Here is a 72,089-nt window from a genome sequence, read left to right as displayed (position 1 = left end):
CTTGGATCGATCCCTTGATCATTATGCAGTGTCCTTCTTTGTCTCTTCTAATAGTCTTTATCTTAAAGTCCATTCTCTCTGATACGAGAATTGCTACTCCAGCTTTCTTTTGGTTTCCATTTGCACGGAATACTTTTTTCCAGTGCCTTACTTTCATTCTCTATGTGTCTCTAGGTCTGAAGTGGGTCTCTTGTAAACAGCATATATATGGGTCTTATTTTTGTATCCCTTCAGACAATCTGTGTCTTTTGATGGGAGCATTTAGTCCATTTACATATAAGGTAATTATCAATATGTATGTTCCTTTTCCCATTTTCTTAATTGTTTTGGGTTCGTTATTGTAGGTCTTTTCCTTTGCTGGTGTTTCTTGCCTAGAGAAGTTCCTTTAGCACTTGTTGTAAAGCTGGTTTGGTGGTACTGAACTCTCTCAGCTTTTGCTTGTCTGTAAAGGTTTTAATTTCTCCATCAAATTTGAATGAAATCTTTGCTGGGTAGAGTAATCTTGGTTGCAGTTTTTTCTCCTTTATCACTTTAAATATGTCCTGCCACTCCCTTCTGTCTTGGAGAGTTTCTGCTGAATGATCAGCTGTTAACCTTATGGGGATTCCCTTGTGTGTTATTTGTTGTTTTTCCCTTGCTGCTTTTAATATGTTTTCTTTGTATTTAATTTTTGACAGTTTGATTAATATGTGTCTTGGCGTATTTTTCCTTGGATTTATCCTGTATGGGACTCTCTGTGTTTCCTCAACTTGACTATTTCCTTTCCCATATTAGGGAAGTTTTCAACTATAATCTCTTCAAATATTTTCTCAGTCCCTTTCTTTTTCTCTTCTTCTTCTGGAACCCCTATCATTTGAATGTTGGTGCACTTAATGTTGTCCCACAAGTCTCTGAGACTGTCCTCAGTTCTTTTCATTCTTTTTTCTTTATTCTGCTCTGCAGTAGTTGTTTCAATATTTTATCTTCCAGGTCACTTATTCTTTCTTCTGCCTCAGTTATTCTGATATTGATTCCATCTCAAGTATTTTTAATTTCATTTATTTCGTTGTTCATCCTTGCTTATTTCATCTTTAGTTCTTCTAGGTCCTTGTTTAATGTTTCTTGCATTTTGTCTATTGTATTTCCAAGATTTTGGATCATTTTTACTATCATTATTCTGAATTTTTTTCACATAGACTGTCTATTTCCTCTTCACTTATTAGGTCTGGTGGGTTTTTATCTTGCACCTTTATCTGCTGTGTGGTTTTCTGTCTTCTCATTTTGCTTATCTCACTGTGTTTGGGGTCTCCTTTTTGCAGGCTGCAGGTTCATAGTTCCCATTGTTTATTGTGTCTGTCCCCAGTGGCTAATGTTGCTTCAGTCGGTTTTGTAGGCTTCCTGATGGAGGGGACTAGTGCCTGTGTTCTGGTGGATGAGGCTGGATCTTGTGTTTCTGGTGAGCAAGTCCACGTCTGGTGGTGTGTTTTGGGGTGTCTGTGGACTTATTAAAATTTTAGGCAGCCTCTCTGTTAGTGAGTGGGCTTGTCTTCCTGTCTTGCTAGTTGTTTTGCATAGGGTGTCCAGCACTTTAGCTTGTTGGTTGTTGAGTGAAGCTGGGTGCTGTGGTTGAGATGGAGATATCTGGGAGATTTTCACCATTTGATATTATGTGGAGCTGAGAGGTCTCTTGTGGACCAGTGTCCTGAACTTTGCTCTCCCACCTCAGGGGCACAGCACTGACTCCTGGCTGCAGCACCAATAGCCTTTCATCCACCTGGCTCAGAATAAAAGGGAGAAAATGTAGAAAGAAAGAATTAGTAGAATTAGAAAGAAAGAAGGAAAACAGAAAGAAAGAAAGATGATAAAGTAAATCAAATAAAGTAAGATAAAATATAATAAATTTATTAAAATAAAATAAGTAATTATTAAGAGAAAAATGAAAAGAAAAATCAGACAGATAGAACCCTAGGACAGATGGTGGAAGCAAAGCTATACTGACAAAATCTCACACAGAAGCATACACATACACAGTCACAAAAAAAGGAAAAGGGGAAAAAATCCTAAATCTTGCTCTCAAAATCCACCTCCTCAATTTCGGATGATTCGTTGTCTTTTCATGTATTCCACAGATGCAGGGTACATCAAGTTGATTGTGGAGCTTTAATCTGCTGCTTCTGAGGCTGCTGGGAGAGATTTCTATTTCTGTTCTTTTTTCTCACAGCTCCCAGGGGCTCAGCTTTGGATTTGTCCCTGCCTCTGCCTGTAGGTTGCTGGAGGGTGTCTGTTCTTCGCTCAGAGAGCATGGGGTTAAAGGAGCAGCTGCTTCGTGGACTCCAGCTCACTCAGGCCGTGGGGATTGAGGGGCTCGGACTGCAGGGTGAACTTGTGGCAGAAGAGGCCGGCATGACGTTGCACCAGCCTGAGGTGCGCCGTGCATTCTCCCGGGGAAGTTGTCCCTGGATCCCGGGATCCTGGCAGTGGTGGGCTGTACAAGATCCCTGGAAGGGGGTTGTGGATAGTGACCTGTGCTCTCACACAAGCTTCTTGGTTTCGGCAGCAGCAGCCTTAGCGTCTCATGCCCATCTCTGGGGTCCGCACTTTTAGCTGCGGCTCACACTCGTCTCTGGAGCTCCTTTAAGCAGCTCTCTTAATCCCCTCTCCTCACTCACCAGGAAACAAAGAGGGAAGAAAAAGTCTCTTGCCTCTTCAGAAGGTCCAGACTTTTCCGCAGACTCCCTCCCGGTTAGCCCTGGTACACTAACTCCTTGCAGGCTGTGTTCAGGCTGCCAACCCCAGTCCTCACCCTGCACTCTGACCGAAGCCCAAGCCTCAGGTCCCAGCCCTACCCACCCCGGCGGGTGAGCAGACAAGCCTCTCAGTCTGGTGAGTGCCAATCGGCACCGATCCCCTGTGCAGGAATCTCTCCGCTTTGCCCTCTGCATCGCTGTTGCTGTGCCCTCCTCTGCAGCTCCGAAGCTTTCCCCCTCTGTCAACTGCAGTCTCCTGTGAAGGGACTTCCTGGTGTGTGGAAACCTTTCCTCATTCACAGCTCCCTCCCACTGGTGCAGATCCCATACCTATCATTTTGTCTCTTTTTATTCTTTTTTCTTTTGCCCTGCGCAGGTACGTGGGGAGTTTCTTGCCTTTTGGGAGGTCTGAGGTCTTCTGCCAGCGTTCAGTAGGTGTTCTGTAGGAGTTGTTCCATGTGTAGATGTATTTCTGGTGTATCTGTGGGGAGGAAGATGATCTCTATGTCTTACTCTTTCGCCATCTTCCCCTCATCCCCTCTCTTCCCCTCGTCCCTCTATGTTTTCTTTTGAGAGTTTTATAGTTTTTACTCTTATAATTAGGTCTTTGTTTCATTTTGAGTTAATTTTTGTATATGGTATGAAATAGGGAGCCAAATTTATTCTTCTGAATGTGGATATCTAGCTGCCTCAGCACCTTTTGTTTTTAAGAGTATAATTTCTGCATAGAATTGTTTTAGCATCCTTGTCAGAAATCAAATAACCATAAGTGTGAGAGTATTTCTGAACTCTGAGTTCTATTTATTGTTCTATACATCTATTCTTATGATGTTACCACACAGGGTTGTTTACTGTAGTTTTGCAACATATTTTGATTTGGAGAAATGAGAGTCCTTCAAATTTATTTTCCTTTTTCAAGATAGTTTTGTTGATTTTGGGTCTCTTGTGTTTCCTTATGAATTTTAGGATCAGCTTATTGGTTTCAATAAAAAAGTTAGCTGAGATTCTGATAGGGATTATGTTGAATCTATAGATCAATTTGAGAAGTATTTTCATCTTAATAATTTTAAGTCTTCTTATCCATAAACATGATTGTCTCTCTAAATGTTTAGAGTATTATAAAGTGTACTCTTTACTCTCAGTATTCCTTTGAAATCACTTTTTGATATTACAAATTAGTTGATTACTGTGAATATCTACTTTCACTGTATTGACCAATATCCCTACATAACTGTTTCTATAATTTTAAGAGAAATGACTTAATGAATGTGATCAGTACTAATTACTGACTATGAATAAGAATATATTACTTTGATAACTGCATATTGATTTGTTGAATGAATAATAATAATATATCTTCTTCCTCCCACCATAAGCAAATATAAAACTAGACAAAATATATAAAACAACCTGTCTTCAGGCAGTGTTCAATGGGCAATTCAAGGAGATGATCCTTGAGAGAAGGAAATGATATATGGAAAACTCCACATTTATTTTGAATTTCCCCTCAGGATACTTTCCTAATTGTAGCATAGGGACATGGAACCCAAAGAGCTACCAGTGGTTTCACAGAACAGAAGAAAAAAAGGTAGAATTTAAAATTGTTGCATTAAAGAGAAGAAGGAGCTACACAAAAAAGGAGTTAAAAAATATTCATAGGTGTCCCTTGGTGTCTACAGCTGAATACAAAATCATGTATGAGTAGGATGACATTAAATGAGCCCCAGAATAGAACATAATGTAAATCTGTGAGATGAAAAGAAATTTTGGAGGTCATGTAGCACTACAAAACGTTGGTATTCCAAGTGTCCAGAGCATCAGGTCCATATTGAACACTGCTGTCACTCAGTGTAACCAGAGAAAGGACAAAAATTCAGTATAACTACACTTGGTCTTAATGAAACAAGAAAAGGATGAACAACTGTGTCCAAAATTAGAAGGAAGAAAATAATAAACATTAGGCCATAAATAAATAAAGACTAGAAATAAAATATCAATGAAAATAAAAGCTAGTTTTTTTTAAAAGATAAATTAAATTGAGCAAGCTTTAGCTGGATCACAAAAACTAAGTAACAAATTAATAAAATTATAATGAAAGAGAAGACATCAAAACTGATACTACTGAAATACAAAGGCTCATAACAGACATCGATGAAAAATTATATGCCAAAAAAATAGGTAACTTAAGAAAAAAAACTCCTAGAAACAACTTACAGAGATTGAATCATGAAGTAATAGAAAATCTAAACAAACCAATAATGAGCAAGGAGGTTGAATCAGTAATTAAAAATCTCCCAACAAATAAAAAAAACAGACCCCAGATGGCTTCACAGGTGAATTCTACAAAACTTTTAAAGGAAAATTAATTTCAATTCTTTTCAAACTCTTTAAAAAAATTTGAAGAGGAAGGAACCTTTCCACATTTACAAGATCAGCATTACCATGATAAAAAAGCCAGACAAGGAAACTACAAGAAAAAATTTATATGCCAAAGTTGTTGAATGTAGAAGTAAAAATCCTCAACAACTGTTAACAAACTAATTCAAGAGCACATTAAAAATGCAACATACCACAGTCTAGTGGGATTGAACACTGGGATGAAAGAATGGTTCAATATGAGCAAATCACTCACTGTGATACACTACTAAAACAGAATTTAAAATTCTATGATCATTTCAATAGATGCAGAAAAAGCATTTGACAAAATTCAGTATTTTTTCATGATAAAACCTCTCAACAAATTAGGTATAGAAGGAATGCGTCTCAACATAATAAAGACTGTATATGAAAAGACCACAGCTAACATCATACACAACTATTAAAAGTTAAAAGCCTTTTCTCTAAGATTAAGAACAAGTCAAGGATACCTAATCTCACTATTTATTTTCAACATAATTCTGGAAGGCCTAGTCATAGCACTTAGGTAAGATAGATAAATAAATAAATAAATAAGTGGAATCCAAATCAGTAAATAAGTTATCTGCTTGTAAATTACATGATATTATATATATATTTTTTTTCCACAAAAAAACTATGAGAACTAAGAACTGAGTTCAATAAATTTGCAGGATACAAAATAAGCATACAAAATTCAATTGTGTTTCTATACACTAAGAAGAAACTATCTGAAAGAGAAATCAAGAAAGCAATCCTATTTTTAATAGTATCAAAAACAGTAAAATACTTAGTAATAAATTTACCCAAGTAGGTGAAAACCTGTACACTGAAAACAGCAAGACAATGAAAGAAACTGAAGAAGACATGAATAGTTGGAAAGATATTCTCTGTTCTTGGAAATAATATTATGAAAATGTTCATACTACACAAATTGTTCTACAGATTCACCAAAATCCTTTCCAAATTCCAATGGCATTTTTCTCAAAAATAGAAAAAAATGACTATCCTAAAATGTATATAGAACCACAAATGACCCTGAAAAGCCAAAGCAATCTTGAGAAAGAAGAGCAAAGCTGGAGGCATTACATTTCCTGAATCCAAGCTATATTACAAATCTATAGTAAACAAAGCAGTATAGTTCTGGCATACAAACAGGCATATAGACCAGTGAAACAGAACAGAGAGCTCAGACAAAAACCCAGGCATGTAGAGTCAACTAATATTTCACAAGGGGACCAAGAACACATCATGGGGAAAGTGCCATTCTCTTCAATAAGCATTGCTGGGAACACTGGATTACCACATGTTTAAGTATGAAATTTGTTCCCTATATTACACCACTCACAAAAATTAATTCAAAATAGATCAAACACTCGAGTATAAGACCTAAAACTGTAAAACTCCTAGAAGAAAACATAGGAAAAAAGATCCTTGACATTTACTGAGGCAATGATTTCTTAGGTAAGACAGAAAAAGCAAAGGTAACAAAAGCTAAAATAAAAAAGTGGGACTACATGAAACCAAAGAGTTTCTGCACAGCAAAGGAAACATTCAATAATTTGAAAAGATAATCTACAGAATAGGAGAAAATATTTGCAAACCATATATCTGATAATGGGTTAATATTCAAATATGTAAAGAACTCAAACCACTCAACAGCAAAAAACCAAACACTCCAATTTTTTAAATGGGCAAAAGACCTGAATAGACATTTCTCCAAAGACTTTCAAATGGGCAATAGATATATGAAAGTGTTTTAAACATTACTACTAATCATCAGAGGAATGAAAATCTAAATCAAGCACAATGAGATATCAACTCACACCTTTTAGGATGGCTATTATCAAAAAGAAAAGAGATAACAAGTGTTGGTGAAGCTGTCGTGAAAACTAGTTGTGGGGATGTAAATTGGTGCAGTTACTATGTAAAACAGAATATAGGTTCTAAAATAGTTAAAAATATAACTACCTCACTATCCAGTAATCCCACTTCTGGATATTTATCTAAAAGAAATGGAAAGAGGATATCAAAGAGATACTTGTACTCTGATGTCCATTGCAGCATTACTCACAATACCCAAGATATGGAAACAACTTATATGTCTTTTGATGGATAAATCGATAAAAAATTATTTGTGACAACATGGATGAACCTGGAAGGGTATTATGCTAAGTGAAATAAGACAGACAGAGAAAGAAAAATATTGTAATATATCACTTACATGTGGAATCTAAACAAATGAAAAAGCTAATACATAGAAACAGAGAATAGAATGGTGATTGACAGGTGCTGGTGGGATGGGGAAATGGGAAGATGTACATCAAAGGGTACAAATATTTAATTGTAAGAATAAGGTCTGAGGATCTAATGTGACTACACTTAATGGTGACTATGGTTAATAATTCAGTATCATATACTTGAAAGTTGCTAAGAGTAGATCTTAAGCCTTCTCACCTCACCACACACACACACACACACACAAAACACAATGAAAAAGAGTTAAGTGAAGTGATTAATGTGTTAATCATATTTATCTTGGTAATGATTCTTCAATGTGTATATATATAGGTATATATATATTTACATCAAATGATCACATTATATACTTTAAATATACACAATTTTATGTGTTAATTATTCCACAATAAATTTGGGGAAAAAGAGAAAGCAATACCCAACATTTTAAAAATGTGTAAATAGAAATTCATCAAACAAAATCTTCTGCTCATTTAAAAAAAGAATAGGAATGCCTAACCCCACAATGAACAATCTTCATTATATATTTGGTAAGGTTTTGTGTCAAGAATATACGAAAGTCCTCTTTAATTAAATAATAAATAGGAAAACAAGCTCACTAAAATGTCCAAAAGATTTGAATACACAATTGGAAAAGGAGGACACCAAATAGCCAATATGTAGATGACAAGGTGCTCAACATTATTAGTCATCAGAGAATGCCAAAATAAAACAAATGTATGCTCTCTCACTTACTTGATTGGATAAATGAAAGGATTGACAAATCTAAATGTTAATGATGGTGTGGAGGAATCAAAGATCTTATATGTTGCTGACAGGAATTTAAAACGTTACAACTACTTTAAAAAACTACAAGTTTGGAAATTTCTAATAAATTTAAACTTACATTTGTCCTGTGACAGAAATTAACCCTTCTAGGAATGTACCTAAGTAACATGCAAACAGATATCTACACAAAGACTTGTATAAATGTTTATAGCAGTTTTAATCCTAATAGCTAAGTCTAGAAACAAGCCAAATATACATCAGCATATAATGTATAAACAAATTGTCATGTATTCTTACAGTGGACTAATAGTGCATACTAATAGAGAATGAACTACATGTAAAAACATGAGTGAACTTGAAAAATATTATACCGAATGAAAAATGCCAGGTACAAAATCATATATATTATATGATTCTATTTATATGAAAATCTCAAATAGACAATATCAAATATTTTAATAAAAATCAAAACAATGGTTTTCTGGAGGAGGTGTTTCAGAGAGGGATTTGGAAACAGTATGTACAATAAAACTTTCTGGGGTGATGGAAAAACTCTATCTTAGTATATTAGAATTATGAATTAAGGGAGTATATGACTTTGTTAATTAAACTCATGGAACTATACATTTATCATCTGTGACTTTTATTATATTCAAATTTTAAGGAATAATATATAAAGTTAATGTATGTAAGTATAAAAATAAATTCAAATATAAAGTATATAGAAAATAATAAAATATATTTTCTTGTTTATTATACAGTATCAAAAAGAAACTTTTAATTCCATTCATAAGTCATCTTTCATATTCTAGACATATATTACTCAGGATAAACTCTCTTAAATTTAAACACAACCCATTTATGCAAATTGAACTCTGCAAAACTGGAGATTTATAAGTGTTCTGAGGAATTTTTCATCATTTCAGTTAATTCAATTTTCAAATTCCAATCCTTAGCACATTATTGAAACCAAACATTTAACCAGGACTCTTAACCTGGTGTGCTACAAATTCTGTCAAAATATGTCTGCTATTTACACAGGCCTCAAGAGTCCAATGAATAAAATCAATTCAGTTTACAGTCTCATAAACCCATAAAAGACCCTCAAGTTTGTTATAGACAACAAATTCTCAGCAGGGTTACTCATTTTATACAACCACAAGCCATATAAATGTGGCTCTACCATGATACATGAATTAATTTTTAATATTTCATTGGGAACTTAATTGTATGTAGATGTATTTCAAAACCATGTAGCATTTCCTGACACATATTTTTCATACATAGATATTGGGGATTTGTTTATACCTATTAGTTAATCAAAATCTTGCAAGTGGATTTTTGTGCCTCATACTCCTGGAGATACTATGAAAAGTTTCCTTCACAATATAAACTAGGTAGGCTTTTGAAGGCAAACTTTGACCCTGTGTCCCATAAAAGCATTTCTGTTACCTTCTTATATAAATACCCAATAACATAATGAATCATAATATTAAATCTTATCAGTCTTTTAGCATCTCTTTGTGAGAATATGCGAGAAACCATTATTTTGGATATGAATTTGATATTACTTCATTGATTAGAGTCCACTCAGGGTATTTGCCATTGAAATTACAGGCCAAAGACCTTAACAAAGATGATTGTCCTATTTCTACACTTTTCTAGCTCATTGATGGTGATCACTAATCATCAAATCATATATCTCATTGTCAATAATGTAATTATTACATTAGGGAAGAAACATTTGCCTCCTTCTGTAGGAGGTTTTCGAGTTTTTTTGTTTGTTTGTTTTTTTGCGGTACGCGGGCCTCTCACTGTTGTGGCCTCTCCCGTTGCAGAGCACAGGCTCTGGACATGCAGGCTCAGTGGCCATGGCTCATGGGCCCAGCTGCTCCGTGGTATGTGGGATCTTGCCAGACCGGGGCACGAACCTGTGTCTCCTTCATCGGCAGGCGGACTCTCAACCACTGCACCACCAGAGAAGCCCCACATTTTTTTTTAATAATTAGTAAAAGTTTATTTTGCATACACCAAAAATACAGCTTGCAAACTGGGAGCACTCAAACCAAAACATGGAATGAGGCTCAGGGTTATATTTTTATAAAGCTGGTTATATAGTGAAAAAATAGTACCATTTATTCTTCACAGTTGTTGGTTATAATGTTAGACTTTTCAGTGGTTACATCATATCAACCTTGGGAAACAGTTCAATTGCAAATCTACATTTTATAAGAAAGGAGGAACAAGTCATATCTTGAGGGTGTGTGTATGAAGAGGACAAAAGTTCATATAAATAAAAAAAGAAATCATGCCTTAACATATTTGCCTTGTGAGTTTGGGTGCATTTGACATTGGCCTGCCACTATAAAGGGAGAGAAAATTTATACTAAAAATTCAGAGAGGAACAAAGGCAGCACATTTTTAGGTGGGTGGGGCCACTGTTCCCAACCTGACTTGGCATCAAAGTAATCTAGAATGCTTTGCTAATTTGCAATTTCTTGACTCCAATATCAGGAGATATTGGTTCAATATGTGACTCTATGTAGCTCACCAACTCAAATTTAGGAACACCACCTTAGAATATAGGAAGCCATGATATTTTAGAGCCTAGAAAGAATGAAATTAAAAGGCATGTGCTTTAAATTTTGTAGCAGAGCCCTCTATTTGAAACATCAGGTAGAAGTTTTTACTCAGAAACTTACAGAATAGGGTCAGTGAGTTAGATATTTTTTCTTCCTTTTTTACAGTATCTTTATATACTTTTGATGTGAAAAATGACATAATTTACATGTCAATTGTAACATTTAGTAATATAGTGATTGTCTATAAACCCACCAAAGATAAACACAATCCTAAATCTTGTGTTTTCACTCAAAAAGAAAATGCTATTTATACAAGTTCTGTAAATATTTTGTAACATTGTAAATGGACTAAATCTTTTTAAATTCAATATTATGTTTCCAAGATTTTTTTCAGTGAAATATGCAGTAATATATCATATTCTGATGTAGAATATTCCACTGTGTGAGCAAACCTTAATTTAATTAAGCTTTCTCTGATAGTGGGACATTTATGCTGTTTTCAGCCTTTTGTTATTATGAACATCACTGTAATAGACATTATATCCACATCTCCTGGTACTCATGAACTAATGTTTCTTTTGGACATACACCAAGGAGTGGAAATATGACCATGTTCAAATGAAGAAGATACTAACAAGTGTTTTTTTTTTAAACTTACATTTAATTCCCATTATCTCCAATAATCATCATTATCAGACTTCTTAGTAGTTTGCAAATCATACGTACTTTAAATGACATTTCACTGTGGTCTTAAATTAAATTTCTTTGGTAACTGAGAATGATTGAAAGTAAGTTGCTTTTCATATACTGTGTTGTTTTTTCTTGTTGATTTGTGGCAGTTCTTTTTATTTTTTTATTTATTGTTTTAAAAAATTATTTAATTTTGGCTGCATTGGGTCTTCATTGCTCAGGCAAGGGTTACTCTTCATTATGGTGCACAGGCTTCTCATTGCAGTGGCTTCTGTTGTTGCAGAGCATGGGCTCTAGGCTCATGGGCTTCAGTAGTTGTGGCACATAGGCTCAGTAGTTGTGGCACACGGGCTTAGTTTCTCTATGGCATGTGGGATCTTCCTGGACCAGGGCTCGAACCCGTGTTGCCTGCATTGCAAGGCAGATTCTTAACCACTGCACCACCAGGGAAGTCCCGTAGCAATTCTTTATATATTCTGCATACCAGTCTTGTGTTAGCTACATGTATTGCAAAAACCTCCCTGAGGCTTTTTTCACTTTATGGTGTTTTTGTTTTGTTTTCTATTTTTTAACTTTTATTAAGAAAAATTTAAATGCATAAAAAGTAAACTGAAGAACATAATGAACCTCTATGTGCCATCATCCAGCTTCAATGATTATCAATATGCTAACACTCTTATTTCATCTCTACTTCACCCACTCTCCACAAATGGCAAAAATGAAAGAAATACTTCAACAATGTTTATCCCTTAGATTAAGCATGATGTCCCAGCAAAATCAAAGGTATGAAAATACCATACTTCCCCATATGCACTTGGCTGGGTTTATTTGTTTGCCTTGGTTTGCTTTACTTTAAGGCAACCTGGCATGGTAACATTTCAGTATCACTACTTATTTCAAGATGTCATATGGATATTAAGAGAATTTTTGAATTTTTTATTTTTGGCTTTGCCACACAGCTTGCCAAAGGATCTTTCTCTGACCAAGGATTAAACCTGGGCCATGGCTGTGAAAGTGCTGAGTCCTAACCACTGGACGGCCAGGAATTCCTGATAATTTTTTTTTTTTTTTTTTTTGTGGTACGCAGGCCTCTCACTATTGTGGCCTCTCCCGTTGCAAAGCACAGGCTCTGGAAGTACAGGCTCAGTGGCCATGGCTCACGGGCCTAGCTAATCCGCGGCATGTGAGATCTTCCCAGACTGGGGCAGGAACCCGTGTCCCCTGCATCGGCAGGCGGACTCTCAACCACTGTGCCACCAAGGAAGCTCTCCTGATGATTTTTTTAAAGAAATAAAATTCATTCTGTATATTTGCTACAGAGACAGAAAAAGGGATATTTTAGAAGAAAATATTTTGTAATCCAATTTTTCCATATTATAATACAAGCAATAATTAAATAGCAGCTTGTAATATCTCTTACTAGTGTCTGTTTTGTGCAAAATTATGTCATTATGGCAAAACTATGGACTTTGTGAGATGTGAACATTAACCAAAGGTAGGCTTTTTTGGAGGCTATACGTACCAAGCTTTTACATGGTGAAAATTAAAGAATATACACTGTAGATTTAGTTTTTAAAATTTTGTGAACAAGCTCTGCTTTCTGTTTATAATTAACATATATATGTAATTACTTTCTTCTCTTCCTGAGAAATACAGGTATCACCTCTGAAGTATTAATATTGAAATCCAGTAGAGAATTTACATTTTTAGTTATTTTAACTTCCATTATATTGCCAATTAAAGAGTTAACTCAATCACAAAGTATAATGTATGTGTTCCTTAAACCACTCAATGATTTTCTTAAGAAAAGTAATGTAGAGATACAGCACTAAGATGAAAAAGAAAAAGAAGAAGAAGAAGAAGAGGAGGAGGAGGAGGAGGAGGAGGAGGAGGAGGAGGAGGAGGAAGGAGAACCTTAATCTAACTTTATAAAAATATTATTTCTCTGGATTACCAAGGACACAAAGCTCAACTACTAATGTTAATAAAGGTAATAAAAAGAATAAGATCCTAATAGTTGAAAATAATAATATATTGGTTGTTATTTAAAAGGCCTTGATATCAAAACGTTAGTTTTGAATAATAATTGATTCACAGGACCAAGGACTATGGAGGATGGAGATACGTGGAAGCATTTGATATGCTTGGCTTCCAATTTCACACTCAATGGGCAAAGAGCCAACATCATTTGGAAGCTCACTTTGAGAGTTCTGTATCACTAAAGTAGAAACAATACATAGCTGGTCTACCTATCTGCTTATATTATATTTGGAAAGGACCATATTAATATTCTAAATTAATGCCATTACAGGACTACCCATCATATTACTAGACATTATATATTTATCTTTACTTTTTTTCCCTAAAATTCAACATGATTTTTTTTAATGGATAGGAATGGTTTTGATTCACTTCACTATAAATAAGTGTTCTTTAACTACTTATGAGGTGAGATAATCTGCTGAAAACAGGCTCTCAGACAATGGAGAACAATACATCTGGATTTTTGCTGTCTGGGAATACATCAACAAACAAAAACAAAACAATCAAGCAAACAAAAAAATATATTATTTAACATTGTTTTTCTCAGAAGATATCAGCTAGTTTGAAAAATCTTTTGGTGTTTTTTCAACTAAATTTTCCTTTAGTACTCTAAACTGATTTTTGATTTTCATTTCTATATCACTGAGAGAGCCCTCAGACTGGAAGTCAGAAAATCCATGATGAAGTTTGTTTCTTTGTAATATGTATACACCTCTTATAATCATTTTTTTCTTTCTCTTTTGTTTCACAGGTTTTTAAAATTTTTTATTGGAGTATAGTTGATTTACAATATTGCATTAATTTCTACTGTACAGCAAAGTGTACACATATATCCACTCATTTTTAGATTATTTTCCCATATAGATCATTACAGAGTATTGAGTATAGTTCTGTGTGCTATACAGTAGGTCCTTATTAGTTATCTATTTTATGTGTAGTAGTGTGTATATGTCAATCTTAATCTCTCAATTTATCCCACTCCCCTGCTTTCCTCCCTGGTAACTATAAGTTTGTCTTCTACATCTCTGACTCTATTTCTGTTTTGTAAATAAGTTCATTTGTACAATTATTTTAGATTCCACATATAAGCAGTATCATATGATATTCTCTTCTCTGTCTGACTTACTTCACTCAGTATGACAATCTCTAGGTCCATCCATGTTGCTGTAAATGGCATTATTTCATTCTTTTGATGGCTGACTAACATTCCATTGTATATATGTACCAAATCTTCTTTATCCATTCATCTGTCGATGGACATTTAAGTTGTTTCCATGTCTCAGTTACTGTAAATAGTGCTGCAATGAACATTGGGGTGCCTGTATCTTTTTGAATTATGTGTTTCCCCAGTACATGCCCAGGAGTGCTTTTTTCTGGATGATATGGTAGCTCTATTTTTAGTTATTTAGGGAACATTTATACTGTTCTCCATAGTGGCTGCACCAATTTACATTCCCACCAACTGTGTAGGCGTGTTCTCTTTTCTCCACACCCTCTAGAGCATTTACTTTTTGTAGACATTTTGATAATAGCCATTGTGACCAGTATGAGGTGATACCTCATTGTAGTTTTGATTTGCATTTCTCTAATAATTAGTGAGATTGAGCATCTTTTCATGTGAGTTTTGATCATCTGTATGTCTCCTTTAGAGAAATGTCTATTTAGATCTTCCACCCAGCTTTTGATTTGGGTTCTTTCTTTTGTTTTGTTTTGTTTTTGATATTGAGCTTCATAAGCTGTTTTTATATTTTGGAGATTAAGACCTTGTCGGTTGCATCAGTTGAAAATATTTTCTCCCATTCTGTGGGTTGTCTTTTCATCTTGTGTATGGTTTCCTTTGCTGTGAAAAAGCTTTTAAGTTTAATTAGGCCGCATTTGTTTATTTTTGTTTTTATTTTCATTACTCTAGGAGGTGGGTCAAAAAATACCTTGCAGCCATTTATGTCAGAGAGTGTTCTGCCTACATTTTCCTCTAAGAGTTTTATACTACCTGGTCTTATACTTAGGTCTTTAATCCATTTTGAGTTTACTTTTGTGTATGGTGTTAGAGAATGTTCTAATTACATTCCTTTACATCTATCTGTCCAGTTTTCCAAGCACCACTTGTTGAAGAGACTGTCTTTTCTCCATCATATATTCCTTTGTCATCAAGTAGGTGATCATAGGTGCTTGGCTTTACCTCTGGACTTGCCATACTGTTCCATTGATTTATATTTCTGTTTTTGTAACAGTACCATACACTTTTGATGACTGTAGCTTTGCAGTATAGTCTGAAGTCAGAGAGCCTGATTCCTCCAGCTCTGTTTGTCTTTCTCATGATTGCTTTGGCTATTTGGGATCTTTTTTCCATACAAATTGTAAATTTTTTGTTATAATTCTGTGAAAAATGGTATTTGTAAATTGATAGGCATTGCACTGAATCTGTAGATTAATTTGGGTAGTATAGTCATTTTGACAATACTGATTCTTCCAACACAAGAACAAGGTATAACTCTCCATCTGTTTGTGTCATCTTTGATTTCTTTCATCCTTATCGTAATAGTTTTCTGAGTATAGGTCTTTTGCCTCCTTTGGTAGGTTTATTCCTAGGTATTTTATTCGTTTTGATGTGATGGTAAATTTGATTGTTTCCTTAATTTCTATTTCTGGTGTTTCATTGTTAGTGTATAGAAATACAAGAGATTTCTGTGTATTAATATTGTATCCTGTAATATTACCAAATTCATTGATGAGTTCTAGTAATTTTCTGGTAGCATCTTTAGGATTTTCTGTGTGTAGTATCATGTCATCTGTAAACACTGACAATTTTACTTCTTTTCCAATTTGGACTCTTTTATTTCTTTTTCTTCTCTGATTCACATGGCTAGAACTTCCAAAACTATGTTAAATAAAAGTGGGGAGAGTGGACATCTTTGTTTTGTTCTTGAATTTAGAGGAAATGCTTTCAGTTTTTCACCATTGAGAATGATGTTTGCTGTGGGTTTTTCATATACAACCTTTATTATGTCATTGTAGGTTCCCTCTACACTCACTTTCTGGAGAGTTTTTATTATAAATGGGTGTTGAATTTTGTCAAAAGCTTTTTCTGCATCTATTAAGATGATAATTTGGCTTTTATACTTCAGTTTGTTAACGTGAGGTATTACATTGATTGATTTGCATATATTGAAGGATACTTGCATCTATGGGATAAATCTCACTTGATCATGGTGTATGATCCTTTTAATGTGTTGATGGGTTCCATTTGCTAGTATTTTGCTGAGGATTTTTGAATCTATGTTTATCAGTGATATTGGCCTGTAATTTTCTTTTTTGTGATAACTTTGTTTTTTTTTTTTTTATCAGGATGATGGTGGCCTCATAGAAAGAGTGTGGGAGTGTTCCTTGTTCTTCAAATTTTTGGAAGAGTTTCAGTAAGATAGGTGTTAACTCTTCCCTAAATGTTTGATAGAATCTGCCTGTGAAGCCTTCTGGTCCTGGACTTTTGTTTGTTAGAAGATTTTTTTTAACATCTTTATTGGAGTATAATTGCTTTATAATGTTGTGTTAGTTGCTGTCACAGTTTCAATTTCATTACTTGTGATTGGTCTGTTTATGTTTTCTATTTCTTCCTGTTTCAGTCTTGGAAGGTTATACTTATCTAAGAATTTGTTCATTTATTCCAGGTTGTCCATTTTATTGGCATAGAGTTGCTTGTAGTAATCTCTTATGATTCTTTATTTCTGTAGTGTCTGTTGTAACTCCTCCTTTTTGATTTCTAATTTTATTAGAGTACTCTCCCTCTTTTTCTTGATGAGTCTGGCTAAAGTTTTATCAATTTTGTTTATCTTCTCAAAGAACAAGTTTTAGTTTACTGATCTTTGATATTTTTTCTTTGCCTCTATTTCATTTATTTCTGCTCTGATCTTTATGATTTGTTTCTTTCTACTAACTTTGGGTTTTGTTTGTTCGTCTTTCTCTAGTTGCTTTAGGTGTAAGGTTAGGTTGTTTATCTGAGATTTTTCTTGTTCCCTGAGGTAAGGTTGTATTGCTATAAATTTCCCACTTAGAACTGCTTTTCTGCATCCCATAGGTTTTGCATAATTGTATTTTCATTGTCATTTGTCTCTAGGTATTTTTTGATTTCCTCAGTGATCCATTAGTTGTTTAGTAACATTGTTTGTGTCTTTTCCAGTCTTTTTTTCCCTGTAGTTGATTTCTAATCTCATAGTATCATGGTCAGAAAAGATGCTTGAAATGATTTCACTTTTCTCAAATTCACCAAAGCTTGATTTGTGGCCCAAGATGTGATCTATTCTGGAGAATGTTCTATGTGCACTTGAGAAGACAGGGTATTCTCCTGACTTCAGATGGAATGTCCTACAAATACCAATTAAGTCCATTTGGTCTAATGTGTCACTTAAGGCTTCTGTTTATGAATTTTCTGTTTGGATGATTTGTCCATTGGTGTTAGTGGGGTGGTAAATTGCTCCACTATTATTTTGTTATTGTCAAAGTCCACTTTTATGTCTGTTAGCATTTGCCTTATATACTGGGGGACTCCTATCTTGGGTGCATACATATTTACAATTGTTAAATCTTCTTCTTGGTTTGATCCCTTGATCATTATGTAGTGTCCTTCCTTGTTTCTTGTTAACAGTCTTTATTTTAAAATATATTTTGTCTGATATATGTATTGCTACTCCAGCTTTCTTTTGATTTCCATGTGCATGAAATATCTTTTTCCATCCCCTCACTTTCAGTCTGTATGTGTCCCTTGGTCCAAAGTGGGTCTCTTTTAGATAGCATATATATGGGCCTTGCTTTTGTAGCCAGTTGGCCAGTCTTTGTCTTTTTGTTGGCACATTTAATCCATTTACATTTAAGGTAATTATCAATATGTATGTTCCTATTGCCATTTTCTTAATTACTTTGGGTTTGTTTTTGTAGGTCTTTTTTCTTCCCTTCCTCTTTTCTCTCTTCCCTTGTGGTATAATGACCATTTTTAGTGTTGTGTTTGGGTTGCTTTTTCTTTTTTGTGTGTGTATCTATTGTATTTTTTTTGTTTTGCATTTCCCATGAAGTTTTGATATAGCACTCTATATATATACACGATTGTTTTAAGTTGCTGGTCTCTTAATTTCAAATGCAATTCCTATTTCCTGAAGTTGTACTCTCCTCTTCTCATGGTGCTTGTTTTTATATCATATTTGCATGTGGATGATTCTTAGTTTTACTTTATGTTTGCCTTTGCTAGTGAGCTTTCTTCTTTGTGATTTTCTTGTTTCTAGTTGTGGCCTTTTTTTTCCCCCCCACCTATAGAAGTTCCTTTAGCCTTTTTTGTAAAGCTGGTTTGGTGCTGCTGAATTCTCTTAGCTTTTCTTGTCTATAAACCTTTTGATTTGTCTGTCAAATCTGAATAAGAACCTTGCTGGGTAGAGTATTCTTGTTTGTAGGTTTTCCTCTTTCATCACCTTAAACATACCATGCCACTCCCTTCTTGCCTGCAGAGTTTCTGCTGAGATATCATCTGATAGCCTTATGGGACTTCCCTTGTATATTATTTGTTGCTTTTCCCTTGTTGCTTTTAATATTTTTTTGTCTTTAATTTTTGTTAGTTTGATTACTATGTATCTCAGTGTGTTCCTCCTTGGGTTTATCCTGTTTGGGACTCTCTGAGCTTGCTGGACTTGGGTGACTATTTCTTTCCCACATTAGGGAAGTTTTTGGCTATAATCTCTTCACATATTTTCTTAGGTCCTTTCTCTCTCTCTGCTCCTTCTGGGATACTTATAATGTGAATTTTGGAGAATTTAATGATGTCCCAGAGGTCTCTGTGACTGTCCTCATTTATTTTCATTCTTTTTTCTTTATTCTGTTCTGTGGCAGTGATTTCCACCACTCTGTCTTCCAGCTCACTTATTCATTCTTCTGCCTTAATTATTCTATTTATTCCTTCTAGTGTATTTTTTATTTCTGTTATTGTGTTGTTCATCTCTGTTTTTTCCTTTACATCTTCTATCTCTTTGTTAAACATTTCTTGTATCTTCTCAGTGTGTGCCTCCATTCTTTTTCTGAGATTTTGTATCTCCTTTACTATCATTACTCTGAATTATTTTTTAGGCAATTGCCTATCTCCATTTCATTTAGCTGTTCTTCTGGGGTTCTATCTTGCTCCTTCATCTGCAATATACTTCTCTGTAGTCTCATTTTGTCTAACTTACTGTGTTTGTGGTCTCCTTTCTGCAGGCTGCAGGATCATAGTTCCTCTTATTTCTTTTGTTTGCTCCCTGGTGGGTGAGGTTGGTCCAGTGGCTTGTGCAGGCTTCCTGGTCCGAGGGACTGGTGTCTGCCCTCTGGTGGTTTGGAGCTGGGTCTTATCTCTCTGGTGGGTAGGGCCATGCCAAGTGTGTTTTGAGGTGGCTGTGAGCTTAGTAGGACTTTAAGCAGCCTGCCTGCTAATGGGTGGAGCTGTTTTCCTTTCTTGCTCATTGTTTGGCCAGAAGTGTTCCAGCACTGGAGACTTCAGGTCATTGGATGGGGCCAGACTTGGTGCCAAAACGGGGACCTCTGTGGAGTTCATACTGATTAATATTCCCTGGGGTCTCTGCTACCAGTGTCCTTGCCCCCACAGTGAGCTACAGCCACCCCCCACCTCCCCAGCAGACACTCCAAGACCCCTAGTTAGGTCTAGCCCATGTTCCTAATGAGGTACTGCTTTGTGCTTAGTCCCAGTGCATGTGAGACCTTGTTCGCATCCTCCAGAGTGGATTCTCTGTTTCCCTCAGTCCTGTGGAGCTCCTGCACTCAAGCCCTTCTGGTCTTCAAGGCTAAAATGCTCTGGGGGTTCCTCCTCTTGATGCCAGACCCTCAGACTGCCTTGGAGGGCTATTTTTATGTGGGGACATCTTTGTGTAACCTGCAGAAGTTTAATGTTTTTTAGTATGGATATCTGCCACCTCTTTCTTCAGGGTATGCTGTTATCGTTTTGATAGGGGTTTTTACTGGTGTTGTGTTGACCAGAGCCTGCCCTCGATATTGAGCAGGCCCTCCCCTTTACTCTGTGGTTGTCACTGCCTTGTCAGGTGTGGGGTCTGCTCCTTAGTTGTTGGAGTAGAGGTCCCCAGATCTGTTTCTTAGCTGTGTTTTTGATTTGCTGTGCTAGGTAGGCAGGTTGGGAGCACTCCCACCCAGATAAAAATCTCTGAGTGTTCTTCCTCTGGAGCTGTTTGCCTGTGAGAAAGCTCTATTGTGTCACCTTTTTCCTGTTTTGTGAGCTCACAAGTTACTCTGTTGTTGACACTGCTCTCAGCCTCACCTTAACCTGGGTATGCTGGCAATTGGCCCTGTTGTCTGTCCAGCATTGTTTTCACCAGGCCACTAGCATAGATCCACTGAAGTCAGGTCCCAGGATTGAAGTAACTGTGGATCTGGACCCACTGTCGGTACTATGGGGACAGCTCAGACTCTGACCTGGCCCAACCCCTGCTTGTACTTGCCCACAAAGTCCACAGCTGCTAAAGCTAGATCTGTGTCAGCTGTGGGAGCACTCCTTGTCTGTTCTGAATTTCTTCAGGCACTGATTTCTACCAAGCCAGTTGCAGGGGTTTAATTTGTGGTTCACACAGCTGCAAGAAGAGATTTCAGCTCTTCTTCTTTAGTCACACAGCCCCTGGGGCTCAGCTTTGCTTTCAGCCCCACCTCTACATATGGGCCATCTGCAGGCATCTGCTCCCCACCCAGGTGAGAGGGGGTGGAGGTGGCTAATGGGGGTGCAGGAGCCCACACTGGGAGTAGGGGGCAGAGGTGACAACTGACTGGGTCACGCTTACCCACCCAGGTGGGAGGAGGTGGAGGTGGCGGCTGTGGGTGCATGGGCCCACATAGGTGGGAGCCCCTTCTAGTGCCTGCAGTGACAGGGAACTTCAAGTGGGGAGAGGCTGTAATGGCAACCCTGCCTTTCACGTGTCACTCAACAATAGTGCTTTGCTTCTATAGTGGTCCGGGTTTCCTCCATGAGTGTTCCCTGTTTCTGAGCTCCCCATTCCCATTCCCTCAGGGTATCTCCATGCAGCCAACAGCAGTCGTCTCCCTGGGTCTGCTTTCCAAACCCCATGTTCCAGCACCCACACCCTATCCACACCAGCAGACACCTATCTCAGGCTGAGGCACACAGGGTTGTGGCACAGACAATCTGTGTAGGTCTTGCTCTGTCCCACACACCACAGACCAGGTGCTGTACTCTCTTCTGGGCCCCCAAAGCTCCCCTTCTGTCTTAACTTATCTCCTCTCCAGTGAGGGAGCTTCCTTGGGTGAAAAAAACTCTCCTCTCCTTCAGCTCCCCCCACCAGGGTTGCAGGTCCCATCCCACTTCCTTTTTTCATTTTTTCCTTTTCTCTTTTGTCCTACCCAGTTACACGGGGATCTTGCTTGTCCTTTTGGGTGTCCAATGTCCTCTGCTAGTCTTCAGCAGGTGCTCTGTAAGGACTGTCCCATTTGTAGATGTTTTGATGCATTTGTGTTGAGAGGTGAATGCCATGTCCTCCTACTCCACCATCTTGACCCCTCCCCCATATTTTTTTCTTATATGTAGCAAAAACATTTTTAGTGAGATCAAATCTAATAATATTTTCTAAGACTTTGCTATTATATATACTTTCTCATGCTCTCATTAAGGATCTCTAACATAGCTGATCTTTAAGCCATTGGATACCAAGAGAAAAGTACAATAATTGCTCCAAAAGAATCTGGGGAATTTCAAATCAAATAGGAAAATTTGTCTTTTCTAATATTTTGAGCCAATATTCTTATCTTGTTTTTATAGTTTGATTTAAATCAGAGAAATTCTAAGGATACAACTACATACGTATAGAGAAGTAAAGAATGAAGTCAGTTTTGGAGACTTCAAGGCAAAAGGGCTTTTTAAAATTATCTTGATGACAATAACAATGGAAATAATGAAAGGAATGTTTTAAACAGGTATTTAGCTGTTATTACAAAGCTACAGTAATCAAGGCAGTATGGTACTGGCACAAAAACAGAAAGATAGGTCAATGGAACAGGATAGAAAGCCCAGAGATAAACCCACACACATATGGACACCTTATCTTTGATAAAGGTGGCAGGAATGTACAGTGGAGAAAGGACAGCCTCTTCAATAAGTGGTGCTGGGAAAACTGGACAGGTACATGTAAAAGTATGAGATTAGATCACTCCCTAACACCATACACAAAAATAAGCTCAAAATGGATTAAAGACCTAAATGTAAGGCCAGAAACTATCAAACTCTTAGAGGAAAACATAGGCAGAACACTCTATGACATAAATCACAGCAAGTTCCTTTCTGACCCACCTCCTAGAGTAATGGAAATAAAAACAAAAATAAACAAATGGGATCTAATGAAACTTCAAAGCTTTTGCACAGCAAAGGAAACCATAAACAAGACCAAAAGACAACCCTCAGAATGGGAGAAAATATTTGCAAATGAAGCAACCGACAAAGGATTAATCTACAATATTTACAAGCAGCTCATGCAGCTCAATAACAAAAAAACAAATAACCCAATCCAAAAATGGGCAGAAGACCTAAATAGACATTTCTCTAAAGAAGATATACAGACTGACAACAAACACATGAAAGAATGCTCAACATCATTAATCATTACAGAAATGCAAATCAAAATTACAATGAGATATCATCTCACACCAGTCAGAATGGCCATCATCAAAAAATCTAGAAACAATAAATGCTGGAGAGGGTGTAGAGAAAAGGGAACACTCTTGTACTGCTGGTGGGAATGTGAATTGGTTCAGCCACTATGGAGAACAGCATGGAGGTTCCTTAAAAAACTACAAATAAAACTACCATATGACCCAGCAATCCCACTACTGGGCATATACCCTGAGAAAACCATAATTCAAAAATAGTCATGTACCAAAATGTTAATTGCAGCTCTATTTACAATAGCCCGGTGATGGAAACAACCTAAGTGCCCGTCATTGGATGAATGGATAAAGAAAATGTGGCACATATATACAATGGAATATTACGCAGCCTTAAAAAGAAATGAAACTGAGCTATTTGTAATGAGGTGGATAGACCTAGAGTCTGTCATACAGAGTGAAGTAAGTCAGAAAGAAAAAGACAAATACCGTATGCTAACATATATATATATGGAATTTAAGAAAAAAAATGTCATGAAGAACCTAGGGGTAAGACAGGAATAAAGACACAGACCTACTGGAGAACGGACTTGAGGATATGGGGAGGGGGAAGGGTGAGCTGTGACTGGGCGAGAGAGAGTCATGGACATATACACACTAACAAATGTAGTAAGGTAGATAGCTAGTGGGAAGCAGCCTCATAGCACAGGGATATTGGCTCAGTGCTTTGTTACTGCCTGGAGGGGTGGGATATTGAGGGTGGGAGGGAGGAAGACGCAAGAGGGAAGACATATGGGAACATATGTATATGTATAACTGATTCACTTTGTTATAAAGCAGAAACTAACACACCATTGTAAAGCAATTATACCCCAATAAAGATGTTAAAAAAAAATAGTGTGTGTGTAGGGAGAGGGAGTGTGTATTCATTATACCTGTAAAGAATATGCACTGAACAAAACTGTTCTTATTTATTTATTATTCATTCATCATTCATTGACATAAGATGTTGGGAGAGAAAAATGTTTTTTTCTCAATTTAAAAGTATTACTTAATAGTTATGATACAATGATTATATCCATAAAAGCTAATATATTTTAGCTAGCATGTCCTAAAGTAAGTTCCAATGAACTTGGAAATTTAATAAATATTATCTGATAAATGGATTTGTTTCATATGTATTTGGGAAATGCTTGGTTAAATAGGCATAAACACGTTTCTTTAATGGAATACTTAATAAGATCTTTTATATTCTAATCTGCATTGTAAAAGTGCAAGAGTAGCATAAATAAGATGAACGAGGAAACATTTTATTCAGAGAACTTCACTGGATAACTAATTCCTGAATATACTTTGGTGGACTTTATGTAAACTGTCTGCACCAACTGAAAATTTAGTATCAATTATCTCATTAGAATAGATAAATTTTTAGAGGCAAAACCCTAGAAAACATGATAAATACGTATAAGAATGTTAGTTTGGTGGACAAATACTCTGCCTCTCCCCACCTTCTCCCCAGCCCCACAACAAACCTAATATGTGTTGTTTAAAAGATAGGTTTTGATGTACTTATGGGCACCAAAAAAATAAAGATCTCCAATGTATAAAATAAACATAGGGGGAACAAAAAGTACAAGCTGAAACCTCAGTATGAAGAGTGAGTATACACAAAAAGAAGTTTATCATCCATACTCTTTTGAGGAGACAAGACCTCTGGCCTCATGAAGGTGGACAAGCTGAGCTTGAGATTTTCAGTTTAGGGCTGGCAACTTGGAAGGATGGCAGGATAGTCCATGGTCTGGACCCGACAGAAGCTAAACCCTATTCTCTCTAGAGAAAAGCACCAGCTTTCCCTTTGATTAAGTATTATTAATCAAAAATTTAAAACCAAGCAAGTCATTATGAGTGAGAGTCAAACAACAAACAAGAGATTTAGAGATATCAAAGATTACAGACATTGGGGCAAATATAAAATATAAATAAATATTAATGAAACTTTAAAATAAATTCTGTAACAAATAAGTGAACAATAAGACATTATGTAAATGGAAAAGGCATGTTTGAAAGAAGAAACAAGGGTAAACTTACAAAAATATAAAATTAAATTTAGAAAAATCACAGGCTGGATTAAGCTAGTTATTAGTCATATTAAAAAAAAAAAAACACCTAAAGACCTGTAATAACATGGATGGACCTTGAGGGCATAATGCTAGAGAAAGACAAATACTGTAGGATTTCACTTATATTTGGAATCTAAAAACAAAACAAAAGAAAAAAACTCATAGAAGAAGAGATCAGATTTGTGGTTACCAGAGGTAGAGATTAGGGGATGGGGGGATTGAAGGAAAGTCATCAAAAGGCACAAACTTCTAGTTACAAGATAAATAAGTACTAGAAATATAACATACAAAATGATGACTATAGTTAACACTGCTATATGATATTTATGAAAGTTGTTAAGAGATTAAATCCTGAGTGCACTCATCACAAGGATTTTTTTTTTGCTTTTTTGTTATTGTATCTATATAAGATGATAGATGCTAATTAATTATTACAGTAATCATTTCACAATATATGTAAGTCAAACCATTATACTGTACCACTTAAACTTATACAGTGATGCAAGTCAATTATATCTCAAAAAAATGAGAAAAGTATAAAGAAAATTAAGGACCTGAATGATATCTGAAGAAATTAACCCAAATGTAACATTGAGAGACAAGTAGATGGGAAATATAAAAATTTAAGAAATGTGAATGATAGGATGGTAAGGAATACTGTTGGTATAATTAAAGTCACAGAAGGAAAGAGATAGATTGATGACATGCAAAATTCAACTAGAAATTGCCTAAGACTTTTGTTGAAGTGATTAAAACATATATTCACAGATAGGAAAACACAATGTATACTAAGATAGTAAAGGATATTAATTACATAACTAGACATATTGTCATGAAACTGCAAAATATTAAGGAAAAAAATTATAAAAGTTGTCAAAGACTGAGGATTGAAGCTTAGAAAGCAATAATAATTACACTGACAACAAACATCTCCACCAAAATAATGTCAATCAGAAGACACTGTTCAAAAGTGCAGAGAGTTTTATAGTTTCTGGCTTTACATTTAGATCTTTAATCCATTTTGAGCTTATTTTTGTGTATGGTGTTAGCGAGTGATCTAATCTCATACTTTTACATGTACCTGTCCAGTTTTCCCAACACCACTTATTGAAGAGGCTGTCCTTTCTCCACTGTACATTCCTGCCTCCTTTGTCAAAGATAAGGTGACCATATGTGCGTGGGTTTATCTCTGAGCTTTCTATCCTGTTCCATTGATCTATCTTTCTGATTTTGTGCCAGTACCATACTGCCTTGATTACTGTAGCTTTGTAGTATAGTCTGAAGTCAGGGAGCCTGATTCCTCCAGCTCCATTTTTCGATCTCAAGATTCCTTTGGCTATTAGGGGTCTTTTGTGTTTCCATACAAATTGTGAAATTTTTTGTTCTAGTTCTGTGAAAAATGCCAGTGGTAGTTTGATAGGGATTGCATTACATCTGTAGATCGCTTTGGGTAGTAGAGTCATTTTCACAATGCTGATTCTTCCAATCCAAGAATTTGGTATATCTCTCCATCTATTTGTATCATCGTTAATTTCTTTCATCAGTGTCTTATAATTTTCTGCATACAGGTCTTTTATCTCGAGGAAAACGTAGGCAGAACACTCTATGACATAAATCACAGCAAGATCCTTTTTGACCCACCTCCTAGAGAAATGGAAATAAAACCAAAAATAAACAAGTGAGACCTAATGAAACTTCAAAGCTTTTGCACAGCAAAAGAACCCATAAACAACACCAAAAGACAACCCTCAGAATGGGAGAAAATATTTGCAAATGAAGCAACTGACAAAGGACTAATCTCCAAAATTTATAAGCAGCTCATGCAGCTCAATAACAAAGAAACAAATAACCCAATCCAAAAATGGGCAGAAAACCTAAATAGACATTTCTCCAAAGAAGATACACAGACTGCCAACAAACACATGAAAGAATGCTCAACATCATTAATCATTACAGAAATGCAAATCAAAACTACAATGAGATATCATCTCACACCAGTCAGCATAGCCATCATCAAAAAATCTAGAAACAATAAATGCTGGAGAGGTTGTGGAGAAAAGGGAACACTCTTGCACTGCTGGTGGGAATGTGAATTGGTTCAGCCACTATGGAAAACAGTATGGAGGTTCCTTAAGAACTACAAATAGAACTACCATATGACCCAGCAATCCCACTACTGGGCATATACCCTGAGAAAACCATAATTCAAAAAGAGTCATGTACCAAAATATTCATTGCAGCTCTGTTTACAATAGCCTGGAGATGGAAACAACCTAAGTGTCCATCATCAGATGAATGGATAAGGAAGATGTGTCACATATATATAATGGAATATCACTCAGTCATAAAAAGAAATGAAATTTTGCTATTTGTAATGAGGTGGATGGACCTAGAGTCTGTCATACAGAGTGAAGTGAGTCAGAAAGAGAAAGACAAATACCATATGTTAACACATATATATGGAATTTAAGAAAAAATAATGTCATGAAGAACCTAGGGGTAAGAAAAGAATAAAGACACAGACCTACTAGAGAATGGACTTGAGGATATGGGGAGGGGGAAGTGTAAGCTGTGACAAAGTGATAGAGTGGCATGGACATATATACACTAACAAACATAAAACATATAGCTAGTGGGAAGCAGCCACATAGCACAGGAAGATCAGCTCAGTGCTTTGTGACCACCTAGAGGGGTGGGATAGGTAGGGTGGGAGGGAGAGAGATGCAAGAGGGAAGAGATATGGGAACATATGTATATGTATAACTGATTCACTTTGTTATAAAGCAGAAACTGATACACCATTGTAAAGCAATTATACTCCAATAAAGATGTAAAAAAACAAAAAAGTGTAGAGAAAATAAATATAAGATTAAAATTGTGTCCTCAAGAAAAATATCATTCAGGAAGAAGAACTAAATAAATACATTTTCAAACAAACTTAAAACTGATTTTAGGACTTCCCTTTCTGTCCAGTGGTTAAGACTCCACGCTTCCAGTGCAGGGGACACAGGTTCGACCCCTGGTCAGGGAACAAAGATCCCACATGTCGTGTGGCATGCCCAAGAAAATTTAAAAAAAAATGATTTTATCTCCAACTGACCTATTGTGAAATATTTTCAAATGGTTGCATTGTAAGAAGAAGGAAAATTCACCTAAAAAAAATCTGTGAAAAAGAAAGGATAGTGATCAAAAAAAAAAAAAAGGATTTTCAGAGAATTTTAAGACAATTTTTCAGTATAAAAGAATAAAAATAAGGTTTTATTTTTATTAGAAAAACATAGAAAAATTTTCCTAAGGAAGTTTTTAAAAAATAAAAATTAATCTTATACACTAGAGAAAGTAATATGTAAGTCATGAGTTTAAATTTGAGTTAAAGAAGTTTGAAGACCTATTTTGTGACAGAGATATTAAGGTATTATCATCAGATTTGTTTTATATATATATATATATAGTGAAATGTCATGGATAAAGAGACAGAAATAAGGTATATAACTCCCAATTAAATAGAAGCATTCACAAAAAAGAACTGAAAAATACCAAAAAGCAAGTAAAATTCAATACAAAAAGCAGAAATGAAGAAAAGAAACAGATATAGAAAATTAATTTAAAAAAGCAAAAAGTAATATGTTAGAGCAATTCCAAATGCTTTATTTCCCATAAAAGTAAATGGTCAGAAATAATCATACTTAAATATACCTATGAGGCTGAAATAATTAGATTTAAATATACCTATAAGCTATATGAAATAAGAATATACATCCAAAATTATGGATGAAATATAGAGATTGAAAAGGAATTGGTTAAGTTTTTTATATAAGTAAAATTTATATATTTATAAAACATATCCAATATTATATAACCAAAAGAAAGTGAAGGTAATTACTTTAATATCAGACATATTAGAATTTCTGAGAAAACACTGTTAGTGAGAGGGAATGTCACTTTATGTAGCAGGCAGAATAATGGACCCCAAAGATGTTCACATCCTAATCCCTAGAGCACATGAACATGTTAAACGACATTGTAAAGGGGACTTTACACATGTAATTAAGGTAGGGAGATTATTCTGGATTATCCAGGTTGACTCAGTATAGTCACATGAGTTCTTAAAAGTGGAGAAACTTCTTGGGTTGGAACTAGAAGAGGTATGTGACAGAAAAGAAGGCATAAAAGGAGTTCAGAGAAATTTGAAGCATAGGAAGATCTCAAACTACCATTGCTGATTTTGAAGATGAAGAGGCAGTGTCAGGGAATGTGGATGGCCTCTAGATGCCGAGAATAAACACTGATAGATAGCAAAGGATCAGGAATGTCAGTCCTATCACTGCAATAATAGCACAGAAAAGAAGAACAAATAAAGCTATATGAGTAATGGTGCTATGTCTCACTAGAATTAAATTATTATAAATCAGAAGCAGATTCTGATAAATTAGAGACATATGTTAAGCCTTAGGGCAAACCTTAAGAAAATAACGTAAAAGTATCCTGAAATCATTAAATGATTTAAAATGTTACAATATTAAATACTATTTAATACAAAAGAAAGCAGTAATGGAGTAAAAGAGAAAAAAAAAAAACTCGAGACATACTGAAAAACCAAAAACTGATAGTTGTAAATCCAACTATATCAATAATAACATTAAATGTGAATGAATATAAAATACAAGGGCAAAGATTGTCAGACCTGATTTAAAAAACAAACAAGATTTAATTGTATGTTTTCTAAAGGAGACTCACTTTAGATTCAAAGATACAAATAACTTGAGAGTAAAATGATAGAAAATATACATAATATAAGAAGACACCAAAAAGAGCTGAACTGAATATATTTATATCAGGCAAAATAGACTCTAAATTAAAAAAAAATACTACAACAGATAAAGAGGGACAATTATTAATAATGAAATGTTCAATTCATTAGGAAGGTCTCTTTATCTTCCTCAGTTTTAAATATCATTGTCTTGGTTATCAGAGGGTGTTAGATTTTTGATTTTATTATCGTATATGATTTGGAAAACTGATTAGAAAATAAGATCTATTTTAATTTCTCATATTTCTGCCTTTTTCTTTCTTGCCCCAACATTCCTTCATTTAGCATTTCTTGCCTGTCTGAAGAACTTTCTTTAGTCATCTTTAAGAGTATGTCTGCCAGCAACACATTTTTTAGTTTCCCTTCATCTGAGAATATTTTACTTCCCCATTATTTCCCATAGGATAATTTCATTGAATATAGAATTCACAGTTGACAATTATTTCAGCATCGGAAAAATATTGTGTTTTTCACCCTCCCTGCACTAGAATATTTGCAGCAGAGGGGAGTGCTGAAGCAAGAGTGACCCGTGCACATACAGCAGTTCAATGTGCTGCCTTGTAGGCGTCTGCATCTCTGCTCAGATGCAGCCCATGTTCGAATGTTTTCCCAACCATGGATGCCCCAGATCCAGTGCCATGCTGTGGTGAGGAATGAATGGGGCCAGAGTGTTTCCTCAGCTTGGGCTGTGGTGCAGAGCAAGGTGGTCACAGTAAACCCAGCAGCCCCTAGTGTGGACCTCTCTCTACTCTGCCTTGGGGACAAGACTGCTTTGTTTCTCACAGCTGATAACTGTCCCAAGCCTCCACAGCTCCTAATCTATTTTGGAACTGCTTAGCAAAGGAGGCAGGACCTGTGTGTATTTTCTGTATGTGTGGCAGAGTGTGAGCTGTGGTGGAGTGGCTGTGGTCAGAAAATGGGCTGCTTCTAGGGTGTTGCTGGAATATGTACCAACAACTGTTGCCACTGCCCCACCTGGGCTCTGCCCCAGGACTAGTTGCTTCTATGTCTCATGGCCAAGTCTTTTCCTAGTCCTGGTATCCTCAAATCATGTGCTGAGCTGTGGTGTGTTGTAAGTGGGGCTGGAGTGTTCACTCAGCTAGGGCTGGGGCCTGAGGTGTAGCAGGTACAGGAAATCCAGCAGCTGCAAGGGCAGACCTCTCTTTGCCTGGCCTCTTGGTCAAGCCAATGTGTGCACAGAGTTCATTAGCAGAGTCCAAGCTTCTCCAGCCTTTCTATCTGATTCAGTGGTCCTCCAACCAGCCAGGACCCCAGGACTGGGCCACCCCATCTGTGTCTCAATCTGCTCACTCCACAGGATGGGTGCCCACTCATGCAATTTTCATTTTCCTCTGAGTCCCCTCCCAGGGGCCCAGATCTCAATCTGATAGCTTTTCTCCCCTTCCTACCATATTATGTGTGTATCTTTCTTACTGCCTTGGTGGTACAGGAATCCTTCTGTCATTTCCAGTTAGTTTTCAGTAAGAATTGTTCCACATGTAGATGTATTTTTGATGTGTTCACCAGTGAAGGTGAGTTCCATGTCTTCTTACTCTGCCATCTTGATCTCTCTCATTAGCATAATGTTTTTGTTAGCATCTATAAATTCCATGAGGGGAAGTTGAAACCACAAATTTGATAAGCCTTCCTGAATCATTTTTTATTAATACTATTATGGGATTTTTTAAGGCTAGCCAGTACATTTCTTTGTATGCAATTTTTAATTTGGTCTTTCCATAGATGCCAATAAAACAGCTATTTATGGTGAGAGCTGTCAAAAACTTACCAATTTAGAAGCTTTTCCAATTTAAAGAATCCATTGTCTGGCCATTGACTAGTAGGAGCATAATAGCAATTCTAACCATAAACTTCTTTATTGATTAACTACGGATGCAAGAGGCATCTCCAAGAGAGTACAGCCCTCATAAGCTTAAGAGAGGTAACTTCCAGAGTTAGAATATGAAGGGCTCTGTTTTTTTGTTTTCTTTTACGGTTTTTGTTTGTTATTAAAATTTAGTTCATGTACATAATTATTTTATATTCAGGTGTACTAAATAGTGATTTGACTTTTGCATGCATTATGGACTAATCACCACACGAAGTCTAGTAACCATCTGTCTCCATGAAAAGTTACTACAATATTATTGACCGTATTCCTTATGCTATATATCACATATCATGGCTTATTTATTTTCTAATTGGAGGTTTGTGCCTTTTAATCCCCTTCTCCTTTTTAATCCCACATCTCCTCTTCCTTTTTTAGCCATTCATTTTTACTATTTGTCTATGAATCCATTTTTGGTGTTTTTTGTTTGTTTGTTTGTTTTGTTTGTTAGATTCCACATATAAGTGAGATCATATGATATTTTTACTTCTGTGTCTGACATTTCACTTAGCATAATACCCTCCATTCATGTTTTCAAAAATGACAAATTTCCATATTTTTGTAGCTGAAAAATATTCCATTATATTATCCATCTACATTATCCATTCATCTATTCTAGTGATGGACACTTAGGTTGCTTCCATATCTTGGCTACTGTAAATAATGCTGCAATGAGCATCGGGGTGCCTGTATCATTTTGAATTAGTGTTTATGTTTTCTTCAAGTATATCCTAAATACTGAAATTGCTAGATCATATGGCAGTTCTACTTTTAATTTTTGTGAAGAAAACCTGTTCTGTTTCCATAGTAGCTGCATCAATATACAACCTCGCCAATAGTGCAGGAGCATTCCCCTTTCCTCCTCATCCTCACTAGCACTAGTTATTTGTTGTCTTTTTGATTACACCCATTCTAACATGTGTAGGAGATATTTCACTGTGGTTTTAAATTGTATCCCTCCCCACAATGATTAGTGATGTTGAGCGTACATTTCACTTATCTTTTGGTCATCTGTATATCTTCTTTGGAAAAATGTTTATTCAGTTCTTCCCATTTTTTATTTGGGTTGTTTGTCTTTTTGATGTTGAGTTGTATGAGTCCTTTGTACATTTTAGATATTAATCATTAATCAGCTATATTGTTTGCTAATATATTCTTCCATTCAACATCCTGTCTTTTCATTTTGTTAATAGTTTCTTTTCCTATGGCAAGGTTTGATGTAGTTAAATTTGTTTATTTTTGCCTTTGTTTTCCTTGCATGAAGACACATATCCAAAAAACAATATTGCTAAGAAAAATGTCAAAGAGTGTACTCCCTGTTTTCTTCCAGAAGTTTTATAATTTCAAGTCTTACATTTTGTCTTTAATCAATATTGATTTTACTTTTGTATATGATGTGAGGAAAGTTGTCCAGTTAGATTTTTTTGCATGTAGCTGTCCAGTATTCCCAACACCATTAATTGAAACGGCTATCATTTTTCCATTGTAGAGTCTTCCTCCTTTACCATAGATTAATTGACCATGTAAGTGTAGGTCAATTTCTGGGCTCTCTATTCTCTTCCATTGACATATGTGTCTGTTTATCAATTTTGTTTATTTTTTCAAAAAAGACAAGTCTAGCTTCACTGATCTTTTCCATTATCTTTTTGTCTCCATTTCATTCATTTATGCTCTGATTTTTATAATTTCTTTGTATTAACTTTGAATTTTGTTTGTTCTTCCTTTTCTAGCTCTTTTAGGTGTAAGGTTAGATTCCTCTTTGGAGATTTTTCTTGTTTCCTAAAATAGGCTTGCATTGCTATAAAATTCCCTCTTAGAACAGTTTTGCTGTATCCCATAGATTTTGGATTGCTGTGTTTCTGTTTTCATTTGTCTCCAGGTGTCTTTAATTTCCTTTTTTAAAAAATATTTTTCAATGATATATAAGTTGTTTAGTAGCGTGTTGTTAGACTCTCTGAGTTTATGGGTTTTTTGCAGTTTTCTTTCTTGTAGTTTATTTCTAGTCATACACTTGTGGTTGGAAAAGATGTTTAGTATGATTTCAGTCATCTTAAATTTACTGAAACGTTTTCATGATCTGACATGTGATCTATCCTGGAGAACATTCCATGTGCACGTGAAAAGAATGAGTATTCTTTTCTTTTTTTTTTTTTTGCATAAAATGTTCTATATATATATAGATAGATAAATAAATTCCTTCTGCTGTAATGTGTCATTTAAGCCACTGTTTCTTCGTTGATTTCTGCCTGGATGATCTCTCCCATTGATGTAAGTGAGGTGGTAAAGTTCCCTACCATTATTGTATTGCTGTCAATTTTTGCTTTTACATTTGTTAATAATTGTTATATGTATTTCCATGTTCCAATTTTGCTTGTTTGTATATTTACAATTGTTGTATACTTTGGATGGGTCAATGCCTTTATCATTATGTAATGCCCTTATTTATCACTTGTTTCAGTCTTTTCTTGAAAGTCTATTTTCACTGATATAAATAATGTTACACCAAATTTCTTTTTGTTTTGATTTTTATAGTATACCATTTTCACCCTTGCTCTTTCAGTCTGTTGTGTATCTTTAGATCTGAAGTGACTCTCTTTTAGGATATATATAGATAGATAGATAGATAGATAGATAGATATATAGATATATATAATCTTTCATTTTTATCCACTTAGCTATTATGACTTTTTTTACACCTTTATTGGAGTATAATTGCTTTACAATGCTGTTACTTTCGGCTGTATAACAAAGTGAATCAGCTAGATGTATACATATATCCCCATATACCCTCCCTCTTGAGCCCCCCTCCCACACTCCCTATCCCACCCATCTAGGTGGTCACAAAGCACCGAGCTGATCACTCTGTGCTGTGCAGCTGCTTCTCACTAGCTATCCATTTTACATTTGGTAGTGTATATATGTCAATGCTACTCTCTCACTTCATCCCAGCTACCCTTCACCCTCCCCGTGTCCTCAAGGCCATTCTCTATGTCTGCATCTTTATTCCTGTCCTGCACCTAGGTTCATCAGAACATTTCTTTTTTTCTTTTTTGATTCCATATATATGTTTTGGCATACAGTATTTGTTTTTCTCTTTTGACTTACTTCACTCTGTATGACAGACTCTAGGTCCATCCACCTCACTACAAATAACTCAATTTTCTTCCTTTTTATAGTTGAGTAATATTCCATTGTATATATGTGACACATCTTCTTTATCCATTCATCTGTCAATGGACACTTAGGTTGCTTCCATGTCCTGGCTATTGTAAATAGTGCTGCAATTAAAATTTTGATACATGTCTATTTTTGAATTATGGTTTTCTCAGGGTATATGCCCAGTAGTGGAATTGCTGGGTCATATGGTAGTTCTATTGTTAGCTTTTTTTTTTTTTTTTTTTTGTGGTACGTGGGCCTCTCACTGCTGTGACCTCTCCCGTTGTGAAGCACAGGCTCCAGACGTGCAGGCTCAGCGGCCATGGCTCAAGGGCCCAGTCGCTCCATGGCATGTGGGATCTTCCCGGACCGGGGCACAAACCCATGTCCTCTGCATCGGCAGGCGGACTCTCAACCACTGCGCCACCAGGGAAGCCCTATTGTTAGCTTTTCAAGGAACCTCCATACTGTTCTCCATAGTGGCTGTATCAATTTACATTCCGACCAACAGTTCAAGATGGTTCCCCTTTTCTCCACACCCTTTCCATCATTTATTGTTTGTAGATATTTTGATGATCAACATTCTGATACCGCATTGTGGTTCTGATTTGCATTTCTCTAATGATAAGTGATGTTGACCATCCTTTCATGTGTTTGTTGGCAATCTGTAGGTCTTCTTTGGAGAAATGTCTATTTATGTCTTCTGCCTATTTTTGGATTGGGTTGTTACATTTTTTTGATATTGACCTGCATGAGCTGCTTGTATATTTTGGACATTACTCCTTTGTCAGTTGCTCTGTTTGCAAATATTTTCCCCCATTCTGAGGGTTGCCGTTTCATTCTGTTTATGGTTTCCTTTGCTGTGCAAAAGCTTTTAGGGTTCATTAGGTCCAATTTGTTTATATTTGTTTTTATTTGCATTTCTCTAGGAGGTGGGTCAAAAAGGATCTTGCTGTGATTTTTATCATAGAGGTTTCTGCCTAGGTTTTCCTCCAAGAGTTTTATAGTGTCTGGCCTTACATTTAGGTCTTTAATCCATTTTGAGTTTATTTCTCTGTATGGTGTTAGGAAGCATTCTAATTTCATTATTTTACATGTAGCTATACAGTATTCCCAGCACCACTTATTGAAGAGTCTTTTATCCATCATATGTTCTTGCCTCCTCTGTCAAAGATAAGTTGACCATATGTGTGTGGGAATATCTCTGGGCATTCTGTCCTTTCCATTGATCTATCTTTCTGTTTTTGTGCCAGTACCATACTGTCTTGGTTACTCTAGCTTTGTAGTATAGTCTGAAGTCAGGAAGCCTGATCCTTCCAGTTCTGTTTTTCTTTCTCAAGATTGCTTTGGCTATTAGGGGTCTTTTGTGTTTCCATACAAATTGCAAAATTTTTTTGTTCTAGTTCTGTGAAAAATGCCATTGGTAGTTTGATACTGATCTCATTGAATCTGTAGATTGCTCTGGGTCATATAGTTATATTTCACAATGTTGATTTTTCCAATCCAAGAACATGGTGTATCTCTCCATCTGTTTGTATCATCTTTAATTTCTTTCAGCAGTGTCTTATAGTTTTCTGCATACAGGTATTTTGTCCCCTTAGGTAGGTTTATGCCTAGGTATTTTATTATTTTTGTTGCAATGGTAATTGGGTGTGTTTCATTAATTTCTCTTTCAGATTATTCATCATTAGTGTATAGGAATATAAGAGATTTCTGTGCATTAAATTTATATCCTACTACTTTAACAAATTCATTGAATAGTTCTAGCAGTTTTTTAGTAGCATCCTCAGGATGCTCTCTGTATAGTATCATGTCATCTGCAAACTGTGACAGTTTTATTTCTTTTCAGATTTGGACACCTTTTATTTCTTTTTCTTCCCTGATTGCCATGGCTAAAACTTCCAAAACTATGCTGAATTATAGTGTTGAGAGTAGGCATCCTTGTCTTGCACCTGATCTTAGAGGAAATTGTTTCAGTATTTACCATTGTGACCAATGTTGTTGGTGGGTTTGTCATATATGGCCTTCATTATGTTGCTATAGGTTCCCTCTATGGTCACATTCTGGAGACTTTTTATCATCAGTGGGTGTTGAATTTTGTTGAAAGCTTTATCTGCATCTATTGAGATTATCATATGGTTTTTATACTTCATTGTGAATATGGTGTATCACATTGATTTTTTTTTTTTGTATATTGAAGAACCCTTGCATTCCTGGGATAAACCACACCTGATCATGGTGTATTATCCTTTAAATGTGCTGTTGGATTCTGTTTGCTAGCATTTTTTTAAGGATTTTTGCATGTATATTCGTCAGTGATATTGGTCTCTAGTTTTCTATTTTCGTGAACCTCTTTGTCTGGTTTTGGTATCAGGGTGATGGTGGCCTCAAAGAATGGGTTTGGGGGTGTTCCTCTCTCTGCTATATTTTGGAAGAGTTTGAGAAGGATAGGTGTTAGCTCTTCTCTAAATGTTTGATAAAATTCAACTGTGAAGCCATCGGGTCCTAGGCTTATTTTGGTTGGAAGGTTTTTAATCACTGTTTCAATTTCAGTGCTTATGATTGCTCTGTTCATATTTTCTATTTCTTCCTGGTTCAGCCTTGGAAGTTTGTACTTTTCTAAGAATCTGTCCATTTCTTCCACGTTCTCCATTTTATTGGCATATTGTTGCTGGTAGTAGTCTCTTATGATCCTTTGTATTTCTTCAGTGTCTGTTGTTACTTCTTTTTCATTTATAATTCTGTTGATTTGAGTCTTCTCCCTTTTTTTGTTGATGAGTCTGGCTAATGGCTTATCAATTTTCTTTATCTGCTCAAAGAAGCAACTTTTCGTTTTTTTGATCCTTGCTATTTTTTCCTTCATTTTTTCCCATGTATTTCTGATCTGATCTTTATTTTTTCTTTCCTTCTGATAACTTTGTTTTTTTTGGTTGTTGTTGTTATTTTTCTCTAGTTGCTTTAGGTGTAAGGTTAGGTTGTTTATTTGAGATTTCTCCTGTTTTTTGAGGTAAGGTTGTATTGCTATAAGCTTCCCTCTTTGAACTGCTTTTGCTGAATTTTATAGGTTTGGGTTGTCGTGTTTTCATTGTTATTCGTTTCTACGTATTTTTTTGATTTCTTTTTTGATTTCTCCAGTGATCTCTTGGTTATCTAGTATTGTTTAGCCTCGATGTGTTTGTATTTTTTTACAGTTTTTTCCTGTAATTGATATCTAGTCTCATAGTGTTGTGGTCAGAAAAGATACTTGATACGATTTCAATTTTCTTAAATTTACTGGGGCTTGATTTGTGACCCAAGATATGATCTATCCTGGAGAATGTTCCATGAGCACTTGAGAAGAAAGTGTATTCTGTTGTTTTTGGATGGAATGTCCTATAAAAATCAATTAAGTCTATATGATCTGATGTGTCATTTAAAGTTGGTGTTTCCTTATTGATTTTGTTTTTGGATGATCTTTCCATTTGTGAAAGTGGGGTGTTAATGTCCCCTACTATTATTGTGTTACTGTTGATTTCCCCTTTTATGGCTGTTAGCATTTGCCTTATGTATTGAGGTGATTCTATGTAGGATGCATAAATACTTACAATTGTTATATCTTCTTGGATTAATACCATGATCATTATGTAGTATCCTTCTTTATCTCTAGTAATATTCTTTATTTTAAAGTCTATTTTGTGTGATATGAGTATTGCTACTCCAGCTTTCTTTTGATTTCCATTTGCATGGAATATCTTTTTCCATCCCCTCATTTTCACTCTCTATGTGTCCCTAGGTCTGAAGTGGATCTCTTGTAGACAGCATATATATGGGTCTTGTTTTTGTATACATTCTGCCAGTCTGTATCTTTTGGTTGAAGCATTTAAACCATTTACACTTAAGGTAATTATCGATATGTATGTTCCTATTACCATTTTCTTAATTGTTTTGGGTTTGCTATTGTAGGTCTTTTCCTTCTCCATGTTTCCCACCTAGAAATGTTCCCTTAGCGTTTGTTGTAAAGCTGATTTGGTGGTTATGAATTCTCTTAACTTTTGCTTGTCTGCCTAGGTTTTAATTTCTCTGTTGAATCTGACTGAGATCCTTGCTGGGTAGAGTAATCTTGGTTGTAGGGTTTTCCCTTCCATCACTTTAAGTATGTCCTGCCATTCCCCTCTGGCTTACAGAATTTCTGCTGAAAGATCAGCTGTTAACCTTATGGGAAACCCTTGTGTGTTATTTGTTGCTTTTCCCTTATTTCTTTTAATATTTTTTTTCTTTGTATTTAATTTTTGATAGATTGATTAATATGGGTTTTGTTGTGTTTCTCCTTGGATTTATCTTCTTTGGGACTCTCTGTTCTTCCTGAACTTGACTATTTCCTTTCCCATGTTAGGGAAGATTTCGACTATAATCTCTTCAAATATTTTTCTCAGGCCGTTTATTTTTCTCTTCTTCTTCTTGGACCCTTATAATTCATATGTTGGTGTGCTTAATGTTGTCCCTGAAGTTTCTGAGGCTGTCTTCAATTCTTGTGTTTTCTTTCTTTCTTTTTTTTTTTTTTTTCTGCTCTATGCCTTTTATTTCCAATCTTCCAGTTTACTTATCCATTCTTCTGCCAGCCACTATGTCTTGTTTGGAGCATGTAGTCCATTTACATTTAAATTAATTATTGATAGGTAAGTATTTATTGCCATTTTGTTAATTGTTTTCTCATTGTTTTGCAGTACTTTTTTTGTTTCTTCTTATTTTGCAGCCTTGCCTTGTGATTTGATGTCTATCATTAGTGCTATGTTTGATTCTTTTCTTTGTGTGTGTGTATATTTATCATAGGTTTTTTGTTTGTGCTTTCCATGAGGTTCATATATAACAACATGTGTATATATATATATATATATGTGTGTGTGTGTGTGTGTGTGTGTGTGTGTGTGTGTTTGTGTATATATATGTGTGTGTGTGTGTGATTATTTTAATTTGATGATCTCTTAAGTTCAAACACATTTTACTCACCCTACATATTCACTCCAACCCCCACATTCAATATTTTTACTGTCATATTTTACATCATTTTTCTTATGTATTTCTTAACTACTTATTATGGATATAGATGATTTCACTTCTGTCTTTTAACATTCCTACTTGTTTGTCAGAGATTGATCTACTACCTTTATTATATGTTTGTCTTTACCAGTGAAGTATTTTTTGAAATTTTAAAATTTCTAATTGTGGTCTTTTCTTTTCCACTTGGAGAAGTCCCTTTAACAGTTATTTTAAAGCCTGCTTAGTAGTGCTGAACCCATTTAACTCTTAAAACTTGTTCTGTCTCCTTCAGATTTGAATGATACTTTGTCATATAGATTATGTTGGTTTAGGTTTTTTTCTTTCTTTCTTTCATAATTTTGAATATATAGTGCCACTATCTTTTAGCCTGCAATGTTTCTCATGAAAAGTCAACTGATAATATTATGAGAGTTCCCTAGTACATAACTAGTTGTGTTTCTCTTGCTGTTTTTAAAGATTCTCTATTTATCTTCAATTTTTCCTTTTAACTATAATGTGTCTTAGTGTGGACCGCCTTGGGTTCATCATGTTCAGGACTCTCTGTGCCTCCTGGACCTGGATGATTATTTCCTTTCCCAGGTTATGTAAGTGCTCATCTATTATTTCTTAAAATAAGTTAGCTGTCCCTTTCTCTCTTCCTCTTCTGTAACCCCTATAATAGAAATGTTAATACACTTTTTTATCATAGAGGTCTATTAAACTATCCTAATTTTTAAAAATTATTATTTTTTCTTTTTTTATGGTCAGCTTGGGTAATTTCAACTACTATCTTCCAGTTCACTGATTCATTCTTCTGTATCATCTAATCTGATCTTGATTTCTCCTAGTGTATTTTTTATTTCAGTTGTATTCTTCATCCATGTTTGATTCTTCTTTATATTTTCTAACTCTTTGTTTAAATTCTCACTGTGCTCATCCATTATTCTTCCACATTTTTTAAGCAGCTTTATGATCATTACTTTGAACTCTTTATTAGTAGGTTACTTATTTCTGATTTGCTTTGTTCTTTTTCAGCCATTATTTTTTATTCCTTTATATAGAACATACTCCTCTATCTCCTCATTTTGCCTAGTTTTCTGTGTTTTTTTGTATATGTTACATAGGTTATTTATATTTTCTAATCTTTCAAATGTGGCCTTGGTTAAGAGATGTTCTATAAGGCCCAGCAGCATGCTCCTCACCCATCACCAGAGCTATATTCTTTAAAGGTGACTCCTATATGTGTGGCATGTGCCCTTCTCTTGTGACAATTCTACTCCATAGGAGTATCTTTATTTTGGAGTAAAGATGGATTTCTTGAAGCAAAAATATTAAAATGTTCATACATCTGACTGTATTTAATTAAAGAAATCATTTAACCAAAGACAAAAGATAAAGAGAGAGAGAGATAAAGAAAGAGAGAGAAGGAGGGAGATGTGACAGTACACAAAGTGTACTTGCAGTATATATCACTTGAAAAAGATTAGTCTTCATAAATTATATAGACTGAAAATCAAAATGAAAGTAACAATATACATAATTTGGGGGAGCAAAACCAAAACTGGAAAAAAGAATTTCATAAAAGTGCTATAAAAGATGGCAAATTATATCTGAAATATTGATCAAACTCATTACTTATTTGAGAAATGTAAATTAAAATCACAGTGAAGTATACTAGCATGTCCACTATATAGGCCAAAAAAAAAAAGTTTCAAAGTGCCATGTACATGTATTCACATGTGTGGATCAAAAAAGAATTGTTATACATTAGTTATGGAACAGAAACTTGTGCAATTTAGAAAACAATTTGGTATTATCTGGTAAATTTTAACATTCACATACCCTAGGACTGAGCAAATTAACTCCAAGTATATATCTTGAAACATTTGTGTATGTATACAAGAGACATATACATGGATGATCAGAAAAGCATTTTTTCATAATAACCTAACCTTGAAAACAACCCAAATGATGATTAATAGGAGACTAGCATAAATACACACAATGGATTATTTTACAGTGATAAAAATAATAAATTATACCTTCTTGCATCAACCTGGATAAATATCAGCAACACATCCCATGAAAAGAAGCAAGTCGTGAGATATTACACAGTTCTTTCAAATGATAAGAACAAGTAAAATTTTCAAATAAATTGTCTACAGATTTATCTATAGGGTAAGGATAAATACAAAATTTAAGATAATGGTTATCTCTAGAACAAGAGGTACTCTCATGAAAAAAGAGAGTAGAATGCTAGTATATGGGGCTGGGACTTGGGAGAATTAGGGTTATATTGTTAAAGGGTACAAACTTGTAGCAAGTAGCTAAGTTCTGAAGAGCTAATTCACAGCAGTTATTCTATTCAAAAATAAACTTCAAAGTTGCTAAGAGACTAGACCTTAATTCTTCTCAGTACAAAAAGAAATGGTAATGTGATGTGACAGAGGTGTTAGTTAATGCTACAATGGTAATCAAATTGTAGTCTAAAAAGGTATCAGATGAACACTTTTAACATTTTAAACTTACAAAATGTTATATGTCAATTTAAATAAAGAACTAAAGGAGAAGAGTAAAAAATAGATTTGGGAAATAAAGCATAACATTATTTTCAAGTTTCTTTATAATTAAGTATGTTAACTAGACTTACTGTAGTGATCATTTCAATATATATACATGTATTGACTTATTATGTTGGACATCTGAAACTAATACAGTTTTTATGTCAATTATATCTCAATAGAAAAAATAATGTATTTTGCAAGTACAATCAAAAATAAATTGTATTTTACACCTGATTCTTTTATTTTGGCAAGTGAAGCTATGGATCTTTGCCAGATCCATAAGAAAACATGAAGTTAGATGCTCAAACTTCCTGTAAATATTGATATGACAATAGATTGATGATAAACATAGATGTCATTGAATAAATTATTCATTCCATTAGTAATTATTTGGAATCCTGATTATTTGATGGAATATTTAGAAATAAAATGTGAAAGATGTAGAACTGGTCTAGTTGATATTTGTTTGTACTTTCTAATCTCAGAGCAAAAATATGTAAATCTATCATTTCTGCTAAGCACATCACTAGGTATTTCCGGTTATAGAAATTGTCTGCATGTAGCATTCAGTGGATATTGGCTTAACAAGGCACATATTGGCTGCAAATTGCTTCTATCACAAATCATTTTTTTTTAATTTCATTGTGGGTTAAAACAAAGAGGCAGGGAGAATAGGTAGGAAAGTAGAATACAGGTAAATGAAGCAGTGTTGGTAATATTCTCATTCTTAAAATGACTAAGGGGTTAAATAATACTCATTTTGTTGTTTTTTTCATTTTTTTCACATCTATTGCATTAATTTTGGGGAGTAACTTTCAAATAATATTTAATAAAATATGTGGAACTTTGTGAAAAATTGAAAGAATACCTTGAGAAGTGAGGAATCATTGATAGTAAAAAATCTAGGAAGACCAACATTATTTGGATTAGTAGAAAGCAAGCTTTGTCATAGTAACACTAACCTCTTTTTAGGGTTAGCAAAAACTTAAGAAATAAGGTACCAAAGGCACATTCAACCCTTTGAATTTGAAATAAATGGATTTGTTTAAATTGTTAGCCTGAGGCATATGTGTTTTTCTTTAAACCTGGCAAAATTTGTCTACAGGAAAATTGATCTGGTTCCTAAGTGCTTTCTCCCAGTGTCATCTGTTTCCATTATGTCATGGTGTCTGCCAGCTGTGCTTCCATAAAGCACTGAATGAAAATTGCATTTAGTTTTTTTTAATGTAAAAAGGAATGTAAAACCTGATGTGATGTTGGAGCTACATTTGAGTAGCTCTAATACATTTGAGTAGCACATATCTACACAGTCCAAGTTGCAATGCAATAAAATTCAACAGCCTAGAATGTAGTAAAAATAAATATAACAGTTTTAACTGAATTATCCAGTTATATGCATACTTTATCTAGATATTTATCTATCTTCTTATAATTATTTTCAAATGTTATTAAGGAATAAAAAGTACTATTGTACTTTTTAGCTAACACATAAAAAATAGAAAAGACTGGTATTAGAATAAAAGGAAATTTTGCATCTCACTTTTAATGATCTAGGAGAACAATCCAATCCATTTATCACAATTAAGGGCATTCTGGGCAAATTTTGATAATGACTAATGAGAGAATCTAGCATCCCTACTTTTCTTCAGAGAGAAAATATAATTAAACAAATTTTAAGAGATTAACTCCAATCTTAATATTACAGAGTTTATGAAATGATAATGTGACCAAGATTTCATAGTGTAATGTATGTGAAAAACTTCACTTTATTCTCAAGGGTCATTTGAAGTACATGGTAAAAAAGGATGGTTGGTTTTCTTCCACTGGAGCACTTAATTATACTCAAATTTGAAATATGCATTTTTAAAATGCATGACTCTTTGGAAGAAGTTATTCATTCACTTCTTTGTATTCTTATCCTAATATAATTATACCCAGTTATAATTATAACTTTTTCACATCTTGGATTATTCGATGAAAAATCTTAATATATGTATATTTTCCCAGTGATAAGGCCATGAAGGATAATGGACAAGAAAAAACTGTGCAGAAGATAGAGCTGGGATTGTAGTGAACAAGGCACAAGGTATTTTTCTCAAAGAGAAGAATCGGAGTCTAAGCAAAGAAATTGCCCACCGCCAAGGTAGAGAACTTTGACAATGCCTTCCTTGTAGCATTATATATTTGGTATAGACCATTGAATACTGTGGGTATTCCATCTCCTTTATTGTGAATGGAAGATTTTTTAAATTATTATTCTGTCATACCCTCACCATTTTATATTGTGAAGAGGGAGAGTAGATTATTCTTTCATTTCATATATACCCGGTTTGTAAACAGCCATACCGAAATCTGTTAGAAATAATTGTACATCATCTGTACATTTAACGTTTTATGCTGAGATTTAGTGAATGGCTGGAACTTTGTTTTTTTTTTTTTCCCTTCAAAGTAGTGTGCTCCATGTGAGAGAAAAGTATGCAAAGAATATTTTGTGATCAAAGTTTGGGGTTTGACTGAGACCATTCTTTCTTAGCACTCAGATAAACTGTATTTTCTAGGCTCTCCTGCAATTATGCATTACTGTGTAAGTAATTTCTAATGAACGTGTACTAATGAGAGTGAGAGGAATGTATTTCACTATCAGGCCTGGCCCATGGAAACCTCTCATGTGTGAACCTTGCAGCTCTTTCCCTTTCTGAGGTTTCCTGCAAAAAAGCACAGCCCTATTGAAAGTCCCCTGTTGAAGATGCTGGAGACACAGGATGGAAGGAATCTAACCTCTGAATCATAGTGTGAAGAGGAGTCACCTGCAGAGTAGGAAATTTCATTTGAACTATATGTGAGTAAGAAATAAATTCAGTGGGTTAAGCCACTGAGATTTTAGAGTTCCTACTACAACTGGTAATATAATTTCTAAATTTACATGTGTGTGTTGGATATGTTCCTGGAGATAAATGGACAGAAAGAATAGAGAAATAATTCAAAAATCTCCTGAATGAATTAATAAACTTATAATTCATCATTTTATTCCCATTACTAACCACAGTCTGTCACATAATGTAAATTCAAAAACTTTAATGAAACAAAGTGAATGATGTTATAACTAGCTCTATTGTAAACGTGCTTTGAGAAACTAAATCATATAACTTGCCCAAATCTTGTTTCTCCTCGTGTAGGGAGATATAAAAATTTCACTTGCCAGACACTATTTTTGAAACCAAATTGTGGTAATGTATGTAAACTATAAAGTACTATAAAATGTAGAGAATAAAATATTATAAGAATAAAATTGTACATTTATAAAGTCATTTTCAAACATTCAAAATTATTAATATATTTCTGGACAAAGAAAAAGAAGTAGTAATTTTCAATTTCACATTCTTCTGTTGATTGTAAAAGGTAATTTCAGTTGTATATTTCCTACCATATAGGACATAACAAAGTTATTTTCATTTTGAATAAAACAGATATAAATTTTCTCTAAAAATATGTTGACCCTCCACTGGTATGTGCTCTGACATGGTTTTAGTTTGTGGTTTTTTTTTTGTGGTACACGGGCCTCTCACTGATGTGACCTCTCCCATTGTGGAGCACAGGCTCTGGACGTGCAGGTTCAGTGGCCATGGCTCACGAGCCCAGCCGCTTTGCGGCATGTGGGATCCTCCTGGACCGGGGCACGAACCCACATCCCCTGCATCGGTAGGCAGACTCTAAACCACTGCGCCACCAGGGAAGCCCTGACATGGTCTATTTTATAGAATTGTATAGTACATAGTAATCTCTTAACCTAACACATCTGAGATATTAAGAAGCTATTAAAATATACAAACAGCTCATGCAACTCAATATCAAAAAACAAACCACCCAATAAAAAAATAGGCAGAAGATTGAATAGGAATTTTTCCAAAGAAGACATACAGATGGCTAACAGGCACATGGAAAGGTGCTTGACATTGCTAATTTTTAAAGAAATACAAGTCAAAACAACAGTGAGATATCACCTAACACCTGACATAATGGCTTTTATCAGAAATTCTACAAATAACAAATGTTGGAGAGAATGTGGAAAAAAGGGGACAATTGTACACTGTTGCTGAGAATATAAATTGGTGCAGCAACTATGAAAAACAATATGGAGATTTCACAAAAAACTAAAAATGGAACTACCATATGACCCAGCAATTCCACTCTTGAGTATATATACAGAAAAAATGAAAACACCAATTAAAAAAGATACATGTACCAATATTCATAGAAGCACTATTTATAATAAACAAGACATAGAAGCAACACAAGTACCCATCAACAGACAATTGAATTAAGAAGGTGTGGTGGATATATATACAATGGAATATTATTCAGCCATAAAAAATGAAATACTGACATTTGCACCCATGTGAATAGACCTAGAGAATATTATGCTTAGTGAAATAAGTCAGAGAGAGAAAAATACTATATGATATAACTTATATGTAGAATCTAAAAAATAATGCATATGAATGTATATGCAAAACAGAAACAGACTCACAGATATAGAAAACAAACTAAAGAGGAGAGGCAGGGAGGGACAAATTAGGAGTATGGTATTAACAGATACAAACGACTATGTATAAAATAGATAAGCAACAAGGATTTACTTAATAACACAGGGAATTATACCCATTATCTTTTAATAACCTATAATGGTGTATAATCTGCAAAAATAGTGAACCACTCTGCTGTATACCTGAAAACAACATAATAAATCATAAATAAACTATACCTCAATTTAAAAAGAAGTCATTTAACAGTCTTCTACCATCTCATTTAACTTTGATGGTTTTGATAGTGTAGAGATAAGAATTCACGGGAAATAATCAGGGGATTTTTGTTCTGGTTCTTAGTCTGCCACTAACCAGATATGTAATCTTAGATATGACAAATAAAATCTACCATATTCAGGTCTAGGTTAAACAGGAGGATAAACCTTGTTGTATATTTAGGAAGGCATAAGAAAAAATATTTTAAATTCTATGAGAATGAAAGTAATTTTTTTTTTCACTTTATACATTTAGACTTTTTTGATCTGTGAAAGTAATTGGCTTGACTACCACAAAACTGTATATATTTTTAAAGTGGTTATTTTTAGCCCCTCTAAACCTGAAGAAAATTATTTTACTTCCCTACCTGCCCCTCCAAAAGAGAACTGAAAAGCCAAATATAAGCATCAGGTGACTCCATCAGCTAAGTGAGAATGTTTTGGAGCTAGACTAGACTAGAATGAACAATTACTATTCAAAATCTATGGGTTTGTACTGTACTATTTGGATTTACTGTGAACCCTGTCTAAAACAAAAATACCAAATAATTTAGGAGTATGTGGTAGTTAATTTGTGTCAACTTGACTAGTCCACGGTGTCCAGTTGTTTGGCAAAATATCAGTATAAATGTTGTTGTGAAAGTATTTTTTAGATATGATTAACATTTAAATCTATAAAATTTGAGTAAAGTATATTACCCTCCACAATGTAAGCAGCCCTCATTCAATTAGTTGAAGGCCTTAAGAGTGAAGACAGGTTTTCTGAAGGAGAAGAATTCTTCCTCAGTACTAACAGAAATTCTGATTGTATTTTCAGCCTATATATTGAGATATATAAGCCAATTTCTTAAAATCTCTTTCTTTCTAATATGAATAAGGAAAGATCTGAGACATAGATTGATAGATAGATATCTTATTATATATTTGAGAAATGTAACATATATGGAATTTTGGGGAGGGGTAAAAGTGTGAGGCCTGGTTTCTGTCATTGAGAAACATAATAAATTGACCAGGCAAAATACTACATATTTAAAAAAATAGAGAAACTATTTTCAATGCTGCTTGACCTATTGGAGTCATCTGATTGAGCTCCATGTTCTTGAATACCCTCTGAATTGGTCTCAGATTCTGAACAACCCAAATAATTTTCCCTGGCAGGGAGTACATTTTTAGCATAGGTCCAAAAGTCAGAGAAAAGTCAAGTAGATATAAAGAAGACCTAAACCTGACTAGCAGTATAAACTCAACTACTGACTCCATGAGAACACTGACCTGTTTCTATCATTATAGTTTGGCTCTTTTAAAAATTTCATATGAGGGTTGATGTCAGCAAGATGTTGGAAGAGGAATTCCCTCTGTCTCCTTCCTTAATGAGATACTGAATTAACAACAATACATGGCCTAACTCCCTTTCTGAGAAGTTCAATAACCAGTTAAGAAGCTCTTGCACCCCAGCTAAGAAAGAAACCAGCCATATCAAAGCTGATAGAAAAATGTGAGGCACCTACTCTCCAGAGCCCTCCTCAGCACAGCATAGTGTGTTTGGAGCCAAACTTTTAACTCTCAACTTCTTCCTTGAGTGGGAAAATAAATACTGAACCATACATCCAACATTCTAGAACCTCAAGGGACTGTACAAGGTATTGTTTTTGTTTTAGCTGTCTGAGAAAGATGTTGGAACTGGCATACTCTAGATGCCTAAGGACTACTGAGAACAAAATAAGGAGACAGGCTTGCTTTCAGCTTGCTGCTGGTCTAGAGGACCCAGGGTACAACAGAGGTTGATGTAACTTGGATGTTTCTGTCTTGAGTGGGGAAGAAAAAGAGTAGGAGCATGCATCTAACATTCTAGGTTTGAGGTATCTGCTTAGGGACTGGTTTTAGTCTGGTCCAAATCTGAGACATAACAGGAAAAAAGTTCCAAGCTGGGGGCTGCTGAGAACAAAGGCAACAGTTTGGATGAGGAAGCATGCAACTTCCAGAATCCCTCAACTCTATCAAAATGCAGAATAATCAGGAGAAACCCTCAGCTCCTGGCTTATCCTGAGGGAGTAAAAGAACTAGAATATATGTTTAACTTTCCAGATTTTCTAAAGGTTTCCCAAAGGATTAGTCTCTGTCTTGCTTGTCTGAGAGTGCTAATGGTACCCAGCACACTTTACTGGCTACAGACCTCTAAGAACAAAAAAGAGGTGGATGGTTTCTCGTGGCCTGCAACTGCACCATACAAACTGCAGTACTACACATAACACCAAAGGAAACAAGAGATCATGATCTCCTAAAAAAAATGGCAAAAAAACATCTCTATAGCTAAAAATATACACACACAAGTCCTGAGAAGACACATCCACAGAAAAAGTGTGTGTGGCTTCTAGAATTTCTAGCCAGGCTGATCATTGAAGGTATTTCTCAGTATAAAGCCAGGCAATAAAGACTGGGAGGAGTGGGTGTATCTTCAAATGCACAATTACCAATGCAAAGCTACAAGAAACTTAAATAAACAGGAAAACAGCCCAATCAAATGAACAAAATAAATCTCCAGAACTATCCTTAAAGAAATTTTAGTGTACAAACTAATTGACAAATAATTCAAAATAAATATCATGAATATGCTCAACATTCTGATGAAAAATGCATTAAAAAAACAAGAATTTCAACAAAGAAGTATAATATGTATCAAATACCCAAACTGAAATTCTAGAGCTGAAGAATACAAATAGTGAATAGAAAATTTTTCTAGAGGAATTTGGCAGCAGACTTGACTAAGCAGAAGAATCAGCAAAACATCTTATTTCAAATCATATAGTCATAGGATCAAAAAGAAAAAAGAATGAAGAGTGAAGAAAGCTTAAGGGACTTGTAGGTCAACATCAAGTGGATGTATTATGGAATTCCCAGAAGGAGAAGAGAGAGAATGAGGCAGAATGTTTATCTGAAGAAATAAGGTCAAAACCATCCTAAATCAGGGGAGGGAAACAAATATTTGGGTTGAAGAAATCCAGCAGCTTCCAAATAGAATAAACATAAATGTACCTACACTGAAAAATATTATATTGTAACTCTCAAATATAAAAAAGCAATGAGAGAATTTTGGTAAAGAGCAAAATTCTTCATCATATACTAGGGAACTTCCATTAGAGTATCTGTAAATTTCTCAGCAGAAACATTGTGGGCCAAAGAGGAGTGGTAAGATATATCAAAATGCTGAAAAAAAAAAATAAGCGCCAAGAATATTGCATCCTGTAAAACTGCCCTTCAAAAGAAAAAGAGTAATAAAAACTTTCCAAGAAACGTGAACACTGAGAAAGTTCATCACCATTATACTGGCCTTACAAGACATGCTAAAGTCCTTCAAGTCAAAAAGAATGCTAGATAATGATACAAATGCATATGAAAGTATAAAAGTCGGTAGTAAAGATAAATATATACACAAATAGAGAATATGGTAATGGTGTAATGGTGGTGGATATCTAACTTTAAATTCTAGTATACAGTTTAAAAGACAAAAAGATAAAAACGAAAATAATTATAAAATATGTTAATGGATAAACAATATAAAATATATAATTTTTACATCAGTAACATAAAGAGGGAGCAGAGAAGTAAAGAGTAGAGTTTATGTATGTGATTATAATTAGTTTGTTATAAGCTGATACCATATCACTATACTATAAAATGCTTAATATAAGTCCCATGGTAACCACAAATAAAACACCTAATAAAAGTATACAAAATAAAATAAGAAATTAGTCATAGCATGGTATCATAAATAACCAATGAAACATAAATTCATACAGTAAGAGAGAAAAATAGGGACAAAAATGCTACAAGACAAGCAGAAAACAATTGGGAAAATGGCATTTCCTATCAGTAACTACTTGAAATGTAAATGCACTAAAATCTCCAGTCAAAATATATGGAGTAACTGAATGGATAAACAAAATAAAGAAACAAAGAAAAACAAGAACCAATTAAATGCTGTCCACAAGAAATTCACTTTAGACTTAAGGACACACATAGGCTGAAAGTAAAATGATGAAAAAAGATATTCTATGAATATGGTACCCAGAAGAGAACAGGGATGGCATATTTATACCAAGCAAAATATATGTCAAAAGCTGCCACAAGAGAGAAAGACATATAATAATGAATAGTCAATTTTCCAGGAAAACATAATAATTATAAATTTAAATGTAACTAATATCAGAGCTCCATGTATGAGAGCACCCAATACATGAATCAAACATAACTGAAGGGAGAAACAGAAAGCAATGCAATAATTGTAGGAGATTTCACTTTAAATTATGAATAAAACAGCCAGACAGAAGATCAATCAGTGTATAAAGGAACTGAACAACACCATATAACACATGGGCCTAACAGGCATATAGAACATTCTATCCAGTAGAAGCAAAATAAGCATTTTTCTTGAGCACAAAGGGAAAATTTCCTAAGATATATACCATGTTAGACCACAAAACAAGTTTTAACAAATTTAAGAAAGTTGAAATCACACCAAATGTCTTTTCCAATGACAGTGGAATGCAACTAAAAATCAATAACAGAAGAAACGTTGAAAAATCACAAATATGGGCAAATTAAATAACACAATCTTGAAAAGCAATATATCAATACAGAAATCAAGAAAGTAATTAGAAAATATATTGGGACAAACAAAAACAGCATACCAAAAGTTATACAATGCAGCAAAAACAGTACTAAGAAGCGATTTGATAGTGATAAATGCCAAGGTTAAAAAAGAAACAAGATCTCAAATTTACAACCTCACTTACTCTCAAATAGCTAGAAAAAGAACAAACTAAGGCCAAAGTAGGTAGAAGGAAGGAAATAAATGAGATAGAAATAGAAATACAAAAAACAAAACAAAACTGAATTTTAAAAATAATCAATGAAATTGACAAATCCTTAGTCAGACTAAGAAAAAGAGATAAAATGCAAATAAATAAAATCAGAAATGGAAGAGAAAATATAAGAAATAATGCTACATGGCACAGGGATATCGGCTCGATGCTTTATGACTGCCTAGAGGGGTGGGATAAGGAGGGTGGGAGGGAGGGAGACACAAGAGGGAAGAGATATGGGAACATATGTATATGTATAACTGATTCACTTTGTTATAAAGCAGAAACTAACACACCATTGTAAAGCAATTATACCCCAATAAAGATGTTAAAAAAAAGAAAGAAATAATGCTACGGAAATACATAGGATCATAAGAGAGTACTATGAAAACTTATATGCCAACAAATTAGATAACCTAGAAAAAAATGGATACATTCCTAGAATCATACAACCTAGTAACACTGAATCATGAAGAAACAGAAAATCTGAACAGACCTATGACTAATAAGGTGATTAAATCAGTAATCAAAATCATTCCAACAAATAAAATCTCAAGATCAGAGGGATCCAATTGTAAATGCAATCAAACATTTAAGGAAGAATTAATGCCAATCCTTCTCAAACTCTTCCAAAACGTTGAAGAGAAGAGAACACTTCTAAACTCATTTTATCTGTCCAGCATTACCCTGATACCAAAGCCAGGCCAAAACACTACAAAAAAAAAAAGAAGAAAAGAAAAGAAAACTAGGCCAGTATCCCTGATGAATATAGAAGCAAAAATATTAAACTAAATACTAGCAATCCAAATCAAACAGTACATTGAAAGACACCATGATCAGATGGAATTTATGTATGTGATGAAAGGTTGGTTCAATATATGAAGATAAATCAATGTGCTACGCCATACCAAGAAAATAAAGAATAAAATCACATGATCACCCCAATCTATGTAGAAAAATAAGGTGACAAAATTCATGACAAAAACACAGAGAAAACTAGGAATAGAAGAAAATTATCTCAATGTAATAAAGGCCATATATAACAAGCCCACAGCTAACATCATACCCATCAGTGAAAAAAATCTAAGATCAAGATCAAGGTTAGGATGCCCACTCTCACTACCTCTACTCAAAATATTACTGGAAATCTTAGAGAGATTAGGAAAGAAAAAGAAATTAAAGGTATCAGAATTAGAAAGGAAAAGTTAAAATTATTCCTATTAAGGGAAGACATGGACTTCTAATATAACAACCTAGAAACAACATAAAGTGTCAATCAAATCTATCAAAAGTAAAAAGAATAAATAATAGTATAGTAATTCATTGTAATTTATGTGTGTATGTGCATGTGTGTGTATTTAAAGGCAGACCAAAAAACTGGAGCTACTTGCAATGATACAGTGACATGGATGAATCCCCCAAAAAACTGAGCAAGCAACTAAGAAACAGAATAATTATATTGTATTATTCTATTTATATAAAATTCAGAAAGAGGTAAAACTAAACTATATCATTTTAAGGTACTTACAGGTGATAAAATTCTAAAGAAAAGCAAGGAAATAATTATCACTTCACTTTGAGGTGTATGTGTGTGTTTTGTGTGTGTGTGTGTGTGTGTGTGTGTGTGTAAATTTTGCCAGAAATATGGTGGGTAAATTACCATAGCAGTGAGGGTTTCAATACACAGCTTTCACTAATTGCTTAAAGAAATAAGCAAAAAATAATGATACAGAATATTTGAGTAACATATATAGCAAGAATGATCAAATACATACATAAAACACTGTACCAAACAATTAAAGATTATGCATTCTTTACAAGTAAACAGACATTTATGAAAATCAACAATATAATATAAAATAGAGCAGGTCTCAACAGTTTTAAAGTATTCTTTTTATACAGATAATAATCTCTGAGTGTAATGTCATTCATTTTAAAATAACTAAAAGGCTACTAACAAAAATCATCAATTGAAAATTTAAAAAAACACATTTCTACATGATTCATGGAATCAAAAATGAAATCCCAATAGAGAATAGAAACTATTTAGAATTGAGGGAAAAAAAATTACATATCAATACTATGTGATACATTTAAAGCATAAAAAGTGAGATGTTTATAGCATTAAAATTTAAATTTCAAAAATTCCTACAGACATTTTTAAAAAATGAAGTCTCTTCTAAAATTATAAATTGAAGGCCAAAGAGCCAAGTATGGACAAATACCCCTAAAGAAGTAAAAGCGGAAAATTTTCCCTACTAGAAATTATGATTTATTGCAAAATAATTGGAATTAAGACTGTGTGGTATGGTTATAAGGATAGAACACTAATGAAACATTAAGGAGTTAATAAACAAATCTCTACAAATATGAATGCAAGATATTTTACAGCAGTGTCATTAGAAATCAGTTAATTGTCATGGAACAATTTTTTACTCAGAAGCCAAAAACAAGCAAAATACACCATATGCACCATATACAAAAATTAACTTCCAATATAGTGAAGATTTAAATATGAAAGGCAATTTAAAAAAAAATTCAGAAGACGTAAATGGAGATGTCATTCTGATCTTTATTTAAGATACACATTCAAAAAAAATTATACACTTATGGGGCAAAACAAACTAGTAATTCATCCTTGCTGAATTTGTGGACTTTTGATCATCAAAAGACATTATAGAGTTTTCACTCTGGAAGTGGATATTTCTAACACAAAATAAACAATAAAAGATTAGTGTTCATAATATATTAAGAAATCCATACATATAAACAAGAAAATGTCAAATAACCTGACTGAAAAGTAGGCAAAGGATACAAACATGTGTAAAAAGGAATTTCATAGACAAGAAAATCTGAGTAACAATAGCTTGTAAAGAACATCTGATTAGTAATCAAGAAGTTAAAACCATGGTGTAATGATACATTTACAACCAAATTTAAAGAAGAAATATTCGAACTGAAGTATGTCATAATGCACCTTGGGGAAAAACTAAGGCAGATTTTCAATCTCCATATATATTTTTTCCAAGTATTGACCTGACTGAGAAGTTGCTATTTCTCTTTCCCCAGCTCCCTAGTCACAATCACCAATCTCCAGTTTAGCAAACAGGCAGCTTTCTCTGCTATCCAGAATGTTATTATACTACAGCAGACTCTAAAAATGTGGGGCATCAAACAAGGGAATAATTTGAATATGCAAAGTTTCTGAGAAAGATTGTGTGACAGCAAACTAAAAGGATCTGTAAGGAATCTTGATCTTATTTCAATGGAGAAAAAAAAAGTCAAAGATCTTTGTCTCAATAAATAAACCAATCAATCACTCTATCAGTCGTCTATTTATCTACACAACTACCTACCAATCTTTAAATGTGAAATGACTAATGATGAATCTTAAGGTTTATTCGAATTAAAAAAATGAAATCACACTTTTACTGACAATAGAGTCTGATTTGGCGGATTGCTTACAGTGAGGATTGCTTTTGCCAATTAGGCTATATAGAAGATATTTTTTTGCAATTTGTATGATCTAAAAGCTATAATTAGATCCAAGGTTTGATGAAAATATATTTAAAGTACTTTTATAATATGCTGGAATAAGGCACTTTTATAATATGCTGGAAATTACATACTTTTGCAACCCTTTATATTGAGTAAAAATATTTGAATGCATAAAAAGTTTTCTACTCCAAATTCCAATGGATATGTGTGAGGGTGTCCCTCATCAACATGGAGCTCTCTGACACCAGTTGGGTGTCTTAAAATTCAACTCAATTCTGACAATATCTATCCTGAGATATTATTAGATTCCATTGTTTAAAACCTCAGTCCTATATAACTGCCTCTGCCCCCTGCCTCACTACAGACCCAGTCATAAGCCTCGGTTATCATGTGTGCTTCTGATAAATGACTATAAATCAGTTTCCCACAACGCCCTCCTTGAGTTTGATTAATTTACTAGAGCAGCTCAAAGAACTCAGGAAACCCATTTACTTACTAGATTACTGGTTTATTACAAAGGATATTAAAGGATACAAATCAACAACCAGATGAAGAGATACGTATGGCGAGGTCCTGAGCAAAGGAGCTTCTGTCCCTTTGGAGTTTGGGTTCCCACATTTTGGCACATGGAAGCATTCTGGTTAACCAACCTGGAAGCTCTCCAAACCCCGCCTTTCATGGCTGGTGATTGATTAAACCTCTAGCTCCTTTTCCCTCCCCAGAAACCAGTGAGTGGGATTGAAAGTTCCCACTTTTATAGATGGTTTTCCTGGCAACCAGCTCTCATTCTTATGCACTTTTCAAAAATCACTTCATTAACAAAAACCTAGTTAGGGTGGAAAGGGGTTTGTTATAAATAACAAATAATCTATTTAGCCTGTATGCCTCTGAAGCAATTTTAGAAACTGAGGATAAGAGACCAAATATTATTTAAAAATATGTTCCCATTGCTCTTATCACTCAGGGAATGCCAAGGGTTTGTGATGCCAAGCTGTGATCCAGGAACCCTGGATGGAGACCAAAATATATATGAGAAATATACTTTGATTATCTGAAGGACAAAATATATATTTCTTATAAATCACAATATTGCAATGCTAATTGAAACATATATTAAGAAGGCAGAGATTCCACAATTATTTTAGGAGTATTCAAGAAAAAAAATGTTTAAAGATTGCTGCTCTAGAAAGAAGCACATGTCCAATAAAATTGTGCATGCAATGTTCATAGCATCATTGCTTGTATTAGAAATAAATATGGAAACAAGCTGAGTAAGTTAGGCAATTAATAGATTCATGGTAGAATTTTCATATAGTAGAAAACCATAGAGAAGTGAAAATAAATTAAATATAATTATACCAAGAACTTGGATGAATGCATTTTATAGACATTGTTGAACAAAAAAGCAAGTTATACAAAAATAAATATAGCATTTTTCCCGTTATATTGAATATTGAAAACATGGAAAATTAAAGTATGGTTGATGGATATATAATACCAATAAGGAAAATAAAGGTTTTATACATGCTTATTTCAGGATAGTTGTTCTATTCAGGAATACTGAGAAAAATGAAATGCATGAGGGCAAGCATAGGTCTTCAAAGCTATTAATAATCATCAAATTTTTAAAATTAGTATAATAGTTTAATGATCATTGGCTTTATAATAATTTTTAAACTGTATGGAAATCACATAGGATTTTATGTGTCACACACACACACACACACACACACACACACACACACATAAAAAGAAAACCTTCTAGAAAAAATTACCCCTTGAAAATTTTACCCAAAGATACCTAAAGTATATGTACATATATACTATGGTTATTTGGGGAAGAAATTTTATTATTTAACCTTTTTTTGAAATTCTGTTATTTTAAATCTGAAGGCACAGTCTAAATCATGTTTTTAAGTACATTTATTTGGAAGAATCATGGGTTGCTCAAATTCCTATATTTGGTTTGATGCTGAAAAACAAGTGGGACCAGATGCAATTTGTATCTGTGGGGAAATTGGCCAGAAATAGTAAGCAAAACATGTTTAAGTTCAACATTCTGTGGGGAAAGGAAGTGCCAAAATAATTCTGTCACATGGCTCCCAATTTTAAAACATGATGCAATATGAGTATTCACTAGGAAGGATAGGACCTATCAACCTGAACATTATTTACCTTTTGAGCCAGATATTTTTTTTATTTTGGGAGGATGTCCTGTGCAGTGTAGGATCTTCAGGATTTTTAGCAGCATCCATGGCCTGTACCCACTACATGCAAGTAACATCACCACACCCAGTTAACACTTGTCCTCTGGGGAAAGAAGGTTAAAGTCACTACAGTTGAAAACCACTGATGTAGGGTGAGGTAAATAGCAGAATATATATATGTTAAAAAGTGCTATGTCTCTTAGTAACTCCACAGATAAATTATTGCTATTATATGTATATATATATATATATATATATATATATATATATAATCAAATTACTGAGGGACAGAGATACCACTTTGACTTTGTCAACCTAAATAAAGAGGTAAACTGAGGAAAGCTTGAATTATCAGAAAATGAGTTTATTCAGGAATAGAAGAGAAATTGCAATTCAGGAAACACCAAATGTAGCAAGCTACACGCAAGTCTGTTGAAGGTTTGGGGTGGGCTGTGTTTATGGGCAAGTAGTGCAAAAGGGGGGAAGTACAACCAGACTCAGGTCAGTTTATTGGTTTGAGGATAGGGAGAGATTCTTGGTGGATGTTCATTGGTCAGGAGATAAGTTTCAGTCTTCTGTAAATCAGTCATTTAGTGGAAATCATTCTCTCAGTTCTTCTTCAGTTTTGTTCTCCTGATGGTGATTACTCAAGATTCTTCATTTCACATCCTCCAGTTTCATTTTAAATTGAAATCCTTTCACAGCTTCTTAAAGAAACATATGAGTCATGATTCTTCCAGATGAAAAGACAAAGTATAAAATAACTGTTGTATGAAATAAAATCAATATGGATTGACCGAAATGTAAAGCCTAGTACTATGAAACATCTGAAAGGAAACATACAAAAGTTTTGTGAACTTGAGTTAGAATAACAGAGCTTAGTCAGACACCTATGATATTGTGATATAATTAGAAATATATGTTTGCTCTTCATTCCTGATTCCTGGCACAAAAGCTTCTAAAACTCACAATTTCCTGAGTGACAGGAGTGATAGGAATATATTTTAATATGATATGTTGTTTTAGTTCCTGGATTCTGACAGAAGAGCTTCTAGACCCTTGGAAAATCTGGAGTGGTAAGTGTCTTTTTGTATGATAATTAGGTAACTCTAGGTGGACTCCTAGATAGATTCAGGATGGGACCTAATTGCCAAAGGAGCCAACTTTGTTGATTCTAGGGTTGGAACTTTCAGAGCCACCTCCCAAGTTCCAGAGAGAGGAAAGGGGTTAGAGATGGAGTTTATTGCCAGTGGCCAACGATTTAATCAATCATGTTAACATAACGTAAACTTCATAAAAACCCTAAACAATAGGGTTTGGAAAGCCCTATTTATAGGTTTATAGGTGAGGTATGGAGGTATATAAGAAAATGAATAACAACTAGTTTTATCCACTTTTTCCCTCAGATAAAGTATAAATTTTCTTAAATTGTATTCCTTCTTTATTACAATTATTCAGCAAGAATATAAAACAGTTTTGCTTTTAATATTAATTGATAAGTCTAATAAAAAAATCTCCATTATCTCCCTTGAACATGTATTTAAGACCATATTATCTCATGCAAATATTATGTTTCTGACACTAAGAAAAATATGGTACTTATATTACATATGCATTAAATATTCTCCACAAGGTCAGTCTGAGGGTTCATAGCAATGATAAATCATTCCTGGGACTAGTTATCCCATTAGCATGAATTTTAAATGTCATAGACTACTAAAGGAGACACATTTAATAAACAGATCTCCACCAAATGATTTTTGATTTGTGGATTAGCATGTTAAAATAACCAAATTGGGCTTAAACTTTCCTGAAATTCTATACCACTTTGAGTCATCGTGTTTTCTAATTGTAAAAGTGGTATGCATCAGGTTAAGTTAATCATTACTTTCTGCCTTACAACTAAAAATGTAAAACTAAAAGTTATAATAAGTAGCCTCCTATGATATTGAATATCAGAAATTGATAGATATGTTTTTAGCCATAAATGGCATATGATTTTTAGCCACTGAACTAGATTTTAACTTTTACTTTAAAGTACCATGTTACTATGAATATAATTTGGACCAAAGTCTTTATATCATTCTGAAACAAGAGGGGAGGGTGTAGGGCACAACCTTTAAAAGAATGACATAGCCATAGTACATGACAAAAACTAGTGAGAACCAACCAAGTCCAAGATGGCAGAAGATTCAACTTCCAGTAGACCTTGAGCTTCATCACTCGCTCATTGTAATACATTAGCATAAGCTAAATGACACAGCCACCAGCACCATGACAGTTTTGAGGTCAATCATATAAGGTCCAAAAGTGGGCAGTGACCCAATCCCTGGAAATACCTCCCTTTCCCAAAATAGTTGGAATAATCCTCCTACTTATTAGCCTATGAAATTATCCAGCCCCTAAAAACTAACCACACCATATTTTGAGGCCTCTTGCTTCTTGCCTTCCAAGATGACCCACACTCTGTCTGTGGAGTGTGTTTCTCTCAAGGCCTCTAGCCCTCCGAGATGGCCCACACTCTGTCCGTGGAGTGTGTTGTCTCTAAATAAATCCACTTCTTACCTATCACTTCGTCTCTGAATTCTTTTGCAACAAAGAAAGAACCTTAAATTCACTGGCAACAATTCTAGTTAAGAGATGATCTTGTTATAATAAAACATTAATAATATTAAAAGTTAGTATATGAACTGAGCTTCCAAATTAGATTGAATAAGAACAAATACTGATTTCTTAATATTGTATTGATCCATAAGAAGAGCACCTCATAATTATATAGCAAGTTATGGTTTTCAAAGTACATAGAGGACCTCCATAGTAATTATGTTCTTTGCACTATAGAGGAGCAAAATTTGCCACCCCAATATATTTCTTTGGAATGTGGATTATTTCGAGCTGAAAACAATCAAGGCTGTAAAGATTCAGGAAGAAATTTTGACCGTCCCCCTAACTGCCTAAAATAATATAGATAGAGGATGTGTTCCAGGATGGGAACTATCACCATAGATAACTGTAGTTAGTATGCGCTAATTGTGTAAACATGAAGGAAACCAGCAAAGTCTGTTTGTTAAAATTCCCGTGGCCCATTGTCTCTTCACGAGCCAAGAAACCTTTGTTTACTAAATATTTGCATTTCCATCTTCTTGTGAATTGCCTTCTTTAACTTTGAAGTCCCAAACTACTTCCCCAGCATCCTCTTTTGTCCTCAGCTAAAGATGGAATTTATTGTGAAGTTTCAGCCATTTTGGTGAGTTATTTAGTTTTCCTGGGTCTCTCTAATGTATACATGTTATTAAACTTTAGTTTGATTTTCTTCTGTTAATCTGTCTCATGTCAATTTAATTGTTAGACCAGCCACAAGAACCTAGAAGGGTAGAGCAAAATTTCTTCCTCTCTGACAGCTTTTACTAGTTGTTTAAATTAATTTATTAAAACAACGAGCTTTATTTTTATCTGGTAGCTGTAGCTTGAATCCTTCCATACAGAAGATAATTGTGAGTATAGAGTAAATGAAATACTTGGTAGAAATATACTGTTTTGAAACATAATTTTCCCATATAATATTCAGTTTCAATTTTCAAAAGCATTCACTAAAATACCATAAAATAGTTAATCCTCAGAGAACACAAGAAATTGTAAAAATTATATTTCAAGTATATTGGTTGTTTTCTTTTCCAATAATTTTTTGAGGTATTGTATTAAATCTCTTGAAATAATTCTCATGTCAATTTAGGGTTTTTCTGTCTTATAAGCTCACTAATTAAACTTCATTAAGTTTTCAAGGAAATTAAGTTATATTTTAAATTTACCTATGTGTCAAGTAAGACAACAAAACTCAAATATCTGAATCAAATTAAATCAAGTAGATGTTATCAAGGACAGATATGAGAAGTCAGAAGTCAGCATTTATAACTTGGTATCACACACTGTTCTAATTTGTATGAAAATTGAAAACTGTTCCAATTAATATTTGTACTCAGTACAACATTTATATCTATAGCTTCACCTAAAGTTTTAAAATAAGTAAGAAAAAGAAAACTTGAATTATTATTTTTGAACACAAGTTTCCAATGACAACTGTAAAACATGAGTACAATTTATTTTAAAATTAATATTTTAATCCCTCCTGAAATTATTAGAAATAATATTTCCAATTGCCCTTTTGTGGTTATATTGCTTATTTGTAAGATATTAGAAATAATTGTTATAAAGGATATTAATAGTTGACAACAGGCAGGTTAGGTTACGTTAATTTTCAATTGTAAATTCAGAATAAGAACTAAAGAAAATGATTAAATCACCTTTTTTCCTCATTGAATGAGACCATATATAATCAACAAATTTGCTTAGTAGTACCAATTTCAAGGTATCAAATTGATATAATATCCCTTTTGTGCCTTTCTAAAAACCCAAAAGAAATCTTAATATAACTTTAAAAAAGGACTTGTGCATACTTCCAAAGAATAACTAAAATTAAACCAATTTCCAAATTCATCCTACATGCTCTAATATATAGCAAAAAGCAGCAGTGGTAACACATCAAGTTGCTGTTTACAATGTCAGTTGTAAAATATTGCAACTCAAAATGACAGAAATATTTTGTATGGATTAATGACCAAAAATACATGGGAGATAAAAAGAAAAAAATACTAAAATTGAGATTAATATATGCCTTATAATAATATTACTTTAAATCTGAAGGCAAGATATAATATGTAAAATATCCTTATTTAAAAGAAGGTTTTGGGCTTCCCTGGTGGCACAGTGGTTGAGAGTCCGCCTGCCGATGCCGGGGACACGGGTTCGTGCCCTGGGAAGATCCCACATGCTGTGGAGTGGCTGGGCCCGTGAGCCATGGCCGCTGAGCCTGCGCGTCCGGAGCCTGTGCTCCGCAACGGGAGGGGCCCCAGCAGTGAGAGGCCCGCGTACCGGAAAAAAAAAAAGTTTTTATTTTATTTGCCTATAGATCTCTTAATTTTTTAAAGTCAGCTGCATTTTGAAAAGTAATAGTCACTATGGAAATTATTATTAGCTCCTTTTATTCTAAGGGAAACCAATATAAATTGAATTTGTACAGAGGAGACAGTTTTTGTATTGGCACATAATTAACACTAGTCCATCTCTGAGACAATATATTTTCTTCTGAAATCATTTTCGATGTTATGTAACTTGCCTTTGTTTATTTTTTATATCATCAAAGCTATTTCTAGTTCTCATTAAAAGTTTGCCAAGGTTTTGATTGTCAATATTTTAATTCTGAAAGGTCACACTCATGACTGGTGGTCAATCTTTCCTTCAGTTTTTCCCTAGTATTCTAAAAGTTGGATATGAGCCAAGTCAGCAGCATCTCTCTGTGCTTTTGCAGTGGTAAGACATAGTGTGAGGTTTAAATATCTTTTCTTTTCTGTATAGAAAGTCATTCTGAAGTGAGAGGGAAAAGTGATAAAGAGTACTAATACAAATATTGATAGAGTTCTAGTCATTCTTTGTTCTTTTTCATCTTAAATTTTGATTGCCTTGTAAGGTTCCTTTGATATTTCCAATAAATTTCCCTTTGTGCCTAATTTTGTTTTCTGTCACTTGCAATCATAGTTCTTGGAAATAGAACAGAAAACCTTAGATGGCACCATAATTAAAATATCTTCTGATGTGTTCATTCAAAAAATGATTGTTAAAACAGGATAACTATTCCTCTGACTAGGCCTACCCTATAACTTTATATTAGCATATTAAACACGCTGTCAGCACCATTATTAAAAACCTCTTAATTGGATGGAAATCCCTCAATCTTTCCTAGGTAAGTCAAAAACAAAAATGTGCTAATTGAAGGAAAAACTGACCCAGTTAGGCAAGTTGCTCACACCAAATGGAACAACAGTCATCTAGTAAATAAGGTTGCAGCTCAACAAAAAACTATAAAGATTGATGTGGGAAGATGGACAGTTACCAGAAAAAAGGTTTGCTCCCCTTAAAGAAAGGTTGGGGGTAGGAGGCTAGGTGATAAAATAATATCTGTCTACTTGAGTCCTGTAATATCATTTGAAGATGAAATATGAGATTCATATGGTAGAGATGTCTCAAAGCAAAACCAGAGCTGGAAAGTAGTTAAAATGGTAAAAACAGATATTTTTCATGACTACTGCAATAGGGGAAAAGGGACCTCAGAATAGAACCAGACTCAGTTCCAAATACAACATCAACAAATGGGAATTTATAGTTAATGAACAGGGTGGGAGTTGGTGAATCATAAATAACTAATAGTAAACATTAGGGGTAAGGGTGGATTCTGGCTAAACCAATCTAACAAGCTTCTTACTGAAGGCAGGCCAGGGTGATTAGACATCACCTGGAGGATGATAGAGGAAAAGGAAACTGATTAGATATTGAAGCTGATCAAATATGGAGGATGGGGGATTCTGGCTAAAAAACTTTAACAGAATTTTTACTAAAATTGGATAATGCATGGATGAACATGGAAGTCCAAAAGTCCAAAAGTTGAGGCCTACTTGAAAAAGAGTTCAGAGAAGCCTGAGTACAGTCTGGTTGAGGAGAGAAAATACATTTTGTCAGATATGTTTGTTCCAAAAGCCTAAGAGTAGTCAATCAAGGAGTCTTCAACATAAGCACCTATATTGCTTTCATAATTGTGTTCCCAACTACTATCTTAGACAACCTATAAAATAAAAAGCTATAAGTAAATTAAAAAAAAAAACAAACTACTATTTCTCCACCAAACCAAAATAAAGCAAACAAATGAGCAAATAAAAACTCCACTTAACTCTACCAAAGAAAGCTGTTTTTAAAATTTGCTAAAAAGTATTATTTCTTTAAATCTTCTCTTGAGTAACAAGAAGCAAGTAGGACAGATGAGTAGGATCGCTCCTACAAAATGCTTTCCAACTTTTATTCTAAAGCAAAGACTCAAAAACAAATCCAATGATGCAATTAGTCAGATTCTGAGTGAGAGAACATAACTATAGACTGACCCAATTTTGTTTTTTTCTTTTCCCTCTGTAGTTATGATTTTGTAATGACAACTTATCACAGGTAGAATAAAATGTTTTGAATTTTTCTGCCATGCACACACTCTTAATGCTTTAATTCTTTTAGTGAGTTCTAAAGGTTTCTCATAACAGACAAGAGAACAAAAGTTTTGTACATCTTTACATCTGAGAACAATGAGAAAGCTAATGAAGCATTTCTATAAAAAAAAACAACAGCACTTTAAAGCATAATATCCTGGATTCCCATGAATGTAAAAAGCATATGTCACAGATTTCCAGTATCTTGAAAGTGTTTCATAATTACTGGAAAAGTGTAACATTAACTTTTAGGCCTAATGGCAAATTTTCATATGCCTAATGCTGTTCATGACATTAGATACAGAGTAAACAGACACACTTGCAGATTAATTAATGCATCACTTAAAATTATCTTTGCAAAGACAAAGTGAGACATAATAAACCTTAATGCACCTATCAGATTATATATATCTGATTACAAGTTGCTCTTTAGATGTAAGGCTAAAGACTACAAGATGGCAGTGTCAAAGTATGGCACACTTAGGCCATGAAATATTAATGAGAACTCATTGCACTTACCTCTTGACAACATCTAAATGGGAATCAGATTTCAGACCTTGAGTACTTGCAGCACATTCCTACTACAGAAAAAAAAAATTGTCCAGTGAACTTTAAAAAATGTCAGCCAGAAGAGCTTTCAAATACATAATTTGCTATTTTGTTGGCTGCTTATAAATGGATAATAATAAACTCCTGGCTGAATGCAAGCTCATAAATGCAGAATCAAAAATTGGAAGAACACCATAAGATGATAAATGTGCAACTTTATGGTACTAATTTTCCTCTAGGTAATTACAGTGAGAGCAAAGAAACATGTAGCTATAGTGTTAAAATGTGAATGGAAATTTTGACATTCTGCTTGTGCAGAGCAAGATTTTTATAGAGAAAATCTTTGGAAATATAAGCACCCATACCTCTGTAACAGTGCTAGATCAGCAATACTAAGATTGCTGCTTAAGTCGAATGGTCTTCAGTGGGTAATATAACTTCAAAGCTAATTTCATTACTACTTTCCTTCTTGATATATTCCTAAACTTCAGGTAGATCTATTGGCTGGTTATATTAATCAACAGCCATAAATATGGGGATATTTTCTTTATGTGCTTTGATAGAACCATTAACATTTTTGTCCACCATATTTATATATATATTTTTTTAATGCAAAAACATATATGTATATATGATTCTTTGCTACAAAAGAACAGTATCACAAATAAATTTTAATTAAGTAATTTATTATACTACAAATAGTTTTTGTCCAAGATGATTTAAATAAATAGACACCTAGAACATTACAAAAATATTAAGATGTTAACTCAAAGTTTTATTAAAGTTAATTTCCATTGTGATGCCACTATGATAAAAGAAACAAGGACAGAAAGAATATTCATCCATTTTTATAAATTATTTATGAACTAATATTTACCTAATTGTACATAAAAGGAAATAAAGATAACGATATAAAGTAAATTTTATTTTAAATAAATCAATAACATTTAGAAATTATGGCATTTGTCCTGACCTTAGACACAGCCCACAAATATCTGTGCACTTGCCATAATTGATCTCTAAGCGTTATCCATGATATTCAGACTCACCTGTCAAGTTACCTAGTGAAAATGTTCACTTGGATATCTAATGGACATCTCAAACTTAATACATGCAAAACTGAGCTCCTGGCTATCCTTCTAAATCTGCTCCTCTCTCTGGTTAATCCTTTCTCAGTAAATGGCAATGCCATTATTTTAGCTGCTCAGGAAAAATCCTTAAATTCATGTGCATTAGTTAGAAATTGAGCTAAGATACAAGAAACAGAGACCTAATTACATGGGTAGACATATAAGGGTTATTTTTCCAATGTAACAAATGTTTTTTAGATATGGGAAATTGCTATTATCTGTTTAAGGGTTTAAGATACGTTTTTTTACAATCACCTTGCCACATTCCAGGTGGAAAAGAGAAGAAAATGACAAGGGCAACAAGGTAAACATCTTAACTGAGCCAATTCCTTTTAAGGTGTTTTTTTTTTTAAAGTTGAAGTATAATTGAGTTATAATACTATATTAGTTTCAGGTATACAACATTGTGATTCAGTATTTTTTACAGATTATACTCCACTAAAATTTATTAGAAGATAATGGCTATAATTCCCTGTGCTATACAGTATATATTTTGCTTACTTATACATAGTATAAAGTGCTTTACCTGAAGATCCACCCCAAAATTTTAATCTTGCATTTCCGTGGCCACCTCGATTCAAAAGAGAAGCTGGGAAATGTAATTCCTACTCTTCCTCCACTTCCCCCTCCTCATTCTACTTTTAACTTGAGAAGACTGACACATTCAATAAGGAAATTTTATTATTAAGGAAGAAGGGAGAAATGATAAGAAACTCATAGTCTCTTCTTTTTTATCATTGATGCTTTACTCTTATGCTGTATTTCCAGTCCATAAGAAAACCTTGTCATCTTTTCCATAAAAAAAGGAAGCATCCAAAACTGGACCATTTTTCACCACTTCAACTGCTACTGCTTTCTTCTAAGCATTATATCACATCTATGTTATGCAAATAGCCTCTAATTTAGTCTTTATCTTGGCCACCACCCCTGCTATATTCTATTCTCTGCACTGAAGCCATATTGGTCGTTCCAAAAGAGTCTTGTCATACCTCTCTTCTGCTTAACATTTTCCAGTGAGTTTCTATCTCGCTCAAGGTAAAATTAAAAGTTCTTGCAGTCGTTTAAAAGGCAAATCAAAACTACAATGAGATATCATCTCACACCAGTCAGAATGGCCATCATCAAAAAATCTAGAAACAATAAATGCTGGAGAGGGTGTGGAGAAAGGGAACCCTCTTACACTGTTGGTGGGAATGTAAATTGATACAGCCACTGTGGAGAACAGTATGGAGGTTCCTTAAAAAACTACAAATAGAACTACCATATGACCCAGCAATTCCACTACTGGGCATATACCCTGAGAAAACCATAATTCAAAAAGAGTCATGTACCAAAATGTTCATTGCAGCTCTATTTACAATAGCCCAGAGATGGAAACAACCTAAGTGTCCATCATCGGATGAATGGATAAAGAAGATGTGGCACATATACACAATGGAATATTACTCAGCCATAAAACAAAATGAAATTGAGCTATTTGTAATGAGGTGGATAGACCTAGAGTCTGTCATACAGAGTGAAGTAAGTCAGAAAGAGAGAGACAAATACCATATGCTAACACATATATATGGAATTTAAGAAAAAAAAATGTCATGAAAAACCTACGGGTGAAACAGGAATAAAGACACAGACTTACTACTAGAGAATGGACTTGAGGCTATGGGGAGGGGGAAGGGTAAACGGTGACAAAGCGAGAGAGAGGCATGGACATATATACACTACCAAATGTAAGGTAGATAGCTAGTGAGAAGCAGCCGCATAGCACAGGGAGATCAGCTCGGTGCTTTGTGACCACCTGGAGGGGTGGGATAAGGAGGGTGGGAGGGAGGGAGATGCAAGCGGGAAGAGATATGGGAACATATGTATATATATAACTGATTCATTTTGTTGTGAAGCTGAAACTAACATACCATTGTAAAGCAATTATACTCCAATAAAGATGTTAAAATGAAAAAAAAAAAAAAAAAACCCCCCCCAGGCCCAGAACCCAAAAAAAAAAAAAAAAAAAAAAAAAAAAGGCAATGTTGTCAGACCCCCTATCTTCAGCTCCTACTATTCTCTCACTTAAAAACTATGTTCTACCTTGACCTACCTTCTCGTTATTTCTCGAACAAGACAGGAACATTCCTGTCTTTGCACTGGCTTTTCCCCTATACGTACCTTGTACCACCTCTATCTTCCCTCTATTTATACCTAACTTTTACCTCTCCTCATAAATTCTTTGTGCTAGTTCTCTGGCTATCTCTCTCTTCCTTTTTCTACTTTTCTATCTTTTCCCCATATAGCCTTTTCAAAAGCTTTTGTTGTTATTATTACCCCTACCCTCTACCCACTCTCTAGCTCTTCACCCAAATTTCCACAAGGCTAACTCCTTCACCTCTTTCAAGCCACTGAACACACTATTGAAAATTGAACATTGTAAGCCCCCACATTTCTGATGCCTCTTGCCCTATTATGCCCTGTCATTTTCCCCATACCACCTACCATCTTCTAATATTCTATATTGTTTACTTATAACTTAAGTTTATTGGCCCCTACCCATTTAGAATATGAGAACCATAGGTTTTTAAATATAATTTTATATAATTTTTAATATAATTCAGACCTAAACCCCCTTATATTTTTAGAAAAAATACATTTTCTCAATTTCTAGATTGACATGCCACATAATTGAATTCTCATAATAATTATTTATTCAAACAACATTACATCAACAACTCTAAGTTTCTGAACTTTCAATCAAATAACATAATTAGAAAGAGTAAGGGGTTTTACAGCATGTTTTAATATAATTTACATTTTTTAACATATTTATTGGAGTATAATTGCTTTACAACATAGTGTTAGTTTCTGCAGTATAAAAAACTGAATCTGTTATATGTATACATATATCCCCATAACCCCTGCCTCATGCGTCTCCCTCCCCCTTTCCGTAACCCACCCCTCTAGGTAGTCACAAAGCACAGAGCTGATCTCCCTGTGCCCTGCAGCTTCTTCCCACTAGCTATCCATTTTACATTTGGTAGTGTATATATGTCAATGCTACTCTCTCACTTCATCCCAGCTTACCCTTCACCCTCCCTGTATCCTCAAGTCCATTCTCTAGTAGGTCTGCATCTTTATTCCCACCTTGCCCCTAGGTTCTTCATGACCTTTTTTTTTTTTTAGATTCCATATATATGTGTTAGCATATGGTATTTGTTTTTCTCTTTCTGACTTACTTCACTCTGTATGAGAGTCTCTGTGTCCATCCACCTCACTACAAATAACTCAGTTTCATTTCTTTTTATGGCTGAGTAATGTTCCATTGTATATATGTGCCGCATCTTCTTTATTCATTCGTCTGTCGATGGACACTTCGGTTGCTTCCATGTCCTGCCTATTGTAAATAGAGCTGCAATGAATATTTGGTACATGACTCTTTTTGAATTATGGTTTTCTCAGGGTATATGACCAGTAGTGGGATTGCTGGGTCATATGGTAATTCTATTTTTAGTTTTTTAAGGAACATCCATACTGTTCTGCATAGTGGATGTATCAACTTACACCCCACCAACAGTGCAAGAGGGTTCCCTTTTCTCCACATCCCCTCCAGCATTTATTGTTTGTAGATTTTTTGATGATGGCCATTCTGACCAGTGTGAGGTGATACATCATTGTGGTTTGGATTTGTATTTCTCTAATGATTGATATGTTGAGCATTGTTTCATGTGTTTGTTGGCAATCTGTATATCTTCTTTGCAGAAATTGCTATTTAGGTCTTCTGCCCATTTTTGGATTGGGTTCTTTGTTTTTTCGATATTGCACTGCATAAGCTGCCTGTATTTTTTGGAAATTAATCCTTTGTCAGTTGCTTCATTTTCAAAAATTTTCTCCCATTCTGAGGGTTGTCTTTCCATCTTGTTTAATGCTTTGCAAAAGCTTTTAAGTTTCATTAGGTCCCATTTGTTTATTTTTGTTGTTGTTTCCATTTCTCTAGGAGGTGGGTCAAAAAGGATATTTCTGTGATTTATGTCATAGAGTGTTCTGCCTATGTTTTCCTCTAAGAGTTTTATAGTCTCTGGCTTTACATTTAGGTCTTTAATCCATTTTGGATTTATTTTTGGGTATGGTGTTAGGAAGTGTTCTAATTTCATTGTTTTACATCTAGCTTTCCAGTTTTCCCAACACAACTTATTGAAGAGGCTGTCTTTTCTCCATTGTATATGCTTGCCTCCTTTGCCAAAGATAAGGTAACCATAAGTGTATGGGTTTATCTCTGGGCTTTCTATCCTGTTCCACTGATCTATATTTTTGTTTTTGTGCCAGTACCATACTGTCTTGATTACTGTAGCTTTGTTGTATGTTCTGAAGTCAGAGATCCAGATTCTTCTAGCTCCGTTTATCTTTCTCAAGATTGCTTTGGCTATTAGGGGCCTTTTGTGTTTCCATACAAACAGTACAATTTTTTGTTCTACTTCTGTGAAAAATGCCATTGGTACCTTGATAGGGATTGCACTGAATCTGTCGATTGCTTTGGGTAGTATAGTCATTTTCACAATGTTATTCTTCCAATCCAAGAGCATGGTATATGTCTCCATCTGTTTGTATCATCTTTAATTTCTTTCAGCCATGTCTTATAGTTTTCTGCATATAGGTCTCTTGTCTCCTTAGGAAGGTTTATTCCTAGATATTTTATTCTTTTTGTTGCAGTGGTAAATGGGAGTGTTTCTTTAACTTCTTTTTTAGAAATTATTGCTGTTTGTGTATAGGAATGCAAGAGATTTCTGTGCATTAATTTTGTATCCTGCTACTTTACTAAATTCATTGATTAGCTCTAGTAGTTTTTGATACCATCTTTAGGATTCTCTATGTATAGTATCATGTCATCTGCTAACAGTGACAGTTTTACTTCTTCTTCTCCAATTGGATTCCGTTTATCTATTTAGTTTTTCTAATTGCTATGGCTAAAACTTCCAAAACTATGGTGAATAATGGTGGTGAGAGTGGGCAACCTTGTCTTTTTCCTGATCTTACTGGAAATGGTTTCAATTTTTCACCATTGAGAACAATGTTGACTTTGGGTTTGTCATATATGGCCTTTAGTATTTTGCAGTAGGTTCATTGTACACACAGTTTCTGGAGATTTTTTTTCATACATGGGTGTTGAATTTTGTTGAAATCTTTTTCTGCAGCCATTGAATTTATTGTATGATTTTTATATTTCAATTTGTTAATATTGTGTATCACATTGATTCTTTTGTGTATATTGAAGAATCCTTGAATTCCTGGGATAAACCCCACTTGATCATGGTGTATGATCCTTTTA

This window comes from Aethalodelphis obliquidens, unplaced genomic scaffold, assembly GCF_003676395.1.
Source record: "Aethalodelphis obliquidens isolate GAN/ISIS:26980383/991018 unplaced genomic scaffold, ASM367639v1 scaffold54, whole genome shotgun sequence".
In the NCBI taxonomy this organism is placed as follows: domain Eukaryota; kingdom Metazoa; phylum Chordata; class Mammalia; order Artiodactyla; family Delphinidae; genus Aethalodelphis; species Aethalodelphis obliquidens.
Note: the sequence above shows the minus strand (reverse complement) of the source record.